General features: G+C 41.0%; 4 protein-coding genes across 4 annotated transcripts in view; all 4 read right to left on the bottom strand.

Annotated features, from left to right (window-relative positions):
- The window catches only part of LOC120292093 (G-type lectin S-receptor-like serine/threonine-protein kinase LECRK2), a 1312-nt gene extending 320 nt beyond the window's left edge, over positions 1 to 992 (bottom strand). The window contains exons 1-2 of the mRNA XM_039309974.1: positions 636 to 992; positions 1 to 529 (exon numbers count right to left, since the gene is read on the bottom strand). The exon at positions 1 to 529 is cut by the window's left edge and continues 320 nt beyond it. Coding sequence (XP_039165908.1) covers positions 1 to 529; positions 636 to 992 — 886 coding nt within the window. The remainder of the gene's footprint in view (positions 530 to 635) is intronic.
- Positions 993 to 16405: 15413 nt separating this feature from the next.
- Positions 16406 to 18787, bottom strand: LOC120292094 (G-type lectin S-receptor-like serine/threonine-protein kinase LECRK3). Its single transcript, XM_039309975.1, has one exon. It carries the CDS (start codon positions 18785 to 18787, stop codon positions 16406 to 16408), a length of 2382 nt encoding a protein of 793 aa, XP_039165909.1.
- Positions 18788 to 29106: 10319 nt separating this feature from the next.
- Positions 29107 to 32855, bottom strand: LOC120292095 (G-type lectin S-receptor-like serine/threonine-protein kinase LECRK2). The gene is made up of 4 exons (XM_039309976.1): positions 32209 to 32855; positions 31515 to 32166; positions 31160 to 31395; positions 29107 to 29692 (listed from the first exon to the last, which is right to left on the bottom strand). The coding sequence occupies exons 1-4, from the start codon at positions 32853 to 32855 to the stop codon at positions 29107 to 29109; spliced, it is 2121 nt and encodes a 706-aa protein (XP_039165910.1).
- Positions 32856 to 47488: 14633 nt separating this feature from the next.
- On the bottom strand, positions 47489 to 49951 carry LOC120292096 (G-type lectin S-receptor-like serine/threonine-protein kinase LECRK3). The gene is given in 2 exon segments (XM_039309978.1): positions 47489 to 47951; positions 47953 to 49951. Coding segments are annotated over 2 exon segments (2385 nt in total). The 5' UTR covers positions 49891 to 49951; the 3' UTR covers positions 47489 to 47504.
- Positions 49952 to 72089: the final 22138 nt, after the last annotated feature.

A 72089-nucleotide genomic window follows, 5' to 3' on the forward strand; every position in this document is an offset into this window, starting at 1 on the left:
TCGTTGAATCTAACAGAGTATATCCAGGTGGGCATTGGCATCGAGGCCTCAGATCATCTCCAAGAGTACAGTAGCTGTTGAAGCCACAAGCTCCACTGCCAATCTGTTGGGCGATGCTCGTGCATAAATTTTGTGGGACTGGGGCAGAGACCCTCGACCAGCCAATAAGCCGGCCAGAACTTGAATTTGCCGTCTTAGGGTGGATATATTGCCTAAATACCCCGTCGTATTCAAGGATCGCTCTTTGGTAATATCCGCTTGTTGGAACTAGTTCTGCGGTGATGGTGTTGAGTATTGTTCCATTCCTGTCCGTGACGTAGACCTGACCACTTTGATTGAATATCAACCGGAAGCCCATACGGCCAGCGGTGATGGTGTTGGTGGCCCAGTATGCATCTGAGACCACCAGCGGGGTAGGAGTGGCATAGAGCACGAGATTTCCGTCGGTTTGCAGTGCGAAGAGGAATCTCCCGGTGGAGTAATTCATTTCGGAATAGCGAGCTTTAACATTAGCCCCAAGATCTAACTGCTGCGTAGGCAATATTGTATCCGTTGGTTGGCTGAACGAATCCCATAAGTTGACGTGGTTCGCGCTTGCTAGGATGAAGTTCCCCGTGTCGAGCATGGCCGCATACGCTAAGCCATTGCCGTTCAGGCCAGAAGACCACAGCTCTCTCTCTTGGGTCGGTAAGCACCAGCCCGCCGTTGGCGGTCAACTGGACTTTCGAACCTTCGGGCGCTAGATTATCGCCATTCGCCGACCAGACGATGGTCTTGTCCTCTATCTTCTCGAACCATATAGCCAACAAATGAGCTCCTGTTCCCATTCTCCGGAACCCGAAGGCAAACTCGCCCAACGGCGACAGCCAGGAAGAGTTCTGGTCGTTCGCCGTCAACAAGGAGCCCAAGGTCAAGTTGCCGCGGATCTGAGCTTCGGCGGAAAGGGGAAGTGGAACGAGTACTAGAAGGATTCCTAGTATAACTGAAGCCATGTCAGGCGTGATCCTTGAGTTGAGCTACTTCGGCCTTAAGGATGAAACCAACGTTCTTATAGAGACTGCCTCCTTTCCAAGCTACCGGAGTCTCTCCCGTACGTCCCGTCCTTCACGGCGGACAGCCTTTGCCCATGTCAACCCGTATATCTATCAACTATCTTTGACCAAAAACAAAACACATATATCTATCTAGAATAATGACTTTACCATATGGTCTGAAGTTTTATAAAAGCTCCATCTGTAATAAAAGGAAATGATTGATCAAAATATAAGGTGATATTCGTTAATATATTTTATTAATCAACTTTTTTTTTTTTTGTATTAATAGACCATTTAGAAGTGTATGATGAGCATCCAATTTTCGCAATTTGGTCTTTCTTTTGTTTTTCGTTATTGAGGCCTTTTTTGCCTTTTTACTTTGTCTCGTTTCTTTTTTCTTAAAGTATCTTATTAGTTCCATTAATATTTTCATCAACATTTAAATAAAAATAATTTATGATAGTATCATTGGTATTGATTTTTTTCGGATTATAATGTTTTAGCAAATTTATATTTTCTCTATTTTCTTTGTTTTTCACTCTTTTTTTTTTATAGAAATTAATACTGAACGAACTTGTCAAATTTAGAATAAGGCGACTCGCTCCATAAGCTTGCCGGGGACCCGGACAATTTTGAGGAAGGCACAAATTTAGAAGACTTTAACCAAACATCGTCGTACAGAGACTTTATGAGATAAAAGGGATGGAAGAAGATGGCCCTTATATCACGTTGGTAAACTCCACTAAGCTAAAAGCAGGCCACTAATTTCGCAAGTAATTTGTTAATTTCAACAGTAAAATTTTGTTTCATCGATACATTATTAAGTTACCGATTTCAATCGTGGAGCGTTTTCTAAATATTGATTAATTAATAAAAATACTTATAAAAATTAAAAAGGAAATGATGCCCTTGACTCATGAAAGAAAATAATATATCGAATTGTAGTCATTTTTTAAATATATATATTTATAATTGATTCATCTATCATTTTATTTTGTAGTTATATTTTTCTCCATTTCTTTATATTTCCACATAAAACAATGGTGAAAAAGCTATTTCCATAAACAAGATGACAAAAAACTTTTACCCCTTAAAAGGCATGTGCCTTGCACGCCTAACAGAATGGAGTAACAATTTTAAAGTTCAGGGGCAAATATATACTATTGCAAAGTTCGAGAGAGATTTGAGTAATTTCTTCATGATTTTCTTTCCAACAGAAAATTTGCCACTTTATTAGAAATTTACTAACTTGTAACTTGTAAGGACTTATGTGGTAACTTACTAATTTCACTGCTACGATTTAGTTTTAAATGGTCAATTTCTAAATAATTGGACAACTTGCATTCCACTTGAAATTGGTATTACTACCTTATAAGCGGACTTATATGGTGTTATTACTTTATATGAAAGTTATAAATTCCACCACTAAATTTTTGTTTTGAGTAATAAATTTCTAAAAAAAGTTAATGACTTATCATTGCATTTATTGATGGTAAATTGCTACCATCGTTAGTGCATTACCACGTCAGTTGACTAAGAAGTTCCCATTTACGTGAAAATTTAGGAAAAGGCAGGTCTGCTTGGGCGGATCCATTAATCTTCGGTGGTGACCCTGAAATTTCCCAAGGAGAAACAGACAAATTTAGAAGACTTTGACCGAAACATCTTTTAGGTTTAGAGGAGGAGATTTTGGGAGTGAAATGTTTTTTTTTTTTTTTTTTTTACCAAAATACAAAGGATTCGATTCTTGTGGAAAATCAAAGCGATCACAGATCACTTCGTGGAAATTGAATGTTTGAATGCTGTGGTGTCCCGCATCAAGCATGCACGCTAATGGACTTCATGAGAAAAAAACAACACTCCTAATCAATCCCCCCCGCGACCCGCGAAGCGTACACAGCACACCTAACACGACCCCGACAACTGACACGTCAGCACACGCTCGCCACACTGTCCGGTGCTCTCCCTCCATTGTTGTCTTCCTTCCGCTGGGAAATATAGAAATGCAGGAGATGGCTACGTCTATCCACGAGAAATCTGCTGCTTTGTTTCGTGCGATGGAGGTTCTCCCCGTGCAAACAATTACCTCCTCCTTCTCCTTCTTCTTCCTCGTGCTCTGAAGCACGCCGCTGGATTGTGCTTTGCCGGTGGAGGTAAGCGAGGTGAGGAATGTTCTCGACATGAACGGCATACTCCATGCGATTATGAACCGTGTCGTTGAGGTGACCTAATGCTTGCTGCTTAGACTGCAATTGAGTCTTGTGCAGCATGGAGAGGAATGACTACATTAATGATTGATGGACATAATTCAGCATATATTCTGCTGAAATTTGCATACGTCAAATTTGCATACATTAAATCGCTCTATTAACTCTGTTAAATTTAGCTATCGAAAAAAGTTAATATAGTTTTTTCATCGTTGTTCATTAAATGCATTGATATGAATGTCACGTCAACCAATTTAGAAGAAAAATATTAAAAGATATTTAGAGCTAAAGGTTGGATGTTGCAATTAAACTATAATCAATTATTTTCTAAACTTTAGAAAAATAAAATTAGGAAAAAAGTAGAAAACTTAAAGAGAAAATCATTCTCGAGAATCAGCTCCATCAATTTTTGCATTTAGCTACTTTGTTTCACAGTCATAGCTGGTGCTGGTTCTTAAACTTCCATGGCAACGAGATCTCTATTCTTGCTCAAATCCGCCATTCACTAGAGGTTATCCACCTCGCGGCCAAAGGCCAAACACCGCTTTCTCCTTCAATCTTCTTTGACGATGTGGGCTAAGATCATCGTCTCAGATCTGTGCCAGGGTCATCATTTGTCGTAGATCTGAGCAAGGGTCGCAGCCGTAATTGTCGGAGGAGCAAGAGTAGCTAGTGGTAAGGTCCTTGTTGACTCAACAAGTGACGAGGGATGCCACCTTACCGTAGCCGAGCTGTTTATATATAGACAAGATCTCCAATGATCATCTGGTAAGGGAATATGTACGCTTAGAAAATTGTCTGCCTTGTGTTGCTTCCCGCAAGTTCTCAAATGGAAAAATTGAGAAGAAAGTTCGTCTGATTATGCTCCCAACTACGTGATTTGCGGACTGTGATTTTCTGGCCTATAACAAATTGGTCGCCTGAAGGAGGTGAGAGTCCCCTTCTGTATGAATAAGAAAGCAGCAGAGCTATTGAAATTAGGATTTCCGGGTACCCGATGCACGCCTTGAGGGTCGGTGACTTTCATACGGCTCTCATCATCTAATTTAGCAGAGAAGATGTATTTTGCCTGGGTCAGGTTGAAACACTGTTCTACTGCGTCGAATGCAATTTTAACGAAGCAAAATCGTGGATTGGAAAATGCTTTGATGGAGCCACGTACAGGGATATGATCCACGTAGAATTCCCTAAGAAATTCAACTCAAGAATGCCCGTGACTTCAAATTTACCGGTGACAGGTTCTGCATCATTTCATATAATTACTTGATCATTCAACAATATAAATCTCTCTTCACAGTTGCATGCGGCCACGCATGCAATCCTTTCTGCTGACAATCGCCAACCTGTTCTCTCTTGGATACTTGCGAGGGAATGTCCAGCTTGAGTAAGATTTAGCCATTTTAAGTAGGATCCATGCGAGGACATCATGAAAAAGTCTATTCTGGCGTAATAGCAATTACAGACAATACGGATAATTTTCACGATTACAGACTTTAGTTATCTTAATAAGCAAAATCATATTGAACTGATAAAGGAGCTTGGATCTAGAGGGACCGAGACTTCGACAGCTCCTTCCAACATCTGGGTGATTTTCTTCATGTTTGGCCTCAAAGCAGGGGTCTTCCTGGATGCACAACAATGCTGTCATTCTAGGCTTTTATTATTTATCTATTTATTTATGAATTTGAATCAAATTAATTTGATTAAAATAATCATAAAAATGATAATGTATTATGTATATATATATAAATATAAATTTAATATATAACGTGTCCTAGTGTGTCGGAATACTCTATTTTTTTTAGAAATGACTTATCGACGTGTCATGTCGTATCGTATTGCATTTCGCATATCGGTGTCGATGCTACTTAGATTGAAATTTGGACCAACGGGGTACATGATATAACCAACAAAATTTATCATATTGGAAAAGTGCCGTGCACGAAATATGACTGGAATAGGCGGGTTTCTTATAGTTTCTCCGTACGTGGAAGTTTCGAAAAGGCAAGTCTGCTTGGGTGGAGCCATTAATTTACCCAAGAGAAACAGACAAATTTAGAAGACTTTGACCGAGAAGTCTTTTAGGGGGGAGGAGATTTTGGGAGATGAAAATGTTTTCTTGACCAAAACATGAAGATTCGATTCCCGCAGAAATCAAAGCGATTGCAGGTCAACTTCGTGGAAATTGAACTTTTCGGTGCGTGTATGGACGTGGAAATTTGTAGCGGTGTCCCGCATGAAGCATGATGGCGCTTGAGATCTGTCTCTTCCGGCCGACGTCGGCCTACACTCCTTGGCCGTAGGTTGTCCTTCGCGCGCGTGAGTTGCAGAGGCGGAGGGGAAGAAGAGGGAAGAAGGAAGAAGAAGAATAAGAAAGAGGGGGCCGGGCTGGAGGAGAAGGAGGGTGGGCTTGGGCCCGTGAAAGGGAGAGAAAAAGGAGGGGGCTGGGCCTGGCTGCCAATTTTTTGTTTTCTTTTGTTTTTATTGATTGATTTGATTTTTTTTTGTTTTTGTTATTTATTATTTATTATCTGAGAAAAGGAAAAATAAAATAAATTAAGGCCTAATTAATAACCTAATCAAAATTTTAGGTGTCAATAGATGGCTACGTCTATCCACGAGAAATCTGCTGCTTTGTTTCGTGCGATGGAGGTTCTCCCCGTCCAAACAATTACCTCTTCCTTCTCCTTCTTCTTCCTTGTGCTCTGAAGCACGCCGCGAGGAATGTTGTCGACGTGAGCGGCGTACTCCACACGATTGTGAACCGTGTCATTGGGGTGATCTAATGCTTGCTGCTTAGACTGCAATTAAGTCTTGTGCAGCTTGGAGAGGAATGATATGGATGTCACGCCAGCCAATATAGTAGAAAAATATTAAAATATATTTAAAAGCTAAATGTTGGATGTTGCAATTAAACTCTAATCAGTTGTTTTAGAAAATCTACAAAAATAAAATTAGGGAAAAAGAATAAGAAAACTTAAAGAGAAAATCATGCTCCAGAATCGACTCCATCAATTTTTGCATTCAGCTACTTCATTTCACAGCCATAGCTAGTGCTGGTTCTTAAGCTTCCATGGCAACGAGATCTCTATTGTCGCTCAAATCCGCCATTCACTAGAGTTTCACCACCTCGCGGCCAAACACGGCTTCCTCCTTCGATCTTCTTTGACGATGTGGGCCGTGATCATCGTCTCAGATCTGTGTAGGGGTCATCATTTGTCGTAGATCTGAGCAAGGGTCGCGGCCGTAATTGTCGGAGGAGCGAGAGTGGCTAGTGGGAAGGTCCCTGTTGACGAGTGACGAGGCTGGCTCACTTGTCTCCCACATGCTTACTTTATTTTTATTTTTATTTTCAAAATGCGAAGTTGGTAGCAAGGGTCGCACTAGCTTACGTAAGTCTGGTGTGGGACGTTGGCCCCTCGTTGATGCATGGGTGGCCGTTGAGCCGCCACCACCTTTACTGCATCTATGCTATCCTTCTCAGCTTCTCCTATATATATGATTCTTCTTCTTTTTTTCCAAATTTTTTATTTTCTAAAATCTTGAAATCAATTCTTTTTCTTTTTATTTTTTTATTTTTTTAATATCTAACGTGGCAACCTCATCAACACATCTTTCTTAAAGTCGCATCAACTTTTTCTGATAACCAAATATGACGGAGTTAATATAGAAACTTGAGTAAACCGATTTGAAAAGTTTTAAAATTTGATTGTACTTTTTTTTTTTCAAGGTTTAAGGATTCGATTGCACTTTTATAATAAGTTTTAAGACATGTAATACACGAATACCATATAAATATAGAGCATTTAGAGCTTATAGAGGATCAATGGAGTATCAAGTCAATAACTTAATAAAAATATTGTGGACACCCATCGACGAAGCGTGGAAAGCTAACATGCTCAACTTTAAACTTTGATTCTACGCTCAGTAAACAGACCAAGTCTGGATACCTCTTAGGACGTCTAGGTGATGAAGATTAGAGATGGATGAACTTGAAAGGAGCTTGGTTTACTCACAAATTGGGCTGGATAGACATGGCTCTTGCTTGGACCCTCACTATTGACACTTAAATTTTTGCCTATTATATATTTTGAAACATTTTCATAAAATTAGGGATTTAATTTGTTAACCCTTAGCAACTAACCGTCATGCTTCTCCCTACATTTCATCGCAGTTAAGGGGATTGAGGTATTTGCTACATCATGGGAGTTCAAATTGGCGAGAAATTGAAGCCTTCAACATCATTTTCCTCACCTCGTTTTTCCACCTTGGAGATTTTTTTAAGTAACAAGAGACACCTCGTATTTTTGCGGTGTCTATGTGCAATAAATCTCTACTTCGCCACTAGTAAGATTTTAACTCTTTGCGCAGCATCTTTGGGGTTGAAATCCCGCTACTGACAGTCCCCTTTGCTAGGCGATCTGTAAATCCATTATAAAACTTTCTTGACCCGTGTTATACCCTAACCTTAACATGGAGTAATCTCCCTTCCTCTTAAACTTTTTATCGTATCCGAATAAGTTTTTTTTTTTTTTTTTTTTTTGCTTCGCCAGGTGTATTAAGGGCATTCATCTACTTCTATAAAATTGGCGCAAGCAGACTATTCCAAAGTGAAACAAACAAAAGACAAAGACTTAGAACCAAATATCATCCGTTTTGTTGAATAAAAATGACATCAGAACAATAGCAAACGAGCTGGAAGACCCCATAGCTGACAAAAACAGCTATGAAATCGAACCCTTTAACCTTCTCATGCAAATCGATGCTAGATTTGGATCTTCTAGATCTTTCCATTGTCTTGGTATATTTTCCAGTTTCCTCCAGTTTGGACCCATTGTCCAATGGCATTAACAGTAGCTTGCTGAGTGGTATACAAGATCTTCAATGATCATTTGGAAAGTTATATGTATGCCTAGAGTATTGTCTTTCTTTTGTCACTTCGCGCAATTTCTCAACAAATCAATTGAGAAGAAAGTTCGTTTGATTATGCTTCCAACCACGTGATTTGTGGACTCTGATTTCTTTGGTCTATATGAAGTTGGTTGCCAAAAGGAAGTGAAAGTCCCATATGAGTGAATAAAAAAGCAGCAGACCTTTTGAAATTAGGAGTTCAGGGTAGTGATCCTCGACTTGAGGATCGGCAAGTTTCATATGGTTTCTCACCATTCAAATTTAGTAGATAAGATCTGTTTTGCTTCGATGAGGTTAAGATGCTCTTTTACTGCATCCAATGCAATTTTGATGAAGCAAAACGGTTGATGGAAATGCATTGATGGGGTCACATTAGTTTTACCTGCGACATAATGGAATATGATTTAGGAAGAATTCCTAAGAGATTTAAAACAATTTTGCCAACAATTGCCAACATGCGAATGAATTTCAAACTTTGGGAAGATTTAGCTTATTTAAGCTGGATTTATGTGAACATATTATGACAATGTCTATTCAAGGCGTAGGTGCACTAACGGACTATACAGATACTTTTCATTATTACAAACACCAGTTGTCTAAATAATCAAATCATGTGGAACTAATAAAAGAGCTTGGATCTGGAGGGACTGAGACTTCAACAACTCCTTCCAGCATCTGAGTGATTTTCTTCATGGTTAGCCTCAAAGCCGGGTCTTCCTGGATGCACCACAATGCCGTCATCACAAATCTTCTCACCATCTTTATGTCGCTTGACGCCTCCTCGTCACTCTCCACTAGCACAAGTAGATTCCTGTCATGGTAGCAGTCGTACACCTAGTCGATCAATACACTTTGAGCTTCACTTTTGGCTTCGGCTTATAGTTCTTTCTGCAGCAGATGAGCTCGAGCAAAAAATGTCGAAGCTGTAAACATCTACTTTGGCAGAAATAGTCATATTCCGAACCATTCGGCGCTAAATAACCTTTGGTTCATCGACGCCAATGGCGATTCATGTTTGGTTTGCCATCAAGAGCTTAGCTAATCTGAAGTCTGATATTTTTGCAGCGAGAGAGCCATCAAGAAGAATATTTTGCGACTTGATGTTGCAGTGGATTATATGCCTGGTGCAATCCTCATGCAAGTAAGAGAGGCCCCTTGCAACACCACGGGCAATTTCTATTCTTTTGCACCAGCTAGGCCTTAAACACTTTGGTACACTCTTCCAAAAGTACCCTTGCCCAGTTCTTCTTTGAATCCATCTGTTGCTTCTTGAAGCACCTGATAGGTGAAAGTTGGCATGCCTGTGGCTTGGTTGATCTGGACTGGTCGTGAAAATTTAGAACCTCTAGATTGGAAGCTTTTATAAATTAAATAGCTAAAGAGGAGTAAAAGCAAGTTCAAAAACATAGAACTACTCAACAACACTGATCCGATGATTACCAGAGTTGAGTTCTTGTTCTTCTTCTGGCCGTTTCCTGGAGATGTCAAAGTCGAGTTATCTATCCTGACCTTAATCAGAGCTTTTCCACCCACACTTGGATCCATCCTACCATAGAAAAGAGTTTTCTTCTTTTTCCAGCAATTTCCATCTTGAAAAATAGTGACTGCGTAAAAACAATCAGCCAAGCAAGCCTCTTAGCACCAGTCCTCGGTTTGTGACGCACTAAGCTCGTAATCATACCATGGCCAGTCTGTATTGAGCATGCCACGCAAAGCAAACTGGTCCTTTTCAGGCCTACTTCCATCACAACTCTATAATACGAAGTCCTGTCTGCATCCGTTAATCTCGTTCATCGAATCTAACGTAGTATATCCAAGTGCGCAGTGGCATCAAGGCCTCTGAATCCGATTGTCTCCATGAGTACAGTAGTTGTTGAAGCCACAAACTCCGGGACCGGTATCTCATGTGATCCTCATGCATATATTTGAAGGGACCGGGGAAGAGACCATCGGCTAGCCCATTGCCCAGCTAGAACTCGAATATGTCGTCTTAGGGTGGACATATTGCCTGAAGACCCCGCCATATTCAAGGATCGCTCTTTTGTAAAATCCGCAGGCGGGGATGGTGTCTAAGGTGACGATATTGAGTACCGTTCCATTCCTAGCGTGACGACGTAGACCTGACCACTTTGATTGAATATCAAGTGGTAGCCAGTACCCAGGGTGTTGCAAATCTAGTAAGCATTTGAGATGACCAGCTCAGTTGGGGTATGAAGTGGAATCTCCTAGCGGAGTAATTGAGGACATGGACAAATCTTCAATAACCTGGGGAGATTGAGGTGTGAGCATTAGGCTTCATCAATTGATTCAAGTGGAAGATGTCAATTATGTGGAAAAGTTGTCGCTTCAATGGACAAGTTGCCAATTTCATAGTTGTTGATCGGCTATTGAGACATCAAAACACATGTTTATTGTTGATCCGAGACTACTAATAGACTATCTAACAATCGAAGGTTGTTCTGGACAATTTCCTTTGTTGTTTGGTGATCTTCAAAGATGTCCATTAGACTGCCCAAGGAGACGAACGAATTTATAGTCTATTTTAATTACTTTGCATCTAGTCAAGTGTCATTAGGAAGTCTTAAGTGTGTTGTAGGTTTCAAGGAGCCAAAGTTCAAGTTTCTAGTCTTAAGTGTGTTGTAGTTTTCAAAGAGCCAAAGTTCAAGTCTGTAGATGTTTTAATGCATTGTCTAGATCCTAGGTCATTATTGTGCTTTTCTAATTCCTATGTCTTTAATTGATTTGATAGTTTCTCATGTTTAATGTTTAGTCTATTTCCTATGTAATTATCCCTCTATATAATAAGGCGAATTCTCAAATGTAAAACACTGAATTTTGAGTGTACGAATTTTTGAGATTTTCCTCTTTATGAGCAAATATCTTTGGAGAGTGGATTACCCCCATCTTTGTATCCTTCGAAGGTGGATTCTTCCTCAAGGTGAGCCAAAGAAGCACTATATCCTTGGTTGATGGTTTTCATGTAGGCCTTGGTAATGAGCTTTTTCAATCCTGAAGTCGTGTAACAACTCCCACCCATCCTGCTACCGCATCAAATATCATTTGAACTCATACATCATTAAGACGGTGATTAGCAAATATTCACCTTGGGGAGTATTTTTATTTCTAAGTGGCATCATAAAAAATCCCAGGGAGAGTGAACCAAGTCATGGCCTAACCAGATGAAGATGACATTAGGCCACATGCTCTTAAATTAAGCATACATTGGACAAGGAGGAAAGTATATGCATTGAATGGAATGGCCTCATGCATGCATGCATGCAAAGGGAACAAGCTCATAATTGTCTAGCAAATTTCTGCTTCGCTGGTGCATGAACGGGGGCAGTCATCTACTTCTATGAAATTGTCGCAAGAGACTTTTCCAAAGCGAAACAACCGAAAGACAGAAGACCCTTGACCAAAACATCCTCCATTCCATCGAATTGAGAATATGGCATGGAAAAGATAACGAAAGCGTCGGCGAGATGCCATAGCCGACAAAGACAAACATGTAATCGAACCCATTAAACTGCTGGGTGCAGATCGATCGTTAGATTTGGATCTCCGAGGTCTTTTCATTGTCTCGTCTCGGTGTATTTTCCAATTACGTCCTGTTTGGACCTGTTATGGAATGGGGAGAATTACCTAAAAAGTCCTAAACCTATTGTAATTGTGCCAATTCAGTCCTAAACTTTTTTTGGCCAATTTAGTCCTAAACCTTTACATTTGTTTCAGTTCAGTCCATCCGGCCAAAATTAGCCGGCCGGCGCCGACGTGGCAACTAGCCGGTGCCGGTGAGTTTTTTTAATAATATTTTATTATTTTTATTAATTTTTATTAATTTTTTTCTTTTTTTTCTTTTTTTTTTCCCTCCTCCCTCCTCCTTCCTTGGGCTCCGGCGACCAGCCAGCCCGGCCGGTCGTCGGACTAAGGCGATCCGGCGGGCGAGGAAGCCTCGCCGACGCAACGGCAAGCCCTCCTTGCCGCCGCCGGGCGCGAGCTCGCCTCACGCGGCGACCGTGAGGCAAGCCGCGCCCGGAGACGGGGAGGGGGCTCGTCGTCGCGTCTGTGGAGGGCTTGCCTCACCCCGCCGTCGCCGGGCGCGGCGAGCCCTCGCCAGATCCGGCGAGGGGGGCTCGCCCCGCCGGAGCCCAAGGAAGGAGGAAGAAAGAGGAGGCAAAAAAAAAAAAGGAAAAAGGAAAAAATTAATAAAAAATGTTGAAAATAAAATATTATTAAAAAAAAAAAATCACGCCGTGCCGGCCGGCTGCCATGTCAAGACCGGCCGACCAATTTTGGCCGGATGGACTAAACTGGAACAAAAGTAAAAGGTTTAGGACTAAATTGGCAAAAAAAAAAAGTTTAGGACTGAATTGGCACAATTGCAATAGGTTTAGGACTTTTTTGGTAATTCTCCCGTTATGGAATGGCTTTGATTGTAGCTCGCTGCTTTGTTTATACAAGATCTCCAATGATCATATGGAAAGGAATATGTATTGCTTAGAAAATTTGTCTACATTGTGTTGCTTCTCGCTAATTCTCAATAGATGCATCGAGAAGAAAGATTGTTTGATTATGCTTCCAACTACGTGATTTGCGGACTGGGATTTCCTTGGTCTATAAGAAGTTGGTTTCCAAGAGGAAGTGAGTGTCCCTTCTGTATAAATAAAAAAAAGCAGCAGAACTATTGAAATTGGGATTCCAGATCACCGATCCACGACCTGAAGATCGGCAAGTTTCATATGCTTCTCATCATCTAATTTAGCAGATAAGGTCCGTTTTGCTTAGATCAATTTAAATTCTCTTCCACTTGTGTCAAATGCAATTTTAGTGAAGCAAAATCGTCGATGAAAATGCTTAGATGGAGCCACATTAGTTTTTACCATGACATGCAGGGATATTGTCACGCCTCAAACCTCGAGCACGAGCACATCCCACTGCGGTCGATAGAAATGCGACTTCCCAGGACACGTCGCCGACCCCTTCTTTTTAATTACACATGCGGAAGCAGATAAATAATCCCCAGACAAAACTCAATTGGGATAGAAAAGCAGGATCACATTTTTAAAACCAACCACATACTTTTTATACATATCAAACCAGTTCATTTACAGGACTAGGCTATTTACAAAAGATCTATAGAAGATCAGTCCTCAAAAACTAGGCTGTCCTAAGATCAGCTAGACAGTCCATTCGCCGGCTCTTCGGTCGGGATCGGCGAAGTCAAAAATCCTCTCGGCGACCCTCACCGGTCTACCAAAAGCTCCGGAGGATCCGCCATCTATGGACCTGAAATATTATCCCACAACCGGGATGAGACGATGTCTCAGCGAGTCCTACCCTCTAAAACTCGATTAGGAAGAAAATAAGCCCCAGGGTGCTCTAGCCACACAAAGAGAATAGAGGACTTACCTCGCCTCAGTCCTTCCTGCACATCAGTGCAATTCATACGTCGATAAATTCATACCATATATCAATTCATATCATCTATCAATTCATACCATCTATCCATCCATTAATAAATCACGGCTCGCACAAGCTGATTTATGCATAAATGATAGCTCACACAAGCTGATATATGGATCATTGCTCTCACAAGCTGACATATATAAACCAATTGTTCGCCAAAGCGGATAATTCAATAATAAAGCAACTCATATCTCAATTCAATCAATCAATCAATCCAATCGATTCAAACTGGTCATACAAATCAATTACGGTGCTAAAAGCTAACACCGGGTATTTTCAAGTTAAATACCACAACTTCATCAATTTCACACAATTCCACACTTTTGGAATTATTAACCATAATCATCATTTTCACTCAATTTCGCAATTACGCATACAATTGATACAAACTGACTGCACTGCTGCGATCAGCGTGAAATTCTAACGATTGGCCATCCCAGGCAAAATTTTCGAAATTATTAAATAATTAAATTTAATTCCGAAAATTAAATAATTAAATACTATATTATAATAATATAAAATAATAAAATAATATTTAAAAATTCGAAATAATTATTTAATTAAAAATAATTAATTAGGGCTTAAATTAGATTACACTAATTTAAACATACAATTAGCCCTAATTAAACATCCATTAAACTAATCATACAACTAATCTAATTTACATTAAAATAATCTAATCTAACCACCTAAACCTAATTAGACTAATCTAAACACCCCTTAAGCATGATTAACTTGCTAAGCAAGGTTTAGAGGATAAACTCACCGGTTTTGCGCGCCGGTGAGTTCACGGTGACCACGACGCCAAGGCGGTCGATAAACCCCAAAGCGGTGACACCAACGGAGGCCGGGAAGGGCTTGAAAACGGGCCACAAAGTCTGGAACTTCTTGCTGTCTTCTGCTTCTGATCTGGACTGAACTGCAGAGAAGAAACCAGCAACTTCAACGGCGAAAACGGGCTGATCGGAGCTCCGGCGAGCGGGTGGTTGGCAACCGGCGGCTCCCAGGGGTCAAGGGGATCTTGCTGGTGGTTGGTATGGGTGGAGGTAGGGTAGAAATGGGGAGAAAATGGCTGAAAACCGCGAAACGGGCGAAACAGGCGGAACCAGGCGAGTCCAGACGGTCCGGCGAGCGGCGGCTTCGGGCGGCCGTACGGGACAGCCGGAGAATCGTTCCGGCGAGTGGTGAGGTGCTCCGGAACGGGATGGATGTCTTCTTCGCGGCGATGGGTGGCTCGTTCGCTGATTCAACCGGGAAGTTAACTTTTTACTCGGATCTTTGGCGAAAGGTCGGCTGGAGCAGAAACTGGAACGAGGGGAAAACAGAGGAGGAAATGGGGTCCGATGGGCATGCGACGGTGGAGGGCTGATGCTGCTCGGTTCCTCTGGTTTTTGCTGAGCTTCTCTCCTTCAACAACAATGGAGAAAGCCTTAGAGAAGAAGGTGCTTAATAGTGGGGTTTCCTTGGGCTCTCTAGAGCTCAACACTTGCCATCTTCTCATTGGCTTTGCCCCCACCATGACACCACATGACCTCAGCCACTCTCTCTCCTCCAATCTTCCTTTACAAGCTTGGCAATAGGTGCAAAATGTGGTGTGCCATGGGAGCTACGAATTTTGGACATTCCCCCATTCAATCCATTCAATTCTCTCTTAATTCCAATCAATTGAAGCTCAATTGAAGCTCAAATAAATCGGTCCATGTGTCCTCGGCCTTCTCATGACATTTCCCCGTCAATGATCCAACTCGCATCCTGAAGATTCGATTCAAAACGGCCCTCTGACAATCCCGAACAAAAACGGCCTTACTTTGCTTTTCTGCCAAAATCTCGGTTTGTAGAAAAATCTTCTGAATATGAGTCGACGTTCCTAAAATGAATTGTGACATGCCAGAACCTTCAATTTCTGAATCCGGGTTTAAAATCACGGTTAATTTCAATCTGGCGCGATTTGAGCGCGTCCTAATCTACCGGGTAGCTTTTAGGAAATTTTCAGTGCAATTGACCCGTGGTTGATTATTTTCAAGCCACGACATAATCTTCGACATATTAGCGACTTTCGATTGTCGTGAAAATCTCGAGGTTTCAAATACGGACACAGGGTACCCAAAACGACAGAATAATCAGTTCAGTGCCGGTCGACGAGGATATTGAAATCAGGTGGAATTACCCGCACTCTAATTACATATCTCAGTCAAATCGACCTATTACTAATCTCTGTTCGATTCTGACAGTATCGTAATGATCCTTGCAGATTTATACGGTCGAGTAGTCGGTTCATGGTCAGATTCTTAAGCCTATTGCATTTAAATTCCTTAACGGCTTCACCTGATAGACTAGTTATCTCGTGAGTGATCAGCTCGGAGAATTGAACTATAAGCGCATCGATGAAAAGTCCATCTCATTTAATTGAAAACAAAATCAGAAATTTGGGATGTCACAGATATGATCCACATAGAATTCCTAGGTGATTTCAATAGAATAATGCCCGTGACTTTAAATTTTTCGGCGACTGATTTTGCATTATTTGATATATAGTTACTTGGTCACTCAAACATCGAAGTCTCTCAATTAATGCATGCGGCCTCGCATGCAATTCCTTTTGCGACAATCGTCAACCCGTTTTCTCTTGGATACATGCGAGGGAATGTTAAGCTTGATTGATGATTTAGCTTATTTAAGCGGGATCCATGCGAATTATGAAAAAATTTTATTCGGCGTAATAGCACTAACAGACAATACGAGTACTTTTCATGATTACAGCGATAGCAGTTTTCTTAATTGGCAAAATCATACTGAACTGATAAAAGAGCTTGAAACGGAGGTACTTGGGACTTCAACAGCTCCTTCCAACATCTGAGTGATTTTCTTCGTGGTTGGCCTCAAAGACGGGTCTTCCTGGATGCACCACAATGCTGTCATCACAAATCTTCCCACCCTCTTTATGTCACTTGATGCCTCATCATCGCTCTCCACTAGCTTAAGTATGTTCCCATCGTGGTAGCAGTCATATGCCCAGTCAACCAGCACAATTTGAGCTTCAATTTTTGATTCCGGCTTGTAGTTCTTTCTGTAGCAAATGAGCTCTACCAACAAAATGCCAAAGCTGTAAACATCTACCTTGCTTGAAATAGGCATATTCCTGAACCATTCTGGCGCTAAATAACCTCTGGTTCCTCGGACTCCAGTGGTGGTTCGTGTTTGGTTCGCCATCAAGAGTTTAGCTAACCCAAAGTCTGATATTTTTGCTGTAAGAGAGCCATCAAGAAGAATATTTTGCGGCTTGATGTCACAGTGGATTATATGCTTGGTGCAATCGTCGTGCAAGTAAGAGAGGCCCCGTGCAACATCGCAAGCAATTTCTATTCTTCTGTACCAGCTGGGCCTTGAAGCACCAAATAGGAAATCTGCCAAAGTGCCATTGCTCATGAGCTCATACACCAGAAGTCGGTGTTGACCTTCATTGCAGTATCCAAGCAACTGAACTAAGTTCTTGTGGTTAGTTTGGCCAATTGCAATCACTTCTCTTTCAAACTCCTTTTCGCTTTCTCCAGTCCTTGTTGCGAGCAATTTTACTGCCACAAAGTTTGTATACTCGGATCTAAGAACACCTTTGTACACCGTTCCAAAAGCACCCCTACCTAGTTCTTCTTTGAATTGATCTGTTGCTTCTTGAAGCTCCTGATAAGTGAAAGTCTGCGTGCCTATGGCTTGGTTAATCTGGACTGGTCGTGACAACTTAGAATCCCTAGATCGAAAGCTTCTATAAATTAAATAGGTAATGAGGAGTAGAAGCAAGTTCACAAACACAGAGCTACTCAACAGCACTGATCCAATGATAATCAGAGTCGAATTCTTGTTTCCATTTCCTGTAGATTTTGAAGTCGAGTTATTTATCCTGACCTTGATCAGAGCTTTTCCAACATCAGTAAGGTCCATCCTTCCATTGGAAAGAGGGATCTTCTTTTTCCAGCAAGTTCCGCTCCTACTCAAATAAGCAACTGCGCAAAAACAATCAGCCAAGCAACCCTGTCTGCAGCTTTCCTCGGTTTGTGCCGCAATACCCTCATAATTATACAGTGGCCAGTTTGTATTGGGCATGTCGTGGAAAGTGAACTGGTCTGTTTCAAGCCTACTTCCATCACAACTCTGGGGTACGAAGTCCTGTCTGCATCCGTTCATCTCGTTTGTTGAATCTAACAGGGTATATCCGGGTGGGCAGTGGCATCGGGGCCTTTGATCGTCTCCAAGAGCACAGTAACTGTTGAAGCCACAAGCTCCGGAACCGACAGTTTGCGTGATGCTGTCGCATATATTTGGAGGGACTGGGGAAGAGACCATCGACCAGCCCTTTGCCAAGCCAGAACTCGAGTTTGCCAGCTTGGGGTGGACATAGTGCCTGAAGACCCCATCATATTCAAGAATCGCTCTTTGGTAAAATCCGCTGGTCAGGACTGTGCCTGAGGTGACGAGTTTGAGTACTGTTCCATTCCTAGCCGTGACGTAGACCTGACCACTTTGATTGAATATCAATCGGAAGCCGCTACCACTGGTCTTGCTGACCCAGTAAGCATCTGAGGCATCCCATGGGTTAGGAGTGGCATAGAATGCGAGATTTCCATCGTTTCTTAGCTTGAAGTGGAATCTCCCGGCGGAGTAATTCGTTTCGGAGTAGCGAGCGTGAACTTTAGTCCCTTGATCTAACTGTTGCGTAGGCAGCATCGTGTCGGTCGGTTGGCTGAACGTCTCCCACAAGTTGATGTAGTTCTGGCCAACTAGGACAAAGTTCCCCATGTCGAGCATGGCCGCATACATTACACGAGCGCCAATCGAGCGAGGAGACCACAACTGCCTTCCAATCGGGTTGGCGAGCACCAGTCGGCCGTCAGCAGTCAACTGGATCTTCGAACCTTCTGGCGCTAGATTATCGCCATTCGCCGACCAGACAATGGTTTTCTCCTCTATCTTCTCGAACCATATTGCCAGCAAATGAGCCCCTTGTCCCATTTTCCGGAACCCGACAGCGAACTCGCCCGACGACGACAGCCAGCAAGAGTTTCGGTCATCCGCCGTTAACGATGAGCCCAAGGTGAGGTTGCCGTTGGTCTGAGCCCTGGCGGAAAGCGGAAGTGTGACGAGCAGCAGAAGGATTCGGAGCATCACTGAAGCCATACGAGATGAAACTTTGAGGCGCTGCTCGAGTCGAGCTACTGCAGCCTCAAGGATGTAAACCAGCGCTCTTTATAGAATTCCAGTATCTCTCTCGTCCCTTGTCAACAAGATTATAAATCCACCACCTTGACATCTAGCGGTAGATTACCGAGTGTTTTAGATTTTTTAGGGGAAACCGTCAATCAACCGGTAAATTGTCACTTGTCAGCACAATACAAAATAGTTTTCTAGAGTTTTACAATTGGGCCCCTTCAGTCAATTAGTAACAAACCAACGAAAAAAATGATATTATCATCCTCAAACAGTAAGTTTATCTAGATTACCCAGTGCTTTAACATACCAAATGAAGATTTTATCTTGTTAGAATCTAGTGTATTAGTGGTAGATCACCAAGTGCTTTAAAATTTTACGGGTAAGCCTGTCAAGCAATTAGTAAATTTCTAGTGAAATCATGATGTTATCACCCCCCCCCCCCCACCTCAAGCAGTGAACTCTTAAGTGCTTTAAAATTTTCAAGTGGGTTCATCAAATACGTGGTCAATTTCTAAAGAAGTTGATAATTTTTTATTTCACTGGTCGTAACTTGTTAAGCTAAAAGTAAGCTTATGTTGGTAAATTACTACTTTCACAGTCCTTAACTGTACTGGTAATCTCCAAAGACAACCTCCTAACTAAGTTAAGTAAGACCTTTGGCAAATTTCACACTTCACGTGATACTACCTTAAGAGAGAACAGACATATTGCTAATTTCACTGGTACTTTAACTTTAATGGGGGATGTTTACAATTTAAGATTGAATTTGGTGTTAGTAAATCTCTCAAATTGTTGGCAACTTATTATGCTAATAGCGGGGCTACGTTGGTGAGTTACTTACTCCCACAGTACGTTGATAACCAAGGTTATATTTCCAATGGCAAATTCCTTACTTTCTTAGTAACTTACCAACTTATAGCAAGACCCATATTGATAATTTATCAGATTCACTCTTAAGTTGCTAATTTCACTGCTAAGCTTTTAACTTTGAGCCATAATTTCCTAAGAAAGGTGATAATTTACTCTTGCATTTAATGTTGGCGAATTGCTAACTTTGTAAACTTGGACCGACAAGTTACGTGATATTACCAACACGATTTATAAATTTTAATCATATTAGAGAAGTGCCGTGCGCGGAAACATGATTGGAGTTGGCGTGTTTCTTTATTTCTCCGTGCGCGGAAACATGATTGGATCCATTAATCTTCGGTCGTGACCCTGAAATTTCGCAAGGAGAAACAGACAAATTTAGAAAACTTTGACCGAAACATCTTTTTGGTTTAGAGGAGGAGATTTTGGGAGTGGAAAATGTTTTTTTTTTGGACCAAAATACATAGGATTCGATTCCTGTGGAAATCAAAGCGATCACAGATCACTTCGTGGAAATTGAATGAGCGTAGGTACGTGGAAATTTTGCTCTGGTGTCCCACATCAGGCATGCATGCAGTTAGTGGATGTGATTGTGAACCTTCTAATTTGACTTTAATCAGATCGCTAATGGACTTCACAAGAAAAAAACGACACTCCTAATCAATCCCCCACCGACCAGAAAAAAAAAAAATAAAAATCAATCCCCTGCGACCCGCGAAACGTACACAGCACACCTAACACCACCCCGGCAACTGACACGTCGGCACACGCTCGCCACACTGTCCGCCGTGTCCGGTGCTCTCCCTCCATTGTCGTCTTCCGCAGGGAAATATAGAAATGCAGGAGATGGCTACGTCTATTTACGAGAAATCTGCTGCTTTGTTTCGTGCGATGGAGGCTCTCCCCGTGCAGACAACTACCTCCTCCTTCTCCTCCTTCTTTCTCGTGCTCTGAAGCACGCCGCTGGATTGTGCTTTGCCCGAGGAGGTAAGCGAGGCGAGGAATGTTCTCGCCGTGAGCGGCGGACTCCACGCGATTGTGAACCGTGTCGTTGGGGTGATCTAATGCTTGCTACTTAGACTGCAATTGAGTCTTGTGCAGCTTGGAGAGGAATGACTACATTAATGATTGATGGACATAATTCGGCATATATTCTGCAGAAATTTGCATACATCAAATTTGCGTACATTAAATAGCTCTTTTAACTCTGTTAAATTTGATCATCGAAAAGAGTTGATATAGTTTTTTCATTGTTGTTCAAAAGGAAATGCGTTGATATGGACGTCACATCAGCCAATTTAAAAGAAAAATATTAAAAGATATTTAAAGCTAAATGTTGGATGTTGCAATTAAACTCTAATCAATTGTTTTCGAAACTTCAGAAAAATAAAATTTGGGAAAAAGAAGAAGAAAACTTAAAGAGAAAATCATGCTCCAGAATCGACTCCATGAATTTTTGCATTCAGCTACTTCGTTTCACAGCCATAGCTAGTGCTGGTTCTTAAGCTTCCATGGCAACGAGATCTCTATTCTCGCTCAAATCCGCCATTCACTAGAGCTTCACCACTTCACGGCCAAACATGGCTGCCTCCTTCGATCTTCTTTGACGATGTGGGCTATGATCATCGTCTCAGATCTGTGCAAGGGTCGTCATTTGTCGTAGATCTAAGCAAGGGTCGCGGCCGTGGTTGTTGGAGGAGCGAGAGTAGCTAGTGGCAAGGTCCCTGTTGACAAGTGACGAGGGTGGCTCACTTGTCTCCCACACGATTACTTTATTTTTATTTTTAGTAATAAATTTCTAAAAAAGAGTTAATGATTTATCATTGCATTTATTGATGGTAAATTTCTACCATTGTTAGTGCATTACCACATCAGTTGACTAAGAAGTCCCCAGTTACGTGATTTTATGAATAAAATTTGGAATCACTAATCATATAAAAAAAAGTATAATCACGGAAATTTGTTGGCCTTTCGGCAGACATTTCGATAGAATTCAGCTATTTATTATACATGTTGAGGAGCATGTGTGAGGGTGTTAGAACTTAGATGAAAGAAGTATCACGTCATGGATGTGGTATATTACGGAGCAGTTAATAAATTCTAGTTGCCTTATCGTTAATTGGCTTAAGATTTTTAATGAAGGCGGATACAACTGAATATGTTAACAGGCTCCTATTTGGGCTTCCCCTTTAGTTATCTCTTTAGGTGAAGGTTACATAATTCTATTTGCATTTCCCTAGCAATATCTAAAACTAATGCAATTTGGAAATTGCTTGGCAATTGCATCTACATGATCTGTAAAATTGTTGCTTACTTTCACTGGAAATGGCGTTTCCTCTTGTGGATTTTCATGCTGCTGTTGATGCAATCTTTGAGCTATGCCATTTTGCAAGTGGAAACATGTATTTAAAACGATCTTGTAGATAGCTGTTTTTATCATGATAAAAGTCGCGTAACTTGTTCACCGTTATAAGTTTCCTGTAAAAGTTGAGAGGCAATTTTTTTAATCCAGTTGAACTGTTTATAATTTACCAATGAGAGAACGATACCACTCTCAAATCTAATATCCACCGGTAGAAGCATTTTTCAATTTAGGGAAAATGCAAGAATAGTCCATGATCTTAGATTTACTAATTTAACTACTAAGTTTTTCATTTTGAGTGGTAAATTATATTTTACTTGAAGTTGGTTGGGAAGTTCCTTACTCCGCTGGTAACTTATTATCTTATAAGCGGATCTATGTCGATAAATTATTAATTTCACCGGTCAGCTATTAAATTTATTGCTGAGTTATTATTTTGAGTGATAAATTCCTAAGAAACGTGATATTTTACTCTTGCATTTAATATTTGTAAAACTGCTAACATTGTCTGTAAATTGCCATCCGTTGGTTGTACCACCATCATATGATATTGCCAAGGAAACTTATAATATATTATTCATATTAGACAAGTACCGTGCGCGGAGATTTATTGACGAGTGGAATATTATAATTATAGGTGATTGGAGCAAGCTTATGTCGGAATTTCAATGGCCAGCAGCGCAAACTTATCAAACTTAGAACAAGACAAGTCTGCTTGGGCGTGGCCCTTAAGCTTACCATGACCCAGAAATTTTCCAAGGAGAAGCAGACACATTTGAAGACTTTGACCAAAACATCTTTTTATGTTTGGTGGAGATTTTATGAGATGAAAATGATGGAGAAGAAGGCAGAGACCGCAGTTGATTCAAGTCACTTCATGGAAATTGAATGTTTCAATCGTAATCACAGATGCTCGAATGTAGGCGCAAATTTGCTGTGGTGTCCCCATCAAACATGTGATCATTGGATGTGATATGAGGTGTTGTGATGATTGAATGCTTAGACTGCAATGAATCATGTGCAGCTTGGAGAAGGAATGGTTACATTAACAGCGAATCTACATGACTCCACACATGCTCTACCAAAATTGCATACAGGAGCTAATAAAAATAAAGATAAGTGCATCAAAAATCATCAAATTAATCGCAAAAATGTAATCGAGTATTAAAACTTTCATAAGAGTGCAATTAAGTCCTAAAACTTATCAAAATTGTACAATCAAGTCTTTCTCCCTCTCCAATATGGCTAGCGGAAAAAATTAAAATGGTTTTTCATTGTTATTCAAAAGAGAAGCGTTGATGTAGTTGCCACATCATCCATTTTAGTAAAAACTAAATTAAAATATATTAAAAGCTAAATTTTCTATGTTAAAATTATTAAGTAAATAATTTTTTTCGAAATTTTAGAGAAATAAAAATCTGGAAAAAGAAGAAGGAAAAACCAAAAGGAAAAAAAAAAAAGTTTCGAGAAGGGCATTTGCTTCCATCAATTTTTGCGTTTGGCTACTTCGCTTCACAACCATAATTAGTGAGATGGTTAACGTGGCAACCTCATCAGCGCCTCTTTCTTTGAAAATTGACAATAAGAAAAGAAAAATCACATAGCTTTTTCTATTAGCTAAATTAAACAGAGCTAATAGAGCAATTTAATTGAAATAATTTGACAAGTATTAAGACTTGATTGCACTTTTTGAAAGTTGTAAACTTGACCACTTTTCCAATAACTTTTAAGACTTTTTGCTCACTTATCCATAAAAATATAGAGCCTTTAGAGATCATACAGGATCAATAAAGTCTCAAGTCAAGAACTTAATATAATCTTATGGACAACGGTTTAGTTAATTATTTCCATAATAAGTTAATAACCAAGGTCATATTTCCAATGGCAAATTCCATGCTTTGTTAGTAACTTACCAACTTGTAGCGAGACCTATGTTGATAATTTATCAAATTCACTCTTAAGTTACTAATTTCACTACCAAGTTTTTATATTGAATGATAATTCTTAAGAAAGGTAATAATTTACTCTTGCATTTAATGTTGGCAAATTGCCAACATTGTCCGTAGATTATGACTAGTTGGTTGGAACTTGGACTGACAAGTTACATGATATTATCAACAAGATTTATAAATATTAATCATATTAGAAGAGTGTCGTGCACGGGAGTAGGCGTGTTTCTTAATTTCCTTGTATATAGAAATTTAGATAAGGATTTTGCGAGCATAACGGTTTTCAGGCTTTTGTGAGAATAATAACTTGTTGTGAATCACAAATTTTTGAAGATATAGGCCCACAATAATTCATAATTAATTGTTATTTGATGTTTTGTGATCCATGATAAACTATTATTCTCATAGTAGATTAAAAACAGTCACTCATTTATTTTTTCTTAGATAAAGGCAAGTCTGCTTGGGCAGGGCCATCAAGCTTTGGCCGTGACCAAGAAATTTCCCAAGGAGAAACAGACGAATTTAGAAGACTTTGACCGAAACATCTTTTAGGTTTAAAGGAGAATATTTTTTGAGTCGAAAATATTTTATTGACCAAAACACAAGGATTCGATTCCTGCGGAAATCAAAGCGATTACAAGTCACTTCGTGGAAACTGAACGTTTCAATGCGCGTTGTACGTGGAAATTTGCGATGGTGTTTCGCATCAAGAATGCATGCAGTCAATGCATGTGACTGGGAACCGTGGCGTTGGGGCGATCTAATGCTTGCTGCTTAGACTGCAATCGAGTCCTGTGCAAGCTTGGAGAGGAATGGCTACATCAATGATGGATGAACATAATTGTGCATATATTCTGCACAAATCGCTCTGTTAACTCTATTAAATTTAACTATCGAAAAAATTGACGTAGGTTTTTCATTGTTGTTCAAGAGAAGAGGCGTTGATGTGAATGTCACGTCAACAATTTTAAATATATATATATAATATATATATATATATATATATATTAGAAGATATTTAAAGCTATATGTTGTATGTTGCAATTAAAATATAATCAATTTTTTTGAAAATTTAGAGAAATAAAAATAGGAAAAAAAGAAAAATTGAAGAGAAATCATTCTCGAGAATCGTCTCCATCAATTTTTGCATTTGACCACTTCTTTCTGCCGCCATGGCCAGTGTTGGTTCTTAAGGACACGCTAATGTCAAATCCATTTTAGGATATGCTTAGTAATGCTTCTATTTTGGAGAACAATTTCTTTTAGAAATAGTCTTTTTCTATTTCTATTATCTGGAACAATTTTTGAGAAAACAACACATTTGGTAACTACACAAAAATTTATATTCTCATTAAGCTAAAAGCAAGCTTACGTCGGTAAATTACTACTTTCATAATGGTATCGTGAGGACATAAGTCTGAACATATTCATCCTTAGAGTCTGTTTTTGAACATATTTAGCCTTAAAGTCTAGACACAAATGAATAAGTTCAACTTCAGCATAAAATCTATTTTTTGGTTCTTCCAAGTCTAATCTTTGATAATATACTTAACATGCTCTATCATTTGCATAATTTGTTACTCAATCATTAAATACATTAGTAACCTTTGATATGTTTTGTCATCTTCAAAACAACACAAGGGATTTTCCTAACAAAAGAGACCATCGACCAGCCCGTTGCCAAGCTGTAACTCAAATTTGCCATCTTAGGATGGACATATTGCCTGAAGACCCCACCATATTCAAGGATTGCTCTTTGGTAAAATCCACTGGTTCAAATTGTGTCTGAGGTGAGGATATTGAGAACAGTTCCATTCCTAGATATGAGGTAGACCTGACCACTTTGATTATATATCAACCACAATCCAATACCTACGATGATGGTAGCCCAATATGCATCTGAGACAACTAGCGGGTTAGGAGTGGCATATAGCACGAGATTTCCGTCGATTTGCAGTATGAAAAGGAATCTCCCAGCATAGCAATTCATTTCGGAGTAGTGAGCGTTAAGTTTATTCTCTTGATCTGACCATTGTGTCGGCAGTATCGTATTAGTCGGTTGGCTGAATGTATCCCACAATTTGACGTGATTCCTGGTCGCTAGGATGAAGTTCCCCTTCTAGTGCATGGCTGCATACACTACGCCATTGCCAGTCAGGCTAGAAGACCACAGCTCTCTTCCTTTTGGGTCGGCAAGCAGTAGTCCACCGTCGGTGGTCACCTGGATTTTCTAACCTCCGGATGCTAGATCATCGCCATTTGCCGACCATACTATGGTTTTGTCCTCTATTTTGTCGAACCATATAGCCAGGAAGAGTTCCTGTCATCCGCTGTTAAGGAGGAGTCCAAGGTTAAGTTGCCGCTGGTCTGAGCTTCAGAGCGGAGGTGGAATGAGCACTAAAAGGATTCCTGATATCGCTGAAGTCATTTTTGATGAAAGTTGCGTGCTCTTTGAGCTACTTCAGCCTTATGAATGAAACCAGCATTCTTTATAGATTTTCCACTTTGTATGCCCTCAGAGTCTCTCCCATGATTATCATTGATATTAAATTTTCTGAAAGATATATCTTTATAAATTTAAATTTCTTTTTTTCCTTTTTTTTTTTTTTTATAGAAATCAATGGTGAAAGAAAATTTTCGAATTTAGAATACGGCGAGTCTGCACCAGGAGCTTGCCGGGACCCTGATATTTTGCAAGGAATAGCACGAATTTGGAAGACTTTGACCAAACGTCGTAAATGTTAAGTTGGAGACTTTATGAGTTATGGAGAAGAAGGCAGGGCCCGCAATTGATTCAATCCCTAAATCCGAACCGATTACTAATTTACTTCGTGGAAATTTTGAATGTTTCAATTTAACCGTATATATGCTCGGACATAATAGGAAATTTGCTTTGTCGTCCTGCATTAGGCATGCGCTCAATGGGTGCGAACTGTGGTCTTTGGCATTGTGGTGATTTGATGCTTAGAATGGGACGGGTCTTTGTGCAACTTGGAGGGGAATGGTTACAACAATGATGAATGAACATAATTCCGTATATATTCTACTAAAGTTTGCATACAGTAGGTCCGGGTTTCGAAACTCCTGTATGTTTGTTTAAATGGATGCTGTAGTGACGTAACGTTATTGTATTCTCATGGACTTAACAATATTAGGCAGAGTTACCGCATCTAAAAGCAAGTTGATTTACATTATGACTTGACTGCACTTTTGCAATAAGTTTAAGACTTTTAGTATACTTTATCCTATAAAAATATAGAGCATTTGGAGCTTATGGATGATCAATGAATTATCAAGTTATCAACTTAAAAAAAAAAAAAAAATCTTATGGACGCCCATTGGAGCACGGCAAGATAACATACTCAACTTTAAACTTCGATTTAACGCTCTATATGTGATAAATGGACCACAACGGAATACCTTTTAGGACATCAAGGTGATAGACATTAGAGATGGATGGAGTTGAATGGAGCTTAGTTTACTCACGCTAGCTAGATGTGGCTTTTGCTTGGGGACTCGTTGTTGACGTCTGAAATTGGGGATTCAATCTATCGATTCTTAATAAAAAAAAAAGCTTCACACTACATTTCATAGCAATTAAGGGAATTGTTATTTTTGCTACATCATGGGAGATTCGACTCGACAAGAACATTGAAGCCTTTGATATCATTTTCACTCATACATCATTAACATAGCGGTTTTGCAAATATTCACCTTGGAGATTGCTTTTAGTTCTAATATGCATCATCAAAAATCCGAAGGAGAATGAACCGAGTCGTGGCCCAACAAAGCAGCATGGTCAAACGCTAACTCCAAATAACTTAACGTGGGCCGGCCACATGAAGATGACATTGGGCCACATGCTCTTAAATTGAGCATGCACTGGACAAGGACGAACTACATGCATTGAATGGAATGGCCTCATGCATTCATGCGAAAGGAACAAGCCCATGATCGTCTAATGACTTTCTGCTTCGCCAGCTGCATGAATGGGGGCATTCATCTCCTTCTATGAAATTGGCGCAAGCAGACTTTTCCGCAGTGAAACAAACGAAAGACGGAGGCCCTTGACCAAAACATGGTCTGTTCCATCGAATTGAGAATAAGACATGAAAAAGATGGCGAACACGCTAGCAGGCGCCATAGCTAACTGAGACAAACATGAAATCGGGATCTTTCCACGCATTAAGCTTCTGGTGTAGATGCCACTAAGTTGTTTATAAATTTCGAATATGTGCTTAGAAAAACTTTCTTTTTCTAAACTCTTATGGTTTTTTGCTATTGTTTATTGCACACATACTGCGAGTTTAAATTTGTAATCATGTGAGAGGTGTTGATAGTGTTATAGGTTTTTGCTTCAAAGTCTGTGCTACTGCATTCCAAAATCTGACCCTTATTCAGAATTTAATCTTGACTCATTCTATTCTATTGTTTTAATTTGTCAAGATTTTGTACTGCATTCCAAAACCATCTATTCAGCCCCTCTAATTTGTGGTGTAGTATCATCTATTGCTAGCCGCCCTCAGATTATACTTCCAACTATGTGATTTGCGGACTGGGATTTCTTTGGTCCAGATAAGTGTCCCTCCTGTATGAATAAAAAAGTAGCAGAACTGTTGAAATTGGGATTCCAGATCAACGATCCATGACCTGAGGATCGGCAAATTTCATATGCTTCTCATCATCTAATTTAGTAGATAAGGTCTATTTTGCTTGGATCAAGTTAAAATACTCTTCCACCGTGTCAAATGCAATTTTCATGAAGCAAAATGTCGATGAAAATGCTTTGATAGTTGCATGTGGCCTCACATGCAATCCCATTTGCGACAATCATCAACCCGTTCTCTCTTGGCTACATGTGAGGAAATGTCAAACTTGATTGATGATATAGCTTATTTAAGCGGGATCCATGTGAAGACACTATGCATAATAGCACTTACAGACAAATACGAATACTTTTCATGATTACAAACAACAGTTATCTTAAATAAGCAAAATCATATTGAACTAATAAAAGAGCTTGCAACTGGAGGTACTGGGACTTCAACAGCTCCTTCCAATATCTGAGTAATTTTCTTCATGGTTGGCCTCAAAGCCGAGTCTTCCTAGATGCACCACAATGCTGTCATCACAAATCTTTTCACCCTCTTTATGTCACTCGATGCCTCCTCGTCGCTCTCCACTAGCTCAAGTATGCTCTCGTCGTGGTAGCAATCATACACCCAGTCGACTAGCACAATTTGAGCTTCAATTTTCACTTCTGGCTCATAATTCTTTCTACAGCAGATGAGCTCTACCAACAAAATGCCAAAGCTATAAACGTCTACCTTGCTAGAAATAGGCATATTCCTGAACCATTCTAGCGCTAAATAACCTCTGGTTCCTCTGACTCCAGTGGTCGTTCGTGTTTGGTTTGCCATCAAGAGCTTAGCTAATCCTAAGTCTGAGATTTTTGCAGTGAAAGAGCCATCGAGAAGAATATTTTGCGGCTTGATGTCGCAGTGGATTATATGCTTGGTGCAATCCTCGTGCAAGTAAGAGAGCCCCCGCGCAACATCGCAGGCAATTTCTATTCTTCTGTACCACCTGGGCTTTGAAGCGCCAAATAGGAAATCTGCCAAAGTGCCATTGCTCATGAATTCATACACCAATAGTCGATGTTGACCTTCATTGCAGAGTCCAAGCAACTTGTTGGAAATGGTGATCTATTTTCTAGAATTTCCTAGAGTTGGTAAACTTCTAGAATTCTCTAGAATTCCCTAGATGAATTTTCTAGAAGAAAGAAGAAAACATTTTCTAGAAGAAAGAGGAAAATGTCCAACATGTAAGAGAAGTCTCTAGAATTGTCTACAAGCTCATGTGTCTAGAAGGCTTATGTGTCTAGAAGTTTCATCTTATGTTAGAGAAGTCTAGAGACTTCCTCCACCAACTTTGGCAGCTATATAAAGGAGCAACTGCTCCATGTTTTGGGTAAGGGAGCTAACCATAAAAACCACACATCATGCTCCCTCACCAACACTTCAACTATTGTAAAATTATTTTCATAAATTAGTGAAACTATCGTTGTCCCATAAACCTTCTCAAAATATACTATCATTGTCCCTTGTCCATCATTTATCAAATATAAACTATACCATGCTTCCGCGCACATTTAAATTCTAACATGGTATCAGAGCCAAGTTACGCCCAGGTTTGTAACTAAGCCAGGCGTAAGGGACTATGAAGCCAGAACCAGGCATATCGGATGGTTATGGGCGTTCGTCCTCACCATCCTCAACTAAAAAGGCCAGAGCCCGAGCGAGAGCCAACAGAGCCAGAGCCGAAGCCAAAGCCAGAATCAAAGGCCAGAGCCTGAGCGAGAGCCAACAGAGCTAGAGCCGGAGCCAGAGCTAGAATCAAAGGCCAGAGCCCGAGCGAGAGCCAATAGAGCCAGAGCCGGAGCTAGAGCCAGAACCAAAGCCGGAGCCAGAGCTAGAGCCTACGAGAGCCAGAGCCAGAGCCCGAGCTAACAACTACAACTAAGAGCATTTTGATGCCTCGAGACATATGGGACATCGTTGAAGAAAAGTCATTATGTACGTGACAAAAGGATACAAGGGATCATGGAATGAAGACGGATTAAAAGACATGGGACAGACTACAATATCCGAAGTATCAGAAAATGAATCAAGGGGAGTGTTGGAAATGGTGATCTATTTTCTAGAATTTCCTAGAGTTTGTAAACTTCTAGAATTCTCTAGAATTCCCTAGATGAATTTTCTAGAAGAAAGAAGAAAACATTTTCTAGAAGAAAGAGGAAAATGTCCAACATGTAAGAGAAGTCTCTAGAATTGTCTACAAGCTCATGTGTCTAGAAGGCTTATGTGTCTAGAAGTTTCATCTTATGTTAGAGAAGTCTAGAGACTTCCTCCACCAACTTTGGCAGCTATATAAAGAAGCAACTGCTCCATGTTTTGGGTAAGGGAGCTAACCATAAAAACCACACATCATGCTCCCTCACCAACACTTCAACTATTGTAAAATTATTTTTATAAACTAGTGAAACTATCGTTGTCCCATAAACCTTCTCAAAATATACTATCATTGTCCCTTGTCCATCCTTTATCAAATATAAACTATACCATGCTTCCGCGCATATTTATATTTTAACACAATTGCATCAAGTTCTTGTGGTTAGTTTGGCCAATTGCACTCACTTCTCTTTCAAACTCCTTCTCGCTTTCTCCAGTCATTGTCGCCAACACTTTTACTACCACCAAGTTTGTATCCTCAGATCTAAGAACACCTTTGTACACTATTCCAAAAGAACCCCTACCCTGTTCTTCTTTGAATCCATATGTTGCTTCTTGAAGCTCCTGATAATTGAAAGTTCGCATGTGCGTGGCTTGGTTGATCTGGATTGGTCGTGAAAACTTAGAATCCCTAGATCCGAAGCTTTTATAAATTAATAGCTAATGAGTAAAAGCAAGTTAAAAAACACATAACTACTCAACAGCACTAATCCAATGATCACCAGAGTTGAGTTCTTGTTCTTCTTCTGGCCATTTCCTATAGATGTCAAAGTCGAGTCATCTATCCGGACCTTGATCAGAGCTTTTCCACCCACACTAGAATCCTTCCTACCATTTAAAAGAGGGATCTTCTTTTTCCTGCAATTTCCATCTTTGAAAACAGTGACTACGCAAAAACAATCGGCCAAGCAAGCCTCTCGGCACCAGTCCTCGGTTTTCGATTCGCTAACCTCGTAGTCAGACTGCGGCCAGTCTGTATTGAGCATGTCACGCAAAGCAAACTGGTCTTTTTCAGGCCTACTTCCATCACAACTCTGTGATATGAAGTCCTGTCTGCATCCGTTCATCTCATTCGTCAAATCTAACAGGATATATCCAGGGGTGCACTGGCATCGGGGCCTCTGATTGTCTGCAAGAGTACAGTAGCTGTTGAAGCCACAAGCTCCAGTACCGTCTCGATTGATCCTCGTGCATATATTTGAAGGGACCGGGGAAGAGACCATCGACCAGTGCATTGGCCAGCCAGAACTTGAATTTGCCGTCTTAGGGTGGATATATTGCCTGAATACCCCGTCGTATTCAAGGATCGCTCTTTGGTAATATCCGCTGGTTGGAACTGGTTCTGCGGTGATGGTGTTGAGTATTGTTCCATTCCTGTCCGTGAGGTAGACCTAACCACTTTGATTGAATATCAACCGGAAGCCGATACGGCCAGCGGTGATGGTGTTGGTGGCCCAGTATGCATCTGAGACTACCCGCGGGGCAGGAGTGGCATAGAGCACGAGATTTCCGTCGGTTTGCAGTGCGAAGAGAAATCTCCCGGTGGAGTAATTCATTTCGGAATAGCGAGCTTTAACATTAGCCCCAAGATTTAACTGCTGTGTAGGCAATATTGTATCCATTGGTTGGTTGAACGAATCCCACAAGTTGACGTGGTTCGCGCTTGCTAGGATGAAGTTCCCCGTGTCGAGCATGGCTGCATACGTTAAGCCCGTGCCAGTCAGGCCAAAAGACCACAGCTCTCTCCCTCTTGGGTCGGTAAGCACCAGCCCACCGTCTGCGGTCAACTGGACTTTCGAACCTTCAGGTGCTAGACTATTGCCATTTGCCGACCAGACTATGGTCTTGTCCTCTATCTTCTCGAGCCATATAGCCAACAAATAAGCTCCTGCTCCCATTCTCCGGAAGCCGAAGGCAAACTCACCCGACGGCGACAACCAGGAAGAATTCTGGTCGTTTGCCGTCGACGAGTTGCCCAAGGTCAAGTTGCCGCCGAACTGAGCTTCGGTGGAAAGGGGAAGTGGAACGAGTACGAGAAGGATTCCTAGTATAACTGAAGCCATGTTTGATGAAACAGGCGTGCTCCTTGAGTTGAGCTACTTCGGCCTTAAGGATGAAACCGGCGTTCTTATAGAGATTTTTCCACTTTTCCATGCCACCAGAGTCTCTCGCGTACGTCCGGTCGTTCATGGCAGGTGAGAGAGGCGACCATTCCTCCTCCGCGTAGATGCAATTGCTCCTCCTTTTCTCCATAGCGAGTTTGAACCAAAGTTGTAGACAGCCTTTGCCCATGTCAACACATATATCTATCACTATCTTTGACCCCAAAAAAAAAAAAAAAAAACACATATTTCTATCTAGAATAATGATTTTGCCATATGGTCTGAAGTTTTATAAAAGCTCCACCTGTAGTAAAAGGAAATGATTAATTAAAAAAGAAGGTGATATTTGTACATATATTTTATTACTCAATCTTTTTAAAAATAAAAATAAACCATTTATTTAGCAGCAATTAATAAACCATTTTAGAGTATATAATGAGTTACTTGATTTTGTTTCTTTTTTTCTTGAAGTATCTTATTAGTTCTATTGATATATTCATCGAATTTTCTTAAAAATTCTTATAATAATATCATCGATATTAATTTTTCTGATAATAATATCTCTGTGAATTTATCTTTCTTCATTTTCTTTATTTCAACCCCCCTTTTCTTTTTATAGAAATCAATGGTGAAAGAGAACTTGTCAAATTTAGAATAAGGCGACCCTGCTCCAAAAGCTTGGCGGGACCTTGATACTTTTCAAAGAACGCACTTGTAAAAATTCAACCAAAGTTTGTCGTACATGTTTATTGGAGACTTTTTAAGATGAAATTGATGGAAAGAGAAGGCAGGGCCAGCAGTTGATTCAATCCGCATGAATTCAAACCGACTACAAGTTGCTCCGTGGAAATTGAACATGCTCGAACATACGTGGAAATTTGCATCAAGCATGCAACCGATGGATGCTTTCCACAGCGACGTTGTGAGGTCTTGTGCAACTTGGAGAGGAATGGTTACAATGATGAACGAACATAATTTTGCAGACACTCTACAAAAGTTTACATCCAGGGATTCCGGGTTTCAAAACTGACATGTTTGGTTAATTGAATGTCGCGATGACATAAAGATATCATGCTCATGGAGTTTACGACATCATACAATACTTACCACATCTAGAAAGCAATTTGGTTTCCATTTAATATAATTGATCAGTTCACAAAGAGGGATTGTCCCTGTATATAAATTACCGCAAAAGAGGTAACTATCTACAGTTTTCTACACATCTTTGATCTTACTGTCGAGACTCCTCTGCATCTTTAGCGTCTCAGTCATGGCAAAAGTATTTCCGTGCCACCGTGATAGTGCCAGCCAAAACTTCCTGTTCATACAATCGTCCCACAAATAAATTACAACCTGCCGCTTTCCACAATGCTCAACTAGTAAGGGGAAGTGCTAATTTTCCAGGGTTTTTAGGGTCCGATCAGGGCCTGACCTTATAATTAGGAGCTTCCAATAAGCTCCATCCTGCATGAATCCCACATAATCTGGCCTGATTGAGTAGGAACTTTCCTGGAAAAATTCCTGAATGCTCGACTGGTTATGCTAAAATAGTTATAATAGGCGGGGAAACTGTAGTCTTAATCTCTTCCATCTGCTCCTAATGAGGGTCGGGTGCAATACCAACACGTGCTCGGGCATAAAATCATGTCTTGTTAATATGCCCACCACAGGCAAGATTAAAATGAATACATAAAAGAACATGTTGAACCAGAGCAAAATGCTATTCGCACCCGGTGTCACAGAAGTATCACACCAAACACCCACAGGAGACGAGAAGAAAAATCAATTATGATCCCCCACCCTGATCTACTCTGATTTTTTTACTGAAACTAGGAAGCTAATGTCAAGTAACTGCATGTGCAGAAATTCAGCTAAACGGAGAGGAGAACATCCTAGTGCAAAGCTCTTTTACCAAAAAAAAAAAAAAAAAACATCCTAGTGCAAAGCTGAGCTAGTGAAGCTACATAAACAATTGGCACACCACAATCCCTTTCACGGGGTTAAACTTGACCATATGAAAGATAATCGAGTAATATAAGAATGGAACAGGGGAGGGTGAGAAAATCAAGCTCGTGAGGCCAAAGGAGGATGGTGTTAATGTAATTCTGAAAAATGGCCCAATTCGCTAAAAAAAAGAAAGCATCGGTGTTTTTAATAGGCTTTGTTAGCATAGTGTTCTTTGGGTTATTATGATAATAACAACTTATTATAAATCATAAATTCTTGAAGGAGTTGACATCACAACAATTCATAATTATTTATTATTTGTTTTTTTGTGATCTAAAACAAACTGTTATTCTTATAATACATTAAAAACTATCACCAAATCGATTACCTTTTTTTAATATATCGTCGACTGCTCCAATCACAAAGAAAAAATCAAATTTTCAAGTAAAGAAAGGACTAGAGGTATCACTCAATGATGGTGTAGTACTCTATTTAGATTGGCAGTAAAGTATTTCAATGCCAAATGACGAAAAGAGCAATAGAACAGCTTTTGATAGAATTAAAGAAGTGAAAGTGAGAGCTTGCGCCAGCGATTTTGGGTATCACCAGTGGATGTCTCAAGCCAACTTTCCTTTTAACTTTTTTTTTTCCTAAAAGGCTAACCTAGCAACCTCAGAAGCACCTCTTTTTTGAAAAATAATAAAAAAGTAAACAATGTCGGTTTTTTTTTTTCATTAACTAAATCGCACGGAGTTAATAGTGAGACTTGATTGAACTAATTTGATAAGTTTTAAAACTTGATTACACTTTTGAAAAATTTCATAACTCGATTGCACTTTTGCAATAACTTTGGAACTTTTGGTGCACTTGTTCCAAAAAAATATATAGCATTTAGAACTTATAGAGGATCAATGAAGTATCAAATCAATAACTTAATAAAAAATCTTATGGACACCCATTGGGGCGAGGCAAGCTAGCACACTCAACTTTAAACTTCAATTCAATGCTTGTTATGTGATAAACGGACCGCAACCAAATGCTTTAGGACAGCAAGGTGATGAAGATTAGAGATGGGTGAACTTGAAGGGAGCGTGGTTTACTCATGGATTGGGCTGGATAGACATGATTTTTGTTTGGGGATTCATTGTCAATTTTTCATAACGTTTCATAAAATTAGGGATTTGATTTTTTAATCCTTAGCAAAAGATATGTGAATTTACATTATCTAATGACATTCATGCCTCTCACTTCATCTATTTCAATAAAAAAGATTGTGCTTTTTGTTACATCGTGGGAGAATCAACTTGAGAAGAACATTGAAGCTTTTGACATCGTTTTCCTCACCTCGTTTTTTCATTTCCAATCACACATCATTAACACAGTGATTTAAAAATATCCATCTCAGGATTATTTTTATTTCTCAGTAGCATCATCAAAATCCTAAGGAGAATGAATTGAGTCGCGACCTAACCAAGCAAGAACGCCAGGAAGTGTTCCTGTCGTTCGCGGTCAACGAGGAAGCCTGCAGATACCTTACAAGGAATGCACAAATTTGGAAGACTTTGACCAAACGACGTCGCCGTACACGTTTAGTTGGAGACTTTATGAGGCGAAAGGAATGGAAGTAGAAGGTGCTGGTTCAATCCCTATGAATTCAAACCGACTACAAGTCTTTCCGTGGAAATTGAATATGCTCGAAAGTACGGAGAAATTCGCATCAAACATGTGCCTGATCAATGCTATCGGTGGCATTGTGCCGTCTTGTGCCAACTTAGAGAGGAATGATAATAGCAATGATGAATGTACATAATCCTCTAGATACCCTACAAAAATTTGCATACGAGAGTTCCAGGTTTCGAAACTGATATTGTTGAATTATGTCTCAAGTTTGAATTCATTATACGATATCCGATACGCGCAAACATATTTTCACGTTGAAACGAGGAAGAACGTTGGCGAAGCATTTAATTAAAAGTCACGTGGTAGAAGCCGAAAGGGATACGAGCTTCTACCGTTGGAAATGAAGGCCACACCATGTGTTGAATTTTTTTTTGTGGCCTTGTCATTTGTCAGCATGAAATCTTCTGAAGTGTTGCTCGTGCGAATTCCTTCAACCTTATTAAATGCATGCACATGGCCATGTGCATGCATGCCCGTAGAAAATGGTGTGCTGCCTCATAAGCCTATCATGTAGGCGCCGAACTCTCTCCCTCTCTTTTGTTCAACGATTGTGGGCTTCTCTTATTTTATTATTATTAAAGAAAGAGAGAAGGCAGAAGTTCTACGTGTGTCAGTGCATATTGTTCATCCGCTCACATGCTCTCATTAACTGCATGGTGGCTCATGCTTTGAAGATCGGCGCCTGACAACTCTGGAGCACAATATTATTTTGTTTTCTTCCCTTCAACCGATAAAAAGGGGAAGACGTCTGGAGCTCGGTAAGCTGCGAAAAGAAAGAGCGAAAGGAAAAGAGCTCGTGAGACCGAGAGCGAGAGACGTGAGCTCCGAGAGATTTGTGCGGAAGTCGAGTCGAGTGAGTGAGGTGTTTTTTGAACACCGTGGGTATCGGGTATAAAGTAGGACTGGGAAACACTTGAGTGCATATGTGTAATTGTAATCTTGTAATTCTCCGATTTATAGTGGATTGATTTGCTGACTCTCCCCGTGGACGTAGGTTCCGACATTCGGACCGAATCACGTAAATTTCTTGTGTCATTTTCTTTTATTGTTCCTCGTTTTATTTCGATCGATTTCTATAGCTCCCGACATAATTGCAAAATATACGATCCGCTTCCGTTGCGACGCCGATTGATTTTCAACAATTGGTATCAAAGCTAAGACTTTGCAATTATGTCTGGAGCAAAAGTAGAAATTGAGAAATTTAACGGGAGGAACAACTTCGGGTTATGGAGCGTCAAGATGAAGGCGCTATTAACAACTCAAGGATTAGCCAAGGCATTGGAGGGCAAGGCACAGTTGCCCGAAACAATGCGAGATGCCGAGAAGGACGAGCTAATGGAGAAGGCCAAGAGCATCATCCTGTTGAACTTATCTGATGAAGTGCTAATAGAGTTGGCCGAGGAGGAGGATGCCGCAGCGTTATGGGAAAAACTCCAGGCCCTCTATGTAAAGAAGGGTTTAAACAATTGATTATATATGCTAAAGAGAATGTTCCAGTTCCGATACACTGAAGGTACGTCCATTAGATCCCACCTAGATGAGTTTAATAAACTCATGATGGATTTGAAGAATGTTGGCAAGATTTTAGATGATGAAGAACAAGGCATGATGTTGTTGGCGTCTTTACCGGAGTCATGGGAGCACTTTACCGACTCCTTGTTACAGGGGCGTACTACGATTACCTCAGAAGAGGTAAAATCTGCCCTGTTTTCAAAGGAGTGGCAGAGAAAGTTACGTGATGACAGTCTAGCGCAAGATGTAGCGCGTGGACTGGTGATTCGAGGTAGAGACCAACATTGGAGGCCCAGCAACAGAAGCCAAAGCAAAAGCAGGTCGAAGTCGCGACATAGAAAATCAAAAGGTCGCGTGAAGTGCTTCGAATGTCACGAGGAGGGGCACATAAGGAGAAATTGTCCAAAGCTTAGAAATAAAGGCGTTTGGCAAAATGCCACAAGCAGTGTGGCGAATGTTGCCGAGGAGAGTACCAGTGATGCCGAAGCTGTCCTATGTGTATCTACGAGTTCGTCAGGAGATGAATGGGTGCTAGATTCTGGATGTTCCTATCACATGACTCCTCATAAGAACTGGTTCACTACCTACCAGACTGCAGATGGTGGTAGAGTTCTTTTGGGGAATAATGCAGCCTGCGAGGTTGTGGGGATAGGAACAGTCCGGATCCGAATGCATGATGGCGTAGAACGGACGTTGACAGACGTAAGGCACGTACCGAAGCTCAAGAAGAGCCTTATTTCTTTGGGAACACTCGATGACCTCGGGTGCAAATACACAGCTGAAGGTGGAGTGCTGAAGATTTCTCGAGGTGCCCTGACAGTGATGAAAGGGAAGAAGGCGAATTCTCTCTATCATTTACTGGGAGAAACCGTGACCGGAGTTGCTACAGTTTCATTAGGTGAGTCAGACTCAAATTTGACTCAATTATGGCATATGCGATTGGGACACATGAGTGAGGCAGGTATGACAATGTTGAGTGAAAATGGGTTGCTGAAAGGTCAGAAGACATGAAAGATGGACTTGTGTGAGCACTTTGCATCTTTGGGAAGCAGCGTCGTGTTAAATTTGGTACAGCTCTACATTCGACCAAGCAACCAAATCGAATACATTCATTCAGATGTTTGGGGACCGTCTCCAGTTCCATCAAAAGGAGGTGCCGATATATGCGACATTCATCGACGATTACTCAAGGAAGGTATGGGTGTACTTCCGAAGCACAAATCCGAGGTATTTGATCAGTTCAAGAATTTTAAGGCATTGATTGAGAAGCAGTCAAGTAAACAAATCAAATGCCTGAGAACTGATAATGGCATAGAGTTCTGTGGTAAGGACTTTACCAAGTTCTACCAAAAGGAAGGGATTGTGAGACACCGCACAGTTCCTGGGACACCACAGCAGAATGGCGTAGCAGAACGGAAGAACAGAACTTTACTCGAGCGAGCTCGGTGCATGCTTTCGCATGGGATTGGGCAAGGAATTTTGGGCGAAGCAATAAATATGGCGTGTTACCTAGTTAATCGATCTCCATCTTCTGCTATTGAGTGGAAGACTCTTGAGGAAGTATGGTCGGGGAAACCTGTTGATTACTCCGGATTACGAATATTCGGATGTCCTGCGTATGCTCATGCAAGAGATGGTAAGCTTGAGCCGAGGGCGAAGAAGTGCATATTTCTGGGTTATGCACAAGGGGTGAAAGGCTACCGGCTGTGGTGCACTGATCCCAGATCACCCGGTTTTCTAATCAGCAGAGACGTGATCTTCGACGAGACTGCAATGCTTCCAAAGAGGAGTCTTGAGACTCAACCAGCAGAGCAAACGGATCATGGTGTCAGAAGTGAGGTGGAGATTCAGGCGGAGTCTCCAAAGACCTCAGAGGTAACTGATGAAGAGATTGCGGATGAGGCCACAATTCCTGAAGACGGTGATACTGAACAACCAGCAGAGCCGCAACACAACATAGCCACAGGCAGACAAAGAAGGCAAATTAAACCACCGGTACGTTATGGTTATACTGATATTGCATATGCATTAACTGTAGGTGATGAGGTGGAGATGGATGAGCCTTCATCCTATTCGAGGCGATGGCTAGTGCTGAGTCATCACGGTGGCTAGAGGCTATGAGTGAAGAAATAGAATCACTCTATCGAAATCGACATGGGAGTTGGTCAAAGTACCCAAAAGTCAGAAAATTGTCGGATGCAAATGGGTCTACAAACGGAAAGAAGGCATTCCCGGTGTAGAGGCAGCCAGGTTCAAGGCGAGACTTGTTGCAAGGGGGTATACTCAACGAGAGGGCATCGATTACAATGAAGTATTCTCTCCTGTGGTAAGGCATACCTCTATTCGTGTATTACTTGCCTTAGTTACTGCACAGGATCTTGAGTTGGAGCAGCTAGATGTGAAAACGGCATTTCTTCATGGTAAATTGGAGGAAAAAAATTTACATGAAGCAGTCTGAGGGATTTGCTATTCCAAGTAAGGAAGACCATGTTTGCTTACTGAAGAAATCCTTGTATGGATTGAAACAATCTCCTAGACAGTGGTATAAGTGTTTTGATGCTTTCATGACTAGTCAAGATTATTTGAAAAGCCAGTTTGATAGTTGTGTTTATTTTAGGAGATTGGAGGATGGGTCTTTGATTTATTTGCTATTATATGTTGATGATATGTTAATAGCAGCTAAACATATGTCTGATATTGATGTGTTGAAGCGGCAGTTGAGTGCTGAGTTTGAAATGAAAGAATTAGGTGCTGCTAAGAAAATATTGGGTATGGAAATTTTGCGTGACAAAGCTGCAGGAACGTTGCGTTTGTCTCAAAAGAAATACATTGAGAAGATCGTGGCACGTTTCAATATGCAGTCAGCAAAATCTGTAAGTACCCCTTTAGCCGCACATTTTAAACTTTCGACAAGTTATCACCGCAACCGAGGAGGAGGAGGAACATATGTCCCGTGTTCCTTATTCTAGTGCAGTGGGTAGTATTATGTATGCCATGGTATATACTAGACCCGACATTTCACAGGCTGTAAGTGTTGTCGGCCGTTACATGAAGCACCTGGTAAGACTCATTGGGAAGCCGTGAAATGGATCCTCGATATCTAAAGGGGACAGCAGACGTCGGCATTATGTATCGGAGGAACGTCAATGGCAATGAGACCACAGGGTACGTGGATTCAGATCACGCCGGTAACTTGGATGATCGCAGATCGCTAGCAGGGTACGTGTTTACACTTGCAGGTGGTGCAATAAGTTGGAAAGCGTCTTTACAAGACGATGTTGCATTGTCTTCGACTGAGGCGGAGTACATGGCACTAACCTTTGTTGCAAAGGAATCGATATGGCTAAGGGGTTTGCTCTCGGACCTTGGACTGGAGCAGAAAAGTGTCACCATATACTGTGACAATCAAGGTGCGATATATTTGGCTTATAATCCAATATATCACGAGCGAACAAAACATATCGACATCAGGTACCATTTCATCCGAGATGTCATAGCGAAGGGTAAAATTGTTGTGAAGAAAATAGCAACAGCGGAGAACCCAGCAGATATGATGACGAAGCATGTTCCTTCAGCAAAGCTCGAGCTCTGTATGAGCTCGATTGGTGTCTGTAGAGTATGAGCGCCCATTGGGGCGTTGGGAGAGCCGAGCATGGAAAATAATCACTATAACTTGGCTTCAAACGTTGAGCCAAGGTGGAGAATTGTTGAATTATGTCTCAAGTTTGAATCCATTATACAATATCCGATACGCGCAAACATATTTTCACGTTGAAACGAGGAAGAATGTCGGCGAAGCATTTAATTAAAAGTCACGTGGTAGAAGCCGAAAGGGATACGAGCTTCTACCGTTGGAAATGAAGGCCACACCATGTGTTGAATTTTTTTGTGGCCTTGTCATTTGTCAGCATGAAATCTTCTGAAGTGTTGCTCGTGCGAATTCCTTCAACCTTATTAAATGCATGCACATGGCCATGTGCATGCATGCCCGTAGAAAATGGTGTGCTGCCTCATAAGCCTATCATGTAGGCGCCGAACTCTCTCCCTCTCTTTGTTCAACGATTGTGGGCTTCTCTTATTTTATTATTATTAAAGAAAGAGAGAAGGCAGAAGTTCTACGTGTGTCAGTGCATATTGTTCATCCGCTCACATGCTCTCATTAACTGCATGGTGGCTCATGCTTTGAAGATCGGCGCCTGACAACTCTGGAGCACAATATTATTTTGTTTTCTTCCCTTCAACCGATAAAAAGGGGAAGACGTCTGGAGCTCGGTAAGCTGCGAAAAGAAAGAGCGAAAGGAAAAGAGCTCGTGAGACCGAGAGCGAGAGACGTGAGCTCCGAGAGGTTTGTGCGGAAGTCAAGTCCAGTGAGTGAGGTGTTTTTTGAACACCGTGGGTATCGGGTATAAAGTAGGACTGGGAAACACTTGAGTGCATATGTGTAATTGTAATTTTGTAATTCTCCGATTTATAGTGGATTGATTTGCTGACTCTCCCCGTGGACGTAGGTTCCGACATTCGGACCGAATCACGTAAATTTCTTGTGTCATTTTCTTTTATTGTTCCTCGTTTTATTTCGATCAATTTCTATAGCTCCCGACATAATTGCAAAATATACGATCCGCTTCCGTTGCGACGCCGATTGGTTTTCAACAGATATGTTTGGTTAAATGGATGTCACAGTGCGATGTGGTATTCTCATGGACTCAATGACATCACGTGAAACTACCACATTTAGAAGCAATTTGGTTTTGTATATAGTATAAGTGATCAGTACACAGAGGGAGTGTTCCTGTATATAAATTACTGAGTTAGAGGTAAATTATCTACAGTTTTCTGGACATTTTTGATCTTACTGACAAGACTCCTCCACATCTTTAGCATCTCAGTCACAGCAGAAGTCTTCCCGTGCCGCAATGATAATGCCACCCAAAACTTCTTGTAGATACATTCGTACGGCAAATAAATTACAACTCGCCGCTTTCCATAATGCTCAATTAGTAAGGCGAAGGGCTAATTTTCCGAGGTCTGTAGGGTTCGATCAGGGCCTGACCTTATAGTGAGTGCCTTCCAATAAGCTCCCTGCTACATGAATCACACAAAACCTGGCCTGTAGGAATTTTCCTGGGTAAATTCCTGAATTCTTAGTTTTAATAGACGGGGAAACTGTAGTCTTAATCTCTTCCATCTCCTCCTGATGAGGGTGGGGTGCAATGCCAACACGTGCTCAGGCATAAAATCATGCCTTGTTAATATGCCCACGACAGGCGATCTCTGCAATAAAAGAGCGTCAAGATTAAAATAAATACATGAAAGAACATGTTCAACTAGAGCAGGGTGCTAATTACAATAAATACGCACCCTGTCACATGAAAGTATCACAACAAATGCCCGCAAGATACGAGAAGAAAAATCAATCGTGATCCCTCACCCTGATCTATTCTGATTTTTGAGTGAAACTAGGAAGCCACCAATTGTCAAGTAGCTGTATATGCAGAAGTTGAGCTAAACGGAGAGGAGAGCATCCCTGGTGCAAAGCTGAGCTAGGGAAGCGACGTAAACATCTGGCACACCAAAATCCTTTTCACAATGATGAACATAAGAAAGATAATCGAGTAATATAAGAATGGAACAGGGGAGGGTGAGAAAATCAAGTTCGTGAAGCCAAAGAAGGTAATGTAATTCTGAAAAATGGCTCAATTTGCCAAAAAAAAAAGGAAGTCATCAGTGTTTTTAATAGGGTTTTGTTACCATAACAAACTATATGAGAATAACAGCTTGTTGTAAATCACAAATTTTTAAATGAATATTTTATTTTTTTGTGGTCTAAAACAGACTTTATTCTTACATTACATTCAAAACTGTCACCAAATTATTTATCTTTTTTTCTTAAATTTATCGTCGACTTTTCTAACCAAAAAGAAAAGAAAATTAAATTTTCACGTAAAGAAAGGACTAGAGATATGTCCAAGATTACTGAATGATGGTATCGTACTCTATTTAAATTGGCAGTAGATTATTTCAATGCCAAAAGACGAAAAGAGCAATAGAATGGTTTTTGATAGAATTAGAGAAGTGAAAATGAGAGCTTGCGCCAGCTATTTTGGGCATCACCAGCAGATGTCTCAAGCCAACTTTCCTTTCAATTTTTTTTTTAATTTTTTTTTCTGAAATGGCTAACATAGCAACCTCAGCAGCGCCTCTTTTTTCAAAAAATAGTAAAAAAGAAAACCATGTCAGCTTTTTTTTTTTTTTTCATTAACAAAATTAGACGGAGTTAATAGAGGAATTTGATTGAACTAATTTGAAAAAATTTAAAATTTGATTGCTTTTTTGGAAAGTTTCATAACTCGATTACACTTTTACAATAACTTTTAGGATTTTTGATGTACTTGTTCCAAAAAAAATATAAAACATTTAAAACTTATAGAGGATCAATGAAGTATCAAATCAATAACTTAATAAAAAAATCTTACGAACACCCATCAGGGCAAGGCAAGCTAGCATACTCGACTTTAAACTTTGATTCAGTGCTTGTTATGTGATAAACGGACCACAACCGAATGCCTTTTAGGATAGAAAGGGGATGAAGATTAGAGATGGATGAACTTGAAAGGAGCTTGGTTTGGTCATGGATTGTGCTGGATAGACATGATTTTTTTTTTGGGGATTCATTGCCAATACCTAAATTTTCAGCTATCAAATTTTTCACAACATTTCATGAAATTGGGGATCTGATTTGTTAATCCTTAGAAAAGATATATGGATTTGCATTATCTAACAACATCCATGCCTCTCACTACATCTATTGCACTCAAGAAGATTGTGCCTTTTGATACATCATGGGAGATTCGACTTGAGGAGAACATTGAAGCTTTTGACATCGTTCGTGAGTTACTTATTCCCACGGTAAGTTAATAACCAAGGTTATATTTCCAATGGAAAATTCCTAACTTTCTTAATAAATTAACTTATAGCAAGGCCCATATTGGTAACTTATCATATTCACTCTTAAATTACTAGTTTCACTGCTAGGTTTTTAACTTTGAGTGATAATTTCTAAGAAAGGTGATAATTTACTCTTCAATTTAATGTTGGCGAATTGCTAACATTGTTTGTATATACTTATGAACCATTGACATTCTCCGATATCTTTCGTGTTGTGTCAGACACTCCAACATGTGTCTAAGAGTCTCGGACGCTCAGTCAACACGTGTCGAAAAATCCGACACTTAGTCAACTTTCCTAACACTTGGTTGGAATTCCGACATGTGAGTTTTTGACACATGATTTTGATATGTGGGGTCAATTTTAAAGATTTTCAATAAATGATTTCTAAATGTATATATCCAAAAATAAATAATAATAATAATAATAATAATAAAATAATAAATAATAATAAATAAATAAATTGGGAAAGAAGAAAAATCTAGTTTTTTTTTTTTTTTCTTTTGACTCTTACTTTCTGTGATACACAATTCATTTATAATTTTTTTTCTCTTTTCTTCCGATAAATTTGACACGCAAGTTCATAATGTGAATGGCTTGTTTTTCCTCTTTCCAAGTTTTATGAATTATCATAATAGAGTTAAATTTGTTAAATTGAAGCAATGAATGATATTAACAAATGGTAAATTAATATTTTTAGTATAAATTCATTCTAGGCTTTTATTATTATTTATTTATTTGTGAATTTGAATCAAATTAATTTGATTGAAATAATCATAAAAATGATAATATATTATGTATAATAAAAAATATAAATTTAATATATAATGTGTCATAACGTGTCGGAATTCTTTATTTTTTTTAAATGACTTATCAACATGTCGTGTCGTGTCGTATCGCGTTTCGCGTGTTAATATTGGTGTTACTTAGGTTGAAACTTGGACCAACAAGTTACATGATATAACCAACAAGATTTATAAATTTTAATCATATTGGAAAAGTGCCGTGCATGAAACATGACTAGAGTAGGCGTGTTTCTTAGTTTCTCCGTACGTGAAAATTTTGAAAAAGGCAAGTCTACTTGGGCAGAGCCATTAATTAATATCAAGTAGAAACAGACAAATTTAGAAGACTGTGACCGAAACGTCTTTTAGGGAGGAGGAGATTTTGGGAGTTGAAAATGTTTTTTTGACCAAAACACGAAGATTCGATTCCCGCGGAAATCAAAACGATTGCAAGTCACTTCGTGGAAATTGAACGTTTCGGTGCTTGTATGGACGTGGAAATTTGCAGCGGTGTCCTGCATGAAGCATGCAGGCTGTATGAACACGATCTCATGCCGAACTGTATAAACACTATCTCATGCTTGCTTACAGATCACGATCATGTGTTTGTCATGAAAGTGAGGCGGGACCCAATAGATCATCATGCAAAACGCTCAAAATATTTAAAAAAAAAAAATCAAAATAGTAAATAAAGAAGAAAACTTCGACCCCATACTAGAGCCGAGGAGCCAATAAGAGACAAAGCATTGAATCTACGACTTCCAAATCTGAGCAAACTTTGACCACATACGCTTATCTTGTGAGCTTAAATTTATTATTATTTGAGACTTGTTGAGGGTGTTAAGTGCATGTTTTGGTGTATAATAGTGAGTCCTATCGACTTGAGTATAAGCAGCACTAGCTTTGGATAGAAGCACTTGGGTATAAGTGGCACAAGTTGACCGTAACCATTCATTGGTTATCTAGTGGAATCTAACTAGTAGGCTGTTAAGTAGGAGAATGAACGTGGGCCTAATCTAAGTTAAACCACTATAAATTTCGTGTACAATTTCCTTTTATCTGAACTCTTATTGTTTATTGCTATTGTTTATTGCACACTTGCTGGGTGATTCAAAGTTTGTGCTACTACATTCCAAAATCTGACCCTAATTCAAACTATAATCTTGACTCATTCTATTCTGTTTTAATTTGTCAAGATTTTGTAGTATCACCTATTCAAACTTTAAACCTGCTAGCCACCCTCAAATTATACTTCTAACTACGTGATTTGCGGACTGGGATCTTTTTGGTCTAGAAGAAGTTGGTTGCCGAAAGGAAGTGAGTATCCCTCCTGTATGAATAAAAAAGCAGCAGAACTGTTGAAATTGGGATTCCAGGTCAACGATCCACGACCTGAAGATCGGCAAGTTTCATATGCTTCTCATCATCTAATTTAGCAAATAAGGTATGTTTTGGTTGGATCAAGTTAAAATACTCTTCCACTGTGTCAAATGCAATTTTCATGAAGCAAAATGTCGATGAAAATGCTTTGATAGTTGCATTCGGCCTCGCATGCAATCCCTTCTACAACGATCATCAACCCATTCTCTCTTGGATACATGCGAGGAAATGTTAAACTTGACTGATGATATAGCTTATTTAATCGGGATCCATGTGAAGACAGTATGTGTAATAGCACTTATAGACAATACGAGTACTTTTCATGATTACAAACAGCAGTGGTCTTAAATAAGCAAAATCATATTGAACTCATAAAAGAGCTTGGAAATGGAGGTATTGGGACTTCAACAGCTCCTTCCAACATTTGAGTAATTTTCTTCATGGTTGGCCTCAAAGCCGGGTCTTCCTGGATGCACCACAATGCTGTCATCACAAATCTTCTCACCCTCTTTATGTCACTTGACGCCTCCTCATCAATCTCCACTAGCTTAAGTACGCCTCCGTCATGGTAGCAGTCATACACCCAATCAACTAGCACAATTTGAGCTTCAATTTCTGCTTCCGGCTTGTAGTTCTTTCTGCAACAGATGAGCTCAACCAACAAAATGCCGAAGCTGTAAACATCGACTTTGCTAGAAATAGGCATATTCCTGAACCATTCTGGCGCTAAATAACCTCTGGTTCCTCTGACTCCAGTGGTGGTTCGTGTTTGGTTTGCCATCAAGAGCTTAGCTAATCCCAAGTCTCGAGACTTTTGCAGTGAGAGAGCCATCAAGAAGAATATTTTGCGGCTTGATGTCGCAGTGGATTATATGCCTGGTGCAGTCCTGGTGCAAATAAGAGAGCCCCCGCGCTACATCACAGGCAATTTCTGTTCTTCTGTACCAGCTGGGCCTTGAAGCGCCAAATACGAAATCCGCCAAAGTGCCATTGCTCATGAATTCATACACCAGTATTCGATGTTGACCTTCATTGCAGAATCCAAGCAACAGCACCAAGTTCTTGTGGTTAGTTTGGCCAATTGCACTCACTTCTCTTTCAAACTCCTTCTCGCTTTCTCCATTCCTTGTCGTCAACACTTTTACTGCCACAAAGTCTGCATCCTCGGATCCAAGAGCACCTTTGTACACTGTTCCAAAAGCACCCCTACCCAGTTCTTCTTTGAATCCATATGTTGCTTCTTGAAGCTCCTGATAAGTGAAAGTCCGCATGCCTGTAACTTGATTGATCTGGACTAGTTGTGACAACTTAAAATCCCTAGATCGGAAGCTTCTATATATTAAATAGGTAATGAGTAAAAACAAGTTCACAAAGACAGAGCAACTCAACAGCACTGATCCGATGATCATCAGAGTCGTATTCTTGTTTTTCTTCTGGTCGTTTTTTGCGCATTTTGAAGTCGTGTCATTTATCCTGACCTTGATCAGAGTTTTTATATTCTCCCATGGACCCATCCTTCCATTGGAAAGAGGGTTCTTCTTTTTCCAGCAAAATCCATCGCCGAAAAGGGCAGCTGCGCAAAAACAATCGGCCAAGCAAGCCTCTCTGCACCAGTCCTCGGTTTGTTCCGAGCTTTGCTCGTAAACGGAAATTGGCCAGTTTGTTGCGAGCATTTCACGCAAAACGAACTGGTCTGTTTCGGGCCTACTTCCGTTACAACTCTGTGGTACGAAGTCTTGTATGCATCCGTTCATCTCATTCGTTGAATCTAACGAAGTATATCCAGGTGGGCATTGGCATCGGGGCCTCTGATCATCTCCAAGAGTACAGTAGCTGTTGAAGCCACAAGCTCCACTGCCAATCTCTTGGGTGATGCTCGTGCATATATTTTGCGGGACTGGGACAGAGACCCTCGACCAGCCAACAAGCCGGCCAGAACTTGAATTTGCCGTCTTAGGGTGGATATATTGTATAAATACCCCGTCGTATTCAAGGATCGCTCTTTGGTAATATCCGCTGGTTGGGACTAGTTCTGTGGTGATACGGTTGAGTATTGTTCCACTCCTGTCTGTGAGGTAGACCTGACCACTTTGATTGAATATCAACTGGAAGCCGCTATCGACGGTGTCGCTGGCCCAGTAAGCATCTGTGGGAGCCCACGGGTGAGGCGTGGCATAAAATACGAGATTTCCGTCGCCTCCTAGCTTGAAGTGGAATCTCCCGGTGGAGTAATTCATTTCGGAATAGCGAGCTGTTAGAGCAGCTCCCAAATTTAACTGTTGCGTTGGCAGTATCGTATCCGTCGGTCGGCTGAATGAATCCCACAACTTGACGTGGCTCGCGCTCGCTAGGATGAAGTTCCCTGTGTCGAGCATGGCCGCATACGCTAAGCCAGTGCCATTCAGGCCAGAAGACCACAGATCTCTCTCTCTCGGGTCGGTAAGCACCAGCCCGCCGTTGCCGGTCAACTGGACTTTCGAACCTTCGGGCGCTAGATTATCGCCATTCGCCGACCAGACGATGGTCTTGTCCTCTATCTTCTCGAACCATATAGCCAACAAATGAGCTCCTGTTCCCATTCTCCGGAACCCGAAGGCAAACTCGCCCAACGGCGACAGCCAGGAAGAGTTCTGGTCGTTTGCCGTCAACGAGGAGCCCAAGGTCAAGTTGCCGCGGGTCTGAGCTTCGGCGGAAAGGGGAAGGGGAACGAGTACAAGAAGGATTCCTAGTATAACTGAAGCCATGTTTGGTGAAACTGGCGTGCTCCTTGAGTTGAGCTACTTCGGCCTTAAGGATGAAACCAGCGTTCTTATAGAGATTACCTACTTTCGAAGCTACACGAGTCTCTCCCACTTATTTTTCTTTAGATAAAGGCAAGTCTGCTTGGGCAGGGCCATCCAGCTTTGGCCGTGACCCAGAAATTTCCCAAGGAGAGACAGACAAATTTAGAAGACTTTGACTGAAACATCTTTTAGGTTTAGAGGAGAGGATTTTTTGAGTTGAAAATATTTTATTAACCAAAACACAAGAATTTGATTCCTGCAGAAATCAAAGCGATTACAGGTCGCTTCGTGGAAATTGAAAGTTTCAATGCGCGGGTCATATTAAAATATGATTACTGTTTTGCCAACCTAACTACAACTCGTCCACGAGGTAAATATTTTATCCAAAGATGGACAAATTGATAAGTTTAATTAATTACAAGGTTTAACCGGGGGTTCAAGAAGTGGGTTAGCCTGAGGACGCTGTTTGAGAGGGGTTAAGAAATGGTAGCGGACCTTATGTGGAGTTGCAGAAGTTATTCTCTATCTACCCTCTTCACCATGTGCGGTTGTAGGCCTCATGTGCTAAGCATCGAAAGAAGGGGAGGTGATTATGGCAGGACATGCGCGAAAGCCATGGAATCAAACTTTGATAATTCATGTATTACTTTTCTATTTTCATTGCTCTTTTTGAGCAAATCATTTATTTATTAAACGCCATTCTCTCCCTACCCTCTTCCCATTCCCAGATGCAAGTCCCATGTGCAAAGCATAGAAAGAAGGTGAGTATATGGCAGGACATGCGCAGAAGCCAAGGGATCCAACTTTTATAATTAATATCTTACTTCCTATTTTTATTAGGGATGTGCAAAAGAACCGGGATCCGCCCGGACCGCCCGGAACCAGACCGGAACCACCCGGAACCGGTGGTTCTTGAGGCAACCAGTCCGATTCCCGGTTCCAATTTATGGGAACCGGTGGATACCGATCCTTCCCGGTTCCATGAGCAGATCCGTCCACCTGCCCACCCGAGCGGACCGATTAATTTTTAATATTAAAAAATTGAAATTACTAATTAAGTGGGCAAAACTCAAAAGGCCGAGCAAAAGAAAACGTCCAGAAGTTAAAAAGTTTAAAGTGGGCAAAACTCAAAAGCCAGCACGCGAAGAAGCAGGAGGTCTAGGGTTCGCGAGGATAGCAGCTCCGTCCATCCCTTTCTTTATTCGGCTCCTCGCCCCACTCGTCCGCACCTACGTTGCCAACTTGCTGGGAAAAGGTGTTGGTTGACTGCTTAATTGGTTTGCTGAGGCTCTTTTGACTCTGTTTATAATCAGCTCGACTTCTTTGCATTTTGTCATCTCATAAGTTACGGTGATGTCGTGTTTTTAGTTTTCTCTTTTCCCTGGCCAGAAGTGTTTAATAGTGTTTTGCTCTCGAGAAAAAGGAGGAAAGTTGCATTTATCACTTTGACATCAGTAAGTTTGCACTATTAGTGTGTGCTTATCTGGGTTTGTCTATGAATTTTGGCTTTTGACTGTGTAGTTATGGCTTCACAAGTTGGTGAGGTGCTGAAAGAGCTCTGGGCACCAAACTATATGCGTACAAACATTTACCATTTATGTTGAAGTAGATGTGGCTCTAGTTGAAGATAAGGTAAGGGAGGCTTGGTCATGTTGAGTGAGGGCCTTCGCATGCTCGACTGGAGATGTGATCAGGATAGGAAGACATGCGCCGGAAGGCATTAGGGAATACCTGAAAAGACATGGAGATAGAGTACCTAGACTTACGGAGAGCTTGATACAAAGTTGACCACAAGTGATAATATTATTATTGTGAATCGGTTCCATGGATCCATATGCAACAAATGGATGGATCTCGATTCCAATTTTTCGGAACTGGTCCTTAGTGGGCGGTTCCCGGTTCTAGGTTGGGAACCACCCGCCTGGACCATGCACACCCCTAATTTTCATTGCTCTTTTGTGCAAATAACTTATTTCTCTCTCTCTCTCTCTCCCCCTCCATGTATATTACTTTTCGATTTTCTTTGCTAAATAAAATTTTAGTTTATATGTTGTTTTTCTTTCGATGTTTGATCCCTTCTTCCACGCCTTCACATTATCATTTTGCTGTGGTGTCCCGCATCAAGCATGCGTGCAGTCAGTGGATGTGATTGTGAACCGTCTAATTTTGACTTTAATCAGATCGCTAATGGACTTCACAAGAAAAAAACAACACTCCTAATCAATCCCCCCCGCGACCCGCGAAGCGTACACAGCACACCTAACACGACCCCGGCAACTGACACGTCAGCACACGCTCGCCACACTGTCCGGTGCTCTCCCTCCATTGTCGTCTTCCGCAGGGAAATATGGAAATGCAGGAGATGGCTACGTCTATCCACGAGAAATCTGCTGCTTTGTTTCGTGCGATGGAGGTTCTCCCCGTGCAAACAATTACCTCCTCCTTCTCCTTCTTCTTCCTCGTGCTCTGAAGCACGCCGCTGGATTGTGCTTTGCCGGCGGAGGTAAGCGAGGCGAGGAATGTTCTCGACATGAACGGCATACTCCACGCGATTATGAACCGTGTCGTTGAGGTGACCTAATGCTTGCTGCTTAGACTGCAATTGAGTCTTGTGCAGCATGGAGAGGAATGACTACATTAATGATTGATGGACATAATTCAGCATATATTCTGCTGAAATTTGCATACGTCAAATTTGCATACATTAAATCGCTCTATTAACTCTGTTAAATTTAGCTATCGAAAAAAGTTAATATAGTTTTTTCATCGTTGTTCATTAAATGCATTGATATGAATGTCACGTCAACCAATTTAGAAGAAAATATTAAAAGATATTTAGAGCTAAAGGTTGGATGTTGCAATTAAACTATAATCAATTATTTTCTAAACTTTAGAAAAATAAAATTAGGAAAAAGAAGAAAACTTAAAGAGAAAATCATTCTCGAGAATCAGCTCCATCAATTTTTGCATTTAGCTACTTTGTTTCACAGTCATAGCTGGTGCTGGTTCTTAAACTTCCATGGCAACGAGATCTCTATTCTTGCTCAAATCCGCCATTCACTAGAGGTTATCCACCTCGCGGCCAAAGGCCAAACACCGCTTTCTCCTTCAATCTTCTTTGACGATGTGGGCTAAGATCATCGTCTCAGATCTGTGCCAGGGTCATCATTTGTCGTAGATCTGAGCAAGGGTCGCAGCCGTAATTGTCGGAGGAGCAAGAGTAGCTAGTGGTAAGGTCCTTGTTGACTCAACAAGTGACGAGGGATGCCACCTTACCGTAGCCGAGCTGTTTATATATAGACAAGATCTCCAATGATCATCTGGTAAGGAATATGTACGCTTAGAAAATTGTCTGCCTTGTGTTGCTTCCCGCAAGTTCTCAAATGGAAAAATTGAGAAGAAAGTTCGTCTGATTATGCTCCCAACTACGTGATTTGCGGACTGTGATTTTCTGGCCTATAACAAATTGGTCGCCTGAAGGAGGTGAGAGTCCCCTTCTGTATGAATAAGAAAGCAGCAGAGCTATTGAAATTAGGATTTCCGGGTACCCGATGCACGCCTTGAGGGTCGGTGACTTTCATACGGCTCTCATCATCTAATTTAGCAGAGAAGATGTATTTTGCCTGGGTCAGGTTGAAACACTGTTCTACTGCGTCGAATGCAATTTTAACGAAGCAAAATCGTGGATTGGAAAATGCTTTGATGGAGCCACGTACAGGGATATGATCCACGTAGAATTCCTAAGAAATTCAACTCAAGAATGCCCGTGACTTCAAATTTACCGGTGACAGGTTCTGCATCATTTCATATAATTACTTGATCATTCAACAATATAAATCTCTTCACAGTTGCATGCGGCCACGCATGCAATCCTTTCTGCTGACAATCGCCAACCTGTTCTCTCTTGGATACTTGCGAGGGAATGTCCAGCTTGAGTAAGATTTAGCCATTTTAAGTAGGATCCATGCGAGGACATCATGAAAAAGTCTATTCTGGCGTAATAGCAATTACAGACAATACGGATAATTTTCACGATTACAGACTTTAGTTATCTTAATAAGCAAAATCATATTGAACTGATAAAGGAGCTTGGATCTAGAGGGACCGAGACTTCGACAGCTCCTTCCAACATCTGGGTGATTTTCTTCATGTTTGGCCTCAAAGCAGGGGTCTTCCTGGATGCACAACAATGCTGTCATTCTAGGCTTTTATTATTTATCTATTTATTTATGAATTTGAATCAAATTAATTTGATTAAAATAATCATAAAAATGATAATGTATTATGTATATATATAAATATAAATTTAATATATAACGTGTCCTAATGTGTCGGAATACTCTATTTTTTTTAGAAATGACTTATCGACGTGTCATGTCGTATCGTATTGCATTTCGCATATCAGTGTCGATGCTATTTAGATTGAAATTTGGACCAACGGGCTACATGATATAACCAACAAAATTTATCATATTGGAAAAGTGCCGTGCACGAAATATGACTGGAATAGGTGGGTTTCTTATAGTTTCTCCGTACGTGGAAGTTTCGAAAAAGGCAAGTCTGCTTGGGTGGAGCCATTAATTTACCCAAGAGAAACAGACAAATTTAGAAGACTTTGACCGAGAAGTCTTTTAGGGGGGAGGAGATTTTGGGAGATGAAAATGTTTTCTTGACCAAAACATGAAGATTCGATTCCCGCAGAAATCAAAGCGATTGCAGGTCAACTTCGTGGAAATTGAACGTTTCGGTGCGTGTATGGACGTGGAAATTTGTAGCGGTGTCCCGCATGAAGCATGCATGCTGTATGAACACGATCTCATGCCGAACTGTATAAACGCAAGGTCATGTTTGCTTCCGGTTCACGATCGCTTGACCGCCTTTTTCATGTAATTGTTACGAAAGTGAAGCGGGGCCCAGTAAATCATCATGCAAAACGCTCAAAATATTAAAAAATTCAAAATAGTAAATAAAGAAGCAAAAGAAAAAGCAAAAGAAAAGCGTCTGAAATACTTTTCCCCACCGACCAAAAAAAAGAAAAAAAAATACTTTTCCCCCGCCACCCCCCTACCTAATCCCCGCTAATTTTGACTTTAATCAGATCGCTAATGGACTTCACAAGAAATAAACAACACTCCTAATCAATCCCCGGCAACTGACACGTCAGAACACGCTCCCCCACACCGTCCGTTGCTCGCCTTGAGGATCGGCAACTTTCATACGGCTCTCATCATCTAATTTAGCAGAGAAGATCTATTCTGCTTGGGTCAGGTGGAAACACTGTTCTACTGCGTCGAATGCAATTTTAATGAAGCAAAATCGTCGATTGAAAAATGCTTTGATGGAGCCACGTACAGGGATATGATCCACGTAGAATTCCGAAGAGATCCGACACAAGAATGCTCGTGACTTTAAATTTACCAGTGACTGTTTCTGCATCATTTCATATGGTTACTTGATCATTCAACAATATAAATCTCTCTTCACAGTTGCACGCGGCCTCGCATGCAAGCCTTTCTGCTGACAATCGTCAACATGTTCTCTCTGGATACTTGAGAGGAATGTTAAGCTTGAGTAAGATCTAGCCATTTTAAGTGGGATCCATGTGAGGACATCATGAAAAAGTTTATTATGGCGTAATAGTAATTACAAAAAATACGGATAATTTCCATGACTACATACATCAGTTATCTTAATAAGCAAAATCATACTGAACTGATAAAAGAGCTTGGATCCGGAGGGACTGAGACTTCAACAACTCCTGCCAACATCAGAGTGATTTTCTTCATGTTTGGCCTCAAAGCCGGGTCTTCTTGGATGCACCACAATGCTGTCATCACAAATCTTCTCACCCTTCTCAAGTCACCTAATGCCTCTTCGTCGCCCTCCACTAATACAAGCACACTCCCATCATGGTAGCAGTCATAAACCCAGTCGACCAACACAATTTGAGCTTCCGTTTTCGCTTCTGGCTCAAAGTGCTTTCTACAGCAGATGAGCTCGACCAACAAAATGCCGAAGCTGTAAACATCTACTTTGCTAGAAATAGGCATATTCCTAAACCATTCTAGCGCTAAATAACCTTTGGTTCCTCGACCCCAGTGGTGGTTCATGTTTGGCATTATTGAGGCCTTTTTATTCCTTTTTACTTTATCTTGTTTCTTTTTTCTTAAAGTATCTTATTAGTTCCATTAATATTTTCATCAACATTTAAATAATAAAAATTTATGATAGTATCATTGATATTGATTTTTTTTCGGATTATAATGTTTTAGCAATTTATATTTTCTCTATTTTCTTTGTTTTTCACTTCTTCTTTTTTTAATTTATTTTTATAGAAATTAATACTAAAAGAACTTGTCAAATTTAGAATAAGGCGACTCTGCTCCATAAGCTTGCCAGGGACCCGGACACTTTTTCGAGAAAGGCACAAATTTGGAAGACTTTGACCAAATGTCGTCGTACAGGAGACTTTATGGGATGAAAGGGAAGGAAGAGGATGGCCCTTATATCACGTTGGTAAACTCCACTAAGCTAAAAGCAGGCCACTAATTTCGCAAGTAATTTGTTAATTTCAACAGTAAGATTTTGTTTCATCAATACATTATTAAGTTACCGATTTCAATCGTGGAGCTTTTTCTAAATATTGATTAATTAATAAAAACACTTATAAAATTTAAAAAGGAAATGATGCCCTCGACTCATAAAAAGAAAATGATATATCGAATCTGTAGTCATTTTTTAAAAATATAATTAATTCATCTATCATTTTATTTTGTAGATATATTTTTCTCCATTTTCTTTATATTTCCACATAAAAAAATGGTGAAAAAGCTATTGCCATAAACAAGATGACAATAAACTTTTACCCTTAAAAGGCATGAGCCATGCACGCGCTAACAGAATGGAGTAACAATTTTAAAGTTCAAGGGAAAATATATACTATTGCAAAGTTCGAGAGAGATTTGAGTAATTTCTTCATGATTTTCTTTCCAACAGAAAATTTGCCACTTTATTAGAAATTTACTAACTTGTAACTTGTAAGGACTTATGTGATAACTTACTAATTTCACTGCTATGATTTAGTTTTAAATGGTCAATTTCTAAATAATTGGACAACTTGCATTCCACTTCAAATTGGTATTACTACCTTATAAGCAGACCTATATGGTAAGTTATTACTTTATATGAAAGTTATAAATTCCACCACTAAATTTTTGTTTTGAGTAATAAATTTCTAAAAAAAGTTAATGAGTTATCATTGCATTTATTGATGGTAAATTGCTACCATTGTAAGTGCATTACCATATCAGTTGACTAAGAAGTCCCCAGTTACGCGAAAATTTAGATAAAGGCAGGTCTGCTTGGGCGGATCCATTAATCTTCGGTCGTGACCGTGAAATTTCCCAAGGAGAAATAGACAAATTTAGAAGATTTTGACCGAAACATCTTTTAGGTTTAGAGGAGGAGATTTTGGGAGTGGAAAATGTTTTTTTTTTTTTTTTTACCAAAATAAAAAGGATTCGATTCCTGTGGAAATCGAAGCGATCACATATCAGTTCGTGGAAATTGAACGTTTGAATGCGCATCAGGCATGCATGCAGTCAGTGGATATGATTGTGAACCTTCTAATTTGACTTTGATCAGATCGCTAATGGATTTCAGAAGAAAAATTCAAAATAGTGAAGCAGGACCCAGTAGATCATCATGCAAAATGCTCAAAATATAAAAAAAAAAATTCAAAATAGTAAATAAAGAAGCAAAAGAAAAGCATCTGAAATACTTTTCCCCCACCGACCAAAAAAGAAAAAAATACTTTCCCCCGCCACCCCACTTCCTAATCCCCGCTAATTTTGACTTTAATAAGATCGCTAATGGACTTCACAAGAAAAAAACAACACTCTAATCAATCCCCCGGGGACCTGCGAAACGTACACAGCACTCCTAACACCACCCCCGGCAACTGACACGTCAGCACACGCTCCCCCACACCGTCCGTTGCTCTCGCTCCATTGTCATCTTCCTTCCGCAGGGAATTCTAGAAATGCTGGAGATGGTGTCGCGACCTCTTTTTTTTTTTCGGCACCCGCGATCGGGAATGAGCGCCTAAGAAGGCTAATGGCTCGATTGGAATTTATTAAGCCTGGACTCTCCAGGTCCACCAATTCACGAATTTAATAGTCTAAGTTTTTACCACGTAAATCAATTTTTAAAATGGAGTCGCCACTAAGCAATTTGGGGTGGGTTGATTAGAAACCCAAACGAAGTATCGGGAGAAATACTCACTCCTACGCAACCAGAGAAATTAGGATCGGGGACTTGATTACACTAGTTAATCACTAATGTCCTTTTGGTACATAATCTTGTTTAAACTCTAAGGCTTTTTGGATGTTCGAGGGATTTTCCACGCAATTTGGGAAGAAAAACATTTTTTAGGTCTTTTTCTCATTTTTTTGGACATAAAAGGGATTTTTTTTTGGATTTTTGGATCTTTTTCTGAAAATATAAATCATTTTTTTGGCTTTTTCTGACTTTTTTGGCTTTTTTGGGAAAATATGGACATTTTTTTATTTTTTTTATTTTTTGGAAAATAAATTATTTTTTGATTTTTTTAGTTTTAAGCACTAATGGAGTTTCGACGTGACGGTCAACGGCATCGGGAGGGATAGCGGCGACGGTGGGGTGTCGAAAGTAATGGCGATTCGGTGCGTGACGGCGTCGGGGTGGTCGGGAGCTTTCGGCTTGGCGCAGGGATGGCGTCGGGCAACGTCGACGGCACCTCCTTTCTCCTTGAGCCCGACCTTTCCTCCCTCGATTTCTCTCTCGCTCAGCCCCTTCACTCGCTCGGATCTCTCTCCCTCCGGCCAGATTCGAGCCTCCACCGGCCAGATCCGAGCCTCCACCGGCCAGATCCGACCTCTTTGGACTCGCTCGCCGGCAGCCTCCCTCGAAGTCTCTCAGTGGGAGGTCGGCCAAGCTCGCGACCCGATTTCTCTCTCGCTCGCTCTTTGATTCCTCCTCCGAAGTCTTTCAGTGGGAAGATCTTGGAGCTCGCTCCTCTTTTGCCATCGTCGGGAGAAGCCTATTTATAGGCGAGGGGGCGGCCGGTCGATGGAGCTTCGATCGCCGGTCTTCGCACGCCGAACGGCCTCCACCGGCCGAACCGGCGTCCCATCCGAGCTCCTCCAACAAGGCGTGCTCGGCATTGAAGGAAGCTCATGATGGCGCTTGAGATCTGTCTCTTCCGGCCAACGTCGGCCTACACTCCTCGGCCGTAGGTTGTCCTTCGCGTGCGTGAGTTGCAGAGGCGGAGGGGAAGAAAGGGAAGAAGGAAGAAGAAGAAGAAGAAAGAGGGGGCCGGGTGGAGGAGAAGGAGGGTGGGCTTGGGCCCGCGAGGGGAGAGAAAAAGGAGGGGGCTGGGCTTGGCTGCCAATTTTTGTTTTCTTTTGTTTTTATTGATTGATTTGATTTTTTTTTGTTATTTATTATTTATTATCTGAGAAAAGGAAAAATAAAATAAATTAAGGCCTAATTAATAACCTAATCAAAATTTTAGGTGTCAATAGCTGCCCCTCTTTAAAGGTGAGTTCGCAGAGGTTGCATTCAAAGACAAACCTGATACCTAAATTTTGTCTATACATATGCAGCAGATTTTATTTGGGACCTATTGTCCTACACATACTAAGACAGATAAGAAGATACCTGTAGTTACTTACCGGGAATGAGTGAGATAGGGTGTGAACCCCGAGCTTTGGCAAGTATCAAGACATCATCTTACCTGTTGCATGAGGAGATTGCTTCTCCAGGACCCAAACCATTCTCCGGTCGCCTATTGGAGCAATAAGTGGTTTGTTTAGGACTCGAACCTTTCTTCGGTCGCCTTGACGGGGAATTGCCTTCCTAGGACCCGAACCTTTCTTTGGTCGCCTGTTAGAGCAATAAGTTGGTTTGTCTAGGACTCGAACCTTTCTTCGGTTGCCTTGACGGGGAATTGTTTTTCCGGGACCCAAACCTTTCTTGATTTGCACATTTTAGAGCAATAAGTTGTTTGTCTAGGACCCGAACCTTTCTTCGGTCGCCTTGACGGGAATTGCTTTTCAGGACCCGAACCTTTCTTGATCGCTTTGTTAGAGCAATAAGTTGTTTGTCTAGGACCCGAACCTTTCTTGGTCGCCCTGTTAGAGCAATAAGTTGTTTGTCTAGGACCCGAACCTTTCTTCGGTCGCCTTGACGGGAGATGCGCTGACCTTTCTCGGGGCATCTGCTTGTTGGGAGATAGTACTTGGATGATCACAAGTACAAACTCTTGGAGGACACCTGGATGATCACAGGTATCGAAGGGGTACCTGGACGATCACAAGTACAAACTCTTGGGGGATACCTGGATGATCACAGATATCGAAGGGGTACTTGGATGATCACAAGTACAAACTCTTGGAGGACACCTGGATGATCACAGGTATTGAAGGGGTACCTGGACGATCACAGGTACAAACTCTTTGGGGATACCTGGATGATCACAGGTATCGAAGGGGTACCACGGACGATCACGGTACAAACTCTTGGGGGATACTTGGATGATCACGGGTATCGAAGGGGTACTGACGATCACAGGTACAAACTCTGAGGAGGACACTTGGATGATCACAGGTATCAAAAGGGTACCTGGACGATCACAGGTACAAACTCTTTGGGGATACCTAGATGATCACAGGTATCGAAGGGGTACCTGGACGATCACAAGTACAAACTCTGAGGGAAGAATCAAGGGCATTCGTGTGGAAATATCAAGGATGGGTCTCGCATATACGTGAAGGTCTCTCACCTGCTGGTAGTTGGACGTACCTTGGATATTCATGAAGGTTTCTCACCTCCTGGTAATTGGGAATATCGAGGGCGTGCCTCACATATTCGTGAAGGTCTCCCACCTCCTGGCAACATAAACTTGAATGTAGCACAAGGCTTACCTGGATGGCCACAGGCACTCAAAAGGGTTGGAACACCTGGGTAGCCGCAGGTGTCCAAAGTACTGGAATACTTGGATGAACACAAGTATTTGATGATACGATCTGGGACCACTCCAGGCTGGTCTAAATGCTACAAAGCATACCTGGACGGCGGTGCCAAACAAAGCAATGGAATGCTTGAATAGCTGCTATATTATTTGGGGAAAACTCGGGCAGGTTGAGTGTCATGAAAAGGAAGTACCTGGACAATGGTGGGTACTTGACGATATGGGGATACCTAGACAGCAGTAGTTATTCAAAGATAAAAGGATACTTGATCAGTCACAAGTATCAATACTCTGGGGACAACTCGAATAGGTCGAGTGTCGGGAAAATGGAGTATCCGAACGGTGGCCGGTACTCAAAGACAATGGGGATACCTAGACATCAGTAGGTATTCAACGATAAAATGATACTTGGTCAGTCACAAGCATCCAAACTTTTAAAGACAACTTGAGCAAATCGAGTGTCAACATAGGGAGCACTTGAGTAACGACAGGCACTCAAAAACAGGGGGGTACTTGGCAAGTAGTGGGTACTCAAAGACAAGGGGATACTTAGATAGTTGCAAGCACCCAAACTCAAGGGACGACTCGAATAGGTCGAGTGTCAAGAAGAGAGTACCTGGACAGTGATAGGTACTTTAAGACAAATGGGGACAGGGATATGCTTACCTGGCAATATCTCTGATCTCTAAGAGTATGTCTGCTATTTGCACAATATTCACACATGATTGTATATGCAGTAAATTCACGAGTTTAAATGGGATTCATGCATGATAATTTTGTCAGTTTTGCATCATCTGATTTCCACTGGGGAAGATTTTGAAAGACAACCTTCATTTAGAATGTAGATGTCTTGAGCATGCCAGATTAGGGATTTTCAGTCTGAAAGGACTTTCCACTCTCTCTCATGGAAAAGGTTATCCTGACCATTGATGCAGGATTTATAAGGACCACACTTCTCACTGTCATCATGTCAGCAGGGGTCTGAGTATTCTTGCAAGTGGTACGACTTTGCCAATGTGAGAGGTCTTTGTTGAAACTGTGATGAAGTCTTGGTTAGCGGCTCATCAGAGGGGACCATCAAGGTCAAGGCTCATGAACGAAGTGCCACACGATCATCTCCAGGTTTGCAAGTCAAGAGTCCTGCGAAAAGAGATAGAATAGTCTTGCTCGTACTTCTTCGAGCGATGCTTATGCACATATGAAATCCTACGTTAATTGAAGTGCCCCTAGTCTGAAGAGACTTTTACAATGGGATGTATGTAAGAGGGTGAGAGTTGGTGACTATCTTGGCATTTGTCAGTAGTCTTTCTTGTCAGATGGAGGTTCTATGGACCGCAACAACAACTTTTTTTACTGTATTTTTGGCTGGGGGGGCATTGGCCTTGCTTTTACCAGGCACACTGCTTTTTCATGCCCTTATTATTTTTTATTCCAGTTCTTCAAATATGGGCATTGACCTTGCTTTTACTAGGTACACTGCTTTTTATGCCCCTGCTTTTTTCATTCTTGTTGCTTGGAGCCGATCTTGACAAGTTCATGCAAACACCTTTGTTAGACTATTGAGTCTTCATCTTTTGCCGGCGCTTTTGATTATGCTGCTCAAACAGCAGTAGATTCTGCTTTGCCTCCATGTGAGGGTGAATTTACATACTCAATTGAGTTGTACAATAGATACAAGTGCGTAAAGAAAGAATTGCTCTTCATGACTCTAGGGCACTTAAATTAATGCGAGTGTTCATATGCAATAAAGACACCCAAAGATTGATGCAAGTGCGAGCAAGAAAATTTCTATCTCTCTTCTCACCTTGTGATCTTTCGCTTCTAATCCGCCCCGGTGTAGGAGTTGTTCTTGACAGGGATAGGACAGAAATTTCATCAGTGTATGGGGCTCAATGGGGTGAGCAATGAAATGCCTCTCACTATTTTGGTTATCGTACCATTCGCCAGAGAACTCTTTACCCTGCAGCCATGGAATCTTCTGCACTCATCTCACAAGTGTATAGATGGGGGGACTGTGTGTAGGATATAGCTTGCATGTCATCATTCTGATGCGCCTCATCCAGCATGCTCAATCAATCTTGTATTCTTCACTTATCTGTCTATTATGATAATCCTTAGTGGAATCAGTGACTTAAACAGACAAAATCATCATGCATAATTCATCTGGAAATGACATGCAACATTTTGAATATGATGGAGTTTGAACTCTTCAAAACAAATGAATGGTTTTGACTCGAAAAAGACCCTATTGACAAGTTTAGAAGTTAACATAATGATGTTTCCAAATATGTTAAATTTTGAACATCAAAAGGGTTATTCGCAAATGGGTGTTGATAGCTGTCCCTATTGATTAGGGATATGACACATGAAAGATCACGGGGTTGGGGATCGATCGGGCATCTCTGTTTTGCCCCCGAAGAGAAGATGAAAATGGATCAATCAACGGGGCCAAAATTAAAGGTGAATTGAGGCCTGAAGGATCTCTATCATTTGCTTTGGTGATTACTCAGGATGCCATTTCGCTTAGGAGAGCTTATCAGAGTTTGACATGTCTTTCCTTGATTTGTTATCCCATTTTTTATGGTCAAGTGATCCTGCAACAGATAAAAGGGATCATGTTAGTCAAAAACTCTTTCAAGAGTCGAATAACTTGGAAGCGATACAACATTACCCTTCACTGGATTGGATGGACCTGAAGTGCAAGTGGGACACGAAGTCCTATGTCTTTTGCTTCGTTAGATCACCTGCTTTCTCGTAATTTGCAAGCGCAAGAGAAGCAAAAAAAAAATTATTATTTTTTTTACTAAGCGGCTAACTGTCGCGTCGGGGATTCGAACCCCGACTTCGGACCTTTTTGCTTCTTCCGGATACCACTCGGCTAGAGGCGCCGACGGTGTCCGTAGGCCGCTGCCTTTTTATTTAACCGAATCAGCTCCAGTTGGACACGTCCTTTTATACCAAGTTAGGTAAATCGATATGGGTCACTTGATTTGTCCAAATTAACCTTTAAGCTTGTTTCTTGAATCCTATACTTCCTGTCAATAGGAGAAAACATGTCAAAAGTGAGTTCAGACACTGGGAGTATTGGAAACGATACCAAATTACACTTCCCCAGAGTTTATATTTGCTGACTTCTAGGGATATTTGAATGTCAATGACGGCCTTTTGTTTTCGACACAGTTCAATGTCTCTTTTGATTGGCCCTCCTCATTTGTGGCCCTGTGTACATGATTGTTGGTCGTTGATTCATCTTCAACGCCTTCCTTCTGTGGAATTTCTCCTTCTGTCTTTAACTATAGCATCATTGGGCAAAAGTCATGTACCTCAAGCTTCTATAGAATCTGAGATAAAAAATCTCAAGCTTTCTGATGGCAATTACTCCTTGGAAGAATATGCATCTGGAGTGAAGTTTCTAGTTTCCAAAGTCATTGTCCAAGGTGTGGGGCTATAGATCGCTTTGACTGTCTAGATTTTCTCCCTGTTGACAGTAATCACTTTAAAGGAAGAGAAGAAATTCCTTCTTTGTGCTTCTTGGTTCGTTGAAGCTGGAAGTCCCGCCAATGAACTTGCAACATCCTGCCTTGAGCTATCATGCTATGCATGCTTCAAGTTTGATAATATGCCTGTGTCTATTATGTCCCATCCTTCGTCTCCATTTTGAAACGTGATGATCCTTTCTGTTTGCCCCTACTTTCTTGGAAGGGTGCCTTTGAATTTGGTTTGTTCACACGATGTGCTAGTTTCAAATACCTTTTGTCACACTAAATCAAAGGGGATGATGTTCTGAAACATAAAGTGAGAGGGTTAGAAAGACAAACGTGCTTAAATTTATCATCTTGTTTTGACAAAAGCTTTTGAGCGATGAAATATTTTTTATTTTCAAAATACGTCTTTGGGGGAGAAAAAGCATGAGGAAGCCTAGCCCTCAGTATTCTTCTTGGATGATAATTTTTTCATGGTTGGATAGCATCACCGGGTTGGTTTGGGATACCGCCTCATGCTCTCAAAATATTTTCAACTTTATTTAATATGTTGATTTACATTTTGGAAGAGTGATTTCAAAAGTTAGTTCCTCAAGCGGAACTGATGTTGAAAATAAAATAAGCCAGACTTAAGAAAAATGTACAAGTTTCCACGTAGGGGAGTACGTAAAGAAATTAAAAAGGGTTCTACTTGAGCGAGCCTACACCCATTTCCCCTGACGGTCCTTCGTTGATGGCGCCCATGAAAAGGTCTCCAAACATGGTGGTCGTGTCATCTGGCCCTTCTTTTTTTTGTTGCTAAGGGTGGCACTTCATTACCTGAATAATACTTGGCCTCTACCAGCCCTTGATAGATGTCAGCGGTATGTGTTTCAACTAGGGGTGTGCATGGTCCGGGCGGGCGGTTCCCGACCTAGAACCGGGAACCGCCCGCTAAGGACCGGTTCCGAAAAATTGGAACCGGGATCCACCCGGGAACCGGACCGTCGGTCCGGTCCGGTTCCCGGGTGGATCCATGGAACCGATCTTGACGTGAAACAAATTTGATTTTCAACATAAAACGATTACATGACATCAAACCAAGCCAAAGAAAGAAAAACCAAATTTAAGTACGTGGAAATGCGGATGGTGAGAGAAGTAAATGTAGCGAAATGGCAATAGGATTAGGAGCCGAAGACGAAGGGAGTGAGATGAGATCTAGGGTTTCTTTTAATAATTTTTTTAATATTAAAAAGGTTCCAGTCCGGTCCGAGTGGGCGGGCGGGCGGATTCACCCATGGAACCGGGAACCGGACCGGTACCCACCGGTTCCCATAAGTGGAACCGGGAACCGGACCGGTTCCCTCAAGAACCGCCGGTTCCGGGCAGTTCGGTCCGGGCGGTTCCCTGGTATTTTGCACACCCTACTAGAGGTCGGGTCGGGCCGGATCTGGCATTGGCCCGGCCCGTCGCCCGCCTCTCTTTCCCCTGCGGGGCCCAGGCCCGTTTCCCTTTTGGCCCAGCCCACGCCAGCCTTCATCCTCCTCTGTCCTGTCTCGCACGATGACCTATAGAAGAAAGGAAAACCAGCAACAGGAGCAGGGGGATCGGTGTGGCAGGCGAGTGGCATGATCCGCGGGTCGGGGGCAGCCCGGCCGGCAGCTGGCACGGCAGGGGTCTTTGCGCGGACCTGCAGAAGAAAAGTGAACAAAAGGAGAGGGACCGAGGGCGAGGAAAGGAGGAGAACACAGTCTTGGGAGGGAGAGAGAGAGAGCTAGCCGGAGAAAGCGAACCGGAGAGAGAGTGAGTCGGAGAGAGGAGGTTCCGGAGGAAGTGAGCGAGCTTGAGGGCGAGGGGTGAGCTTGGAAAAAGGGACTGGTCTTCTTCTTCCCGAGGGCTGGACAGGGCGGGGCGTAGAGACGGCGAGCGGAGAGTGGGAGGTCCGAGCGGCGAGAAGAGCAAAGAGAGGGCATCTCAACCGCGTGCAAACCCATCGACGACCTTCCCGGCGACGTCCTCAAGCTGAATAGGTAAGCTCGGGTCCCCTCGCGTTTTGTTTCGACCATCATGGGCCGGAGCTCATGGCCGCCCGGCTCACGCGTGCTCCGGCCCTCGTCGCCTTCATATTTTGTTCCCGATGTCTAGACTAGATTTGAAAATTTGTGTTGGCAGTGTGCGTTCCTTAGCTTCGACCGATCGTCCGCTCGTCGGGTTGTTTCACCTATGGTCGTCCCGGCCCCTTTCTTTGATCGAGCCGACGCGGGCAAGTGTTGCGTGGTCCCCGAACGGTGGAAGGGTGTGTCGAGACTTTGTGGTTGGCCTCGGTTTGGCCATTCGGGGCAAGGTTGGCCGACGAGTGGTGGTCGGGGTGGCGACCGGTGTGAGATTGGGTGTCAACCAACGGCGGCCCGAACGCCGGCGAAGGCTCGCCATGGTATCGGCGTCGAGTGATCTTGGTCTTGGAAAAAGGGTTTGCAGGTGTGATGGAGCGCTCGGAGCACGAAGGAGAAGGAGACCAAAGGAGGGAAAGAAATAAAAAAACAAGAAAGTAAAAAGAAAAACCAAAAATAATGAAAAAAAGAAGAAAACCAAAACCAAAAAAAAAAAGAGAGAGAAAACTATAAAATGGCAAAAGTTGGCCTCGGAAAGGACTGACGAGCAGAAGGTGCAAGAAAAAGACGAAGTGAGGAAAAGACAAAAGAAAGAAAAATAAATAAATAAACATTAAAAAATTTAAAATGAAAACAAAAAAAAAAATTGTTCTTTTAGTCCGACTGGGTTGGATGGATCGGGTCAATGGGCCGGATCGGGTTTACCCGATCCGAACCCGTTTTCCGAATATAATCATATTAAGTGTTAAAAATTTTAAAAAAAGTTCAAAAATTTTCAAGAAAATTTAAAAAATTCGAAAAATAATAAAATTCAAAATTTTTCCGAAAATTCAAGAGTTTTCGAGAGAACATTAAAACTTTCAGAAAATATTGAAAATTTGAGGTTTTTTTTTTTTAAAGATAATAGTTAGAAAATTAAAAAAAAATTGAAAAATTAGAAAATTCGAAAAAATCAAAGAGGCCAGAAAATTCAGAATTTTATTTGGAAAATTTTAAAAAACGAACTTTCTGAGTTATTTTCTTAAAAAAAAAATGAGAGTTTCTTAACTTCAAAGTGTGCTAAAAATTGAGTAAGCCTTTAGGGCTCTACCTTGGGGCTTCAATTGTCTTCAAAGACAATTACTCTTATTTGCATGCTTTTACTGTCTTGATCCTTTTAATCCAATTAAGATTAGCATTTATCTTTCCCTTAATGTTAAATATTTGCTCTCCCATGCAATTTATTTAACACTTTTCCTTAACTATTAACTGTTATTTTAATGATTGATGGAGAGAGAAATTCAAAGAAGAGATGGGGTCGATCCTCAGCTCATCATTGCGCGACACAAGCAAGGAGGTGCTGGTGGCCGCCGCGGACAAGGCCAAGGAGATCGCCTCGTCGGCTCCCGTCGTCATATTCAGGTCGCTCCTTCCCTCCTCCTCCCTTCCTGCTACTTGTCAATCGAGCGATCTGCTTCTCTAAAACGGTTGAATTTCGATTTACCAGGTTTCCATCCCGAGTCGTGTTCTTGAATGATCGGCCGTTGACTTCGGTATCGGTGTCGTTCGCAATGCGATTCGCTCCTAGGTCCGATCGCGGGGGAAATTGTATCGGCCAATGGCTTTGAATCGTAGAATTGATGTGCTAATTTGATGCATGGGAGAGAGTATATATTAGCTGAATTGGGGAGAATTGATTTTGGGGGGAACCAACACTTTTTTAGTGGGTTTTTGAATTTTGACCCAAAAAAGGAAAGGGTTTGAATTAGATGCTTGTGGCTGTGGATATTGCTATCATCTCGTGGTGCTGGTTGCTGAATTGATAGTGCAAGTCATTAACCTTAAACTATCATGTGTAAGGAGAGAAGTGCTAGCAAGACTAGTACTTACATTGGGTTTTGAACTTTGAGGGAAAAAAATGGTTTTGAATTAGATGTTGGTGGCAATGGATTTTGGTATGATTTCGTGCCGATCACTGAATCGATAATGCAAGTCACTAACGCTCTTCGTTACGTACATCTTGTATTATATCTACAAGGAACTATACACTAGACATTACTGAAGACAGAATACACAAAAAATTTCTCTGAGCTCTTGGTCTTCAGTCGTGTTGATTTATTCTCTTTGATTTCTTTCAAACATGACCCTCGTCTAACACTCAGTTGGGACAGAAGGTGCTCCGAATGTTTATGCTCTCTCGCTCGCTCGCTCTGTGTCGACCCTCCTTTTTCTCTCAGTCCTCTCTGCTCATAAATCAAGAGATGCCCAAGAAGAGGAGATGAGGGATTCTTCATCTTCTTTGCGAAATTAGGGCTTTCATCATGAAATCAACGCATCAGAATACCTCGGAACCGTTCGGTCAATGATCAACTGATGACGTGGCAATGATGTGGCGATGACATGGCACTACAGCCACCGAAGCAGCGATTGAGTTAGCTATTATTCCGTCGATTTATCGTAATAGAAAATCAACTCGTATCAATCAATCAAATTTGATGAGTAAATGAATAAATAGGTAGTATAAATTCATTATATATTATTCATTATAGAAATTAGAATATTTGAGTCGATGACGTGGCAGATGAGGCAGCAGGTGACATAAGGATGACGCAATGATCATGTTAGCAATACACGGCCGACTTAAGTCACATGAGACGCACGTGGGCGTGCAGAGGCTTGGAGTGGCGCGTGTGTACATGTGCGGCATTGGTTGATGGTGCGATTTGGCTGGTTGGATTCTTTGAGTGACGTAGAATCTGTTTGTGGTGTTGTATTGTCAATATAACCAGCTGAATAAGTTCGAAATAGACTTGCAATATATGGCTGTGATGGTTCCAAGTTGACGGCGTGTGGTGGCCGGGTTGGTGACAAAACAAGCAGCGGAAGTTGCGGAGAAATGAGAGCGACGCGACACCTTCGTGGAGCAAACGTGGCCTATTCAGCTGGCATTGCAAAAAATAAAAATCTTTGTTGGGAATGTCTGATCCCCGAAAAACCGGATTCGACACTAAATCGAACCCCTAAATCAATGCGCAAGACGAAGCCCGGGAAAACACGCATCACCGATCGTAAAGCACACCACGGATTCGAGCGTACCTTGTTAGCCACAGATTAAGCACCGACGCCGACAAGAGGAAGAAAATATGGCCCCGTTCGATTCGATGAAGCCTTGAAGGGAAGAAAAACGTCACTTTGCCTTACTGTTTTTCTATTTAGGAGAGAGAGAGCGTAAGAAGAAAAGACGTATGTTATTTCCAACTGATACCATTTCTCTCTCTCTCCTCCCTTTTATACCTCTCCCTTCCCACGGGCCCTATTCCCGTGGGCCGGGCCTTTTGGGCCCAGCATGGGCGGACGGGCCTTAAGCCCATCCCCAATTAAAACCATCATCTCCCACTCGCACATGGTGGGCCGAACAGGATTCTCTTTACCTCTTTTTTCAACATTCATACCGGTGAATAATCCGTGCGACCAGCATACTTTGAGAGCTCATTGCTATACATCTGTTAGGAATATATAGCAGCTCATAATGGGCGTCACACTCTGAGTAGACTTAGTATGCAGTACCCTAGATCGATCGATCACATTTATATCTCTTTTGATCTCTTTTAAACAATGATATATATTGTATTCACAATTATAATTATCACAAAGACAGTCATAATTGGTCGACCAGTGAATAAAAAAGTACAATGTGATTCTTCAAAAACCGATCTTCCTCTTTCCTTCAAACTCTCAATTTCAGTTCAGCTTGCTTTTCTAGAAATGTCCCATTAGATCGAATCAACTCATGACCATTGGCAACATCCTAAGATAGCAAACACTAAATAGAAACCTTGAGAATAAGTAAAAGTCATGAGGGCACTAAAATTGAGGAACTCTTTTCCTCAAGAGTCTCACACATCATAAAGTTGAGATCAAACTTTTGCCACTCTTATTGGTCGGCTCATGCATACGTAGTATGAAATACGTATTACGGTATTAACTCCTTTCCCATGGAGCGTATGTCTACACCTTTCAATACCGTACAGATGATAGTTCAGACATACCCAATGTCTAACTTGAGTTCACGTATCTACTCTTTTACATAATTCATCGTAACTCACATCGGCATCTTAGACGAGACAAAGTAAAATATGTGGGTATTTTACTTTCGGACATAGTAAGTATTATGTCCTCATCTTAACACTCAGTTAAGGCGACATACGTATTTTAAGCTTGAGCTCTCGATTATCACCTAGATAATAAGCTTAAAACTGTCTCATCTCTATTTATCACATAGTAAACAGAGGCAATTACCCGTGTGAGTGGGCTAATCTTATATCTGTCCAACATACTTCTCAACTTAAAATAATACACTGAGCATTAAAATGCATAAAGATCAAACAAAGATTCATAGGCATTAATCAATGAAAAACAAAATTTCATAAATGTGAACAACTCAGGGAAATTACAATTCAAGTACATCGAGACTCGCAATCCTAGAGATTTTACATGACCACAAAACACATCTCTAGGTATTGGCTTTGTCATAGGATCTGCTACCATTCTATGCGTAGATATGTACTGTAAGTTCACATCCTTTCGTGCAACCATATCTTTTACAAAGTTATACTTGGTATCTATGTTTGGTCTTGCCATGATACTTTGGATCTTTGGTGTACGCTATAGCTGCTTGGCTATCACAGTTAACCAATAATTGATTTGCAGCTTTCTCAATAACACCTAAATGATCCAAGAATCTCTTAAGCCAAACTCCTTCTTGTACTTCTTTGCTGATAATGCCACGAACTCAGCTTCCATCGTGGATAAGGCTATGCACGTTTGCTTCTTACTACTCCATGATATGGCGCCATTGCTCGGTAAGAAAGCAAATCCCGAGGTAGATTTTCTTTCATCCAAATCTCCTCCCCAATCAGCATCGAATAGCCTTCAAGTCGTAGATCCTTTCCTTGGTAATTCAACTTGTAATCAGCAGTTCCCTTCAGATACCTCAGTATTCTCTTAACGGCCTTCCAATGTGCTGGACCGGGATTGGATTGGTATCTACTCACCATTCCAACTGCAAAACATATGTCGGGTCTTGTACACATCATAGCGTACATCAAGCTCCCAACAGCACTTGCATAAGGAACATGTTTCATTTGTTCCTTCTCTTGTGGAGTCATTGAACACAGTCTATGGCTCAATCATTCACCTTTTGCAATAGGAGTGTCTATGGGTTTACAATCCTGCATACGAAATCGTTCAAGAACTTTGTTTATATAAGTTTCTTGTGAAAGAGACAACGATCTCTTCGAACGATCTCTTGAAATCTTAACTCCAAGAATGTATGCAGCCTCACCCATATCCTTCATCTCAAAGTTGGAAGATAACCAACTCTTGACAGTATGAACAAACTCCATATTACTTCCGACAATTAGTATATCATCAACATATAATGATATGATCACAAATTGATCCTTGGATCTTTTGATATATACACAATGATCCTCATCTATCATTGAAAAATCATATGCCATTATGGCATTATGAAAATGTATATACCATTGTCTTGATGACTGCTTAAGACCATATATCGACCTCAAAAGTCGACAT

The sequence above is a fragment of the Eucalyptus grandis genome, chromosome 3, assembly GCF_016545825.1.
Source record: "Eucalyptus grandis isolate ANBG69807.140 chromosome 3, ASM1654582v1, whole genome shotgun sequence".
Classification (NCBI taxonomy): Eukaryota; Viridiplantae; Streptophyta; class Magnoliopsida; order Myrtales; family Myrtaceae; genus Eucalyptus; species Eucalyptus grandis.

What these genes read in the sequence shown, in the direction of transcription:
- LOC120292094 (XM_039309975.1), bottom strand. Translation starts at nt 18,787, where the DNA reads ATGGCTTCAGTGATGCTCCGAATCCTTCTGCTGCTCGTCACACTTCCG.
- LOC120292095 (XM_039309976.1), bottom strand. Translation starts at nt 32,855, where the DNA reads ATGGCTTCAGTTATACTAGGAATCCTTCTCGTACTCGTTCCACTTCCC. An exon ending in GCTGGCCGTATCGGCTTCCG is followed by an intron (nt 32,167 to 32,208) that starts GTTGATATTCAA and finishes CCTCACGGACAG; the next exon opens with GAATGGAACAATACTCAACA. An exon ending in ACTAACCACAAGAACTTGAT is followed by an intron (nt 29,693 to 31,159) that starts GCAATTGTGTTA and finishes CACCATTTCCAA; the next exon opens with CAAGTTGCTTGGACTCTGCA.